Source organism: Carex rostrata, chromosome 26 (assembly GCF_964058835.1).
Source record: "Carex rostrata chromosome 26, lpCarRost1.2, whole genome shotgun sequence".
NCBI lineage: Eukaryota > Viridiplantae > Streptophyta > Magnoliopsida > Poales > Cyperaceae > Carex > Carex rostrata.
The window spans coordinates 2,480,125-2,548,177 of record NC_135943.1 but is presented as its reverse complement, the minus strand read 5'-3'; the positions used below and the strand labels follow the sequence as shown (position 1 = coordinate 2,548,177).

The 68,053-nt window shown below is 34.4% G+C and overlaps 6 protein-coding genes across 15 annotated transcripts in view; 4 read left to right on the top strand and 2 right to left on the bottom strand.

Annotated features, from left to right (window-relative positions):
• Nucleotides 1-12,322: 12,322 nt before the first annotated feature.
• Nucleotides 12,323-14,403, bottom strand: LOC144544356 (cocosin 1-like). The gene is made up of 4 exons (XM_078292850.1): nucleotides 13,951-14,403; nucleotides 13,544-13,833; nucleotides 12,935-13,423; nucleotides 12,323-12,833 (listed from the first exon to the last, which is right to left on the bottom strand). Exons 1-4 carry the CDS (start codon nucleotides 14,270-14,272, stop codon nucleotides 12,444-12,446), a joined length of 1,491 nt encoding a protein of 496 aa, XP_078148976.1. The 5' UTR covers nucleotides 14,273-14,403; the 3' UTR covers nucleotides 12,323-12,443.
• A 380-nt stretch (nucleotides 14,404-14,783) lies between these two features.
• Nucleotides 14,784-16,776, top strand: LOC144544363 (Vacuolar ATPase assembly integral membrane protein VMA21-like domain-containing protein). Its single transcript, XM_078292865.1, has 3 exons — nucleotides 14,784-15,005; nucleotides 15,550-15,673; nucleotides 16,197-16,776. The coding sequence occupies exons 2-3, from the start codon at nucleotides 15,577-15,579 to the stop codon at nucleotides 16,454-16,456; spliced, it is 357 nt and encodes a 118-aa protein (XP_078148991.1). The 5' UTR covers nucleotides 14,784-15,005; nucleotides 15,550-15,576; the 3' UTR covers nucleotides 16,457-16,776.
• A 3,995-nt stretch (nucleotides 16,777-20,771) lies between these two features.
• On the bottom strand, nucleotides 20,772-37,749 carry LOC144544492 (calcineurin-binding protein 1-like). Of its 3 annotated transcripts, none has more exons than XM_078293003.1 (20): nucleotides 37,415-37,749; nucleotides 35,139-35,213; nucleotides 34,516-34,676; nucleotides 33,728-33,939; nucleotides 33,057-33,301; nucleotides 31,171-32,451; nucleotides 29,775-29,984; nucleotides 29,295-29,442; nucleotides 28,957-29,189; nucleotides 28,463-28,698; nucleotides 26,093-26,303; nucleotides 25,705-25,860; nucleotides 25,433-25,590; nucleotides 25,022-25,211; nucleotides 24,339-24,724; nucleotides 23,958-24,138; nucleotides 23,141-23,355; nucleotides 22,120-22,783; nucleotides 21,932-22,025; nucleotides 20,772-21,483 (listed from the first exon to the last, which is right to left on the bottom strand). In XM_078293003.1, exons 4-20 carry the CDS (start codon nucleotides 33,870-33,872, stop codon nucleotides 21,368-21,370), a joined length of 4,869 nt encoding a protein of 1,622 aa, XP_078149129.1. In that variant the 5' UTR covers nucleotides 33,873-33,939; nucleotides 34,516-34,676; nucleotides 35,139-35,213; nucleotides 37,415-37,749; the 3' UTR covers nucleotides 20,772-21,367. The 3 variants fall into 3 exon arrangements, with proteins under 3 accessions (XP_078149129.1, XP_078149128.1, XP_078149127.1); XM_078293002.1 differs by lacking the exon at nucleotides 37,415-37,749 and adding an exon at nucleotides 35,308-36,255 and having other exon boundaries at nucleotides 28,957-29,181; nucleotides 29,290-29,442; XM_078293001.1 differs by lacking the exon at nucleotides 37,415-37,749 and adding an exon at nucleotides 35,308-36,255.
• Nucleotides 37,750-41,628: 3,879 nt separating this feature from the next.
• LOC144544605 (fatty-acid-binding protein 1-like) lies at nucleotides 41,629-44,055 on the top strand. Its single transcript, XM_078293146.1, has 4 exons — nucleotides 41,629-42,071; nucleotides 42,790-43,045; nucleotides 43,143-43,234; nucleotides 43,672-44,055. The coding sequence occupies exons 1-4, from the start codon at nucleotides 41,726-41,728 to the stop codon at nucleotides 43,812-43,814; spliced, it is 837 nt and encodes a 278-aa protein (XP_078149272.1). The 5' UTR covers nucleotides 41,629-41,725; the 3' UTR covers nucleotides 43,815-44,055.
• A 6,079-nt stretch (nucleotides 44,056-50,134) lies between these two features.
• On the top strand, nucleotides 50,135-55,563 carry LOC144544211 (vacuole membrane protein KMS1-like). The gene is made up of 8 exons (XM_078292627.1): nucleotides 50,135-50,536; nucleotides 51,536-51,747; nucleotides 52,065-52,143; nucleotides 52,512-52,817; nucleotides 53,477-53,634; nucleotides 53,723-53,839; nucleotides 53,994-54,179; nucleotides 54,938-55,563. Exons 1-8 carry the CDS (start codon nucleotides 50,461-50,463, stop codon nucleotides 55,148-55,150), a joined length of 1,347 nt encoding a protein of 448 aa, XP_078148753.1. The 5' UTR covers nucleotides 50,135-50,460; the 3' UTR covers nucleotides 55,151-55,563.
• Nucleotides 55,564-67,359: 11,796 nt separating this feature from the next.
• LOC144544497 (protein TIME FOR COFFEE-like) overlaps nucleotides 67,360-68,053 on the top strand; it is a 6,987-nt gene continuing 6,293 nt past the window's right edge. For 2 of the 8 annotated variants that reach the window (XM_078293011.1, XM_078293010.1), the window contains exons 1-2: nucleotides 67,392-67,757; nucleotides 67,887-68,053. The exon at nucleotides 67,887-68,053 is cut by the window's right edge and continues 265 nt beyond it. In XM_078293011.1, coding sequence (XP_078149137.1) covers nucleotides 67,679-67,757; nucleotides 67,887-68,053 — 246 coding nt within the window. In that variant the 5' untranslated portion in view covers nucleotides 67,392-67,678. Of the gene's footprint in view, nucleotides 67,779-67,886 lie in introns of all 8 variants that reach the window. The other 6 variants (XM_078293009.1, XM_078293007.1, XM_078293013.1 and 3 more) reach the window with 6 other exon arrangements.

Sequence of the window (68,053 nt, the reverse complement as noted above, 5' to 3'; positions counted from 1 at the left end):
GATGTGTCATTTACTTCTAATTATCTTCTTTATCCTCCTCCCGTCTATTTCACGCCTAAATATCTTATTTCTCCCTTCCTCTGTTAAGAACCCATCGCTAAAATTGATCTAATCCAGACATTGGAGGCCATAGATTAAAAGAACTATGCAAGCTATAAATTCTTCCTCCCCTTCCCTGTACTTAATCAATTAGGTTTATGTTTTGGTAAGAAATTTGTGAGGCCAATATGCTTCATGAATTTGACTTTTTTTGACTTACTCATCTCAAATCAAATGGTTCCTATTAATTTCGTACTGTTGAAGAAGAGATGCAGAGCACCATCTCCTTAGATCTAAAAATGTCCGAAAAATCTAAACTTCTTTCTTTTTTCTTTTTCTTTTTTCCGAAAGAGCAGAGAATATGCTCTACATAGTGCAAATGCGAGCAAGTTATGTTATATAGAGATAGGGAAAAGATGGTGATAGAAAATGATTTGAACCAATTAGCTCGTCTAGTTCTGATAAGTAACAAGTTTTGATTGAATATGCAATTGACAATTTTTTCCCTGGTCAAAGAGCAAGCAACAATACCAAATGTTAATAGATGCCTTAGAGTAGCCGACGGAGGTCAAGTAGGCGATACTTAAGATGATGAATTATTGGTATTCCATTAGTTGGTGATGGCAAGGCTGATCCATTAAGGCCATGGATTTATCTGAGAGAAGCTGGAGTGAGACCATGTGAGATAAATTTTCACAAGAAGTTGAAACAAATCAGTCGGTGTTAATTCCTTTGATGCCTACTATATGTCTGCCCCACTAGACTAATTTTAGCAGTGGATTCTGTACAGAGAAAGGGAGAAACAAGATAGACGTGAAATAGAGAGGATGAAGAAGACATAAAAATAAAGGACACCTCCACTTAAAATTGAAGGACAAATTAGTCAATTCAAATTTTAATATACTTAAATGTAAGGTTAAATAATTAAATGGGGGTAGAAGGAAGAAAATTGAGTTTTTATGAGGATTTTGAATATTATGGTGTTTTCATGGAGAAATTAGCTATTTCAAAAGCTTGTATGGGCACGTCAGAAATTTTCCCTAGTTTTTATTACGCCTAAATTTTGAAAAGAGAGTATCATCAATGAAATCATTGGAACCCGTGTTATCAAAACTAGACCGGACTGGCGGTCAGACCGAAAAAAACTGGATCTGGCTACCTGTCTAGTTTGGTTTTTTTTAATATCATTTATGTTAATGAATCGGTCAAAACCGGTTTGATCGGCAGATTTTAACTGAGGAATCACTGAAACGTTTAAGGGAAAAAATCCGATTCAAAGCAAATTAATTTAAGTTTTTGATTTAGAGGCTACGAGGAAACAGATTATGAAAGAAAAGTAGAAAGGGAAGGAGCTTCTTACATTGTGGGACCCATTAATATAAGAGATAAAGGTGTTTACCATAGCTTTTTAAAGTTTTTTTAATTGGACTCGGGTCTCGACTCCCAAGAAACTCAAGTGACTCCCTAGGGGCAGAAAATTTCTACCCCCAGAGTCATTGTTAGTGGGCTCAAGTTCAAAAAGTAACAGTGACCGGTCTCCTTTAATAGTGACTGGCCCCAGCTGCAGGAACAGAGGGGCAGGATTTTCCTGCACCCGGGGACAGGTGATCTGCTTTCATTAATTTAAGCCTTTTAAACTATAAGGCAACTTAAATTGCTGTTGTTAAATGTTAAAATATCATTTAGGAACAAGTATTTCATTTGTATGTCACAAAAGAAAACATATTTTTCCATTTTTTTAATTACATAAAGATTTATGTTACGCATGTTCGAAAGTATTTATTATTGTTATGTATGTGACATTTATTATTTATTTTTTTGTAAAAATATGATTTACAATTTAACTTTATCCAAGTTTCTATTTGTTTTTTCTAATTTTTATATACTTGCATTGTATTATTAAATTGAATTATATGGATGTGGTATTGACTTAATATCTTTACAATCAGTAATAAATATTGTATCGGTATTAAATTTAATATTGTGTTGATAAGATCTTATATGTCACAGACATATTGGTGTGCACCAATTTGAAAAAAAAAATATAGATATTATTATTTAAATTACTTATGTAATGAATTTACTCAAATTTAACTCTATGCACAATATAGAGTTTGACAGCTCAATACTAAACTTAATAAACTTAAAAAATCAGTGGTTGAACCGGTGGATTCAGCGGTCCAATCAATAAATCCTTCACCCGAAGATACCGAGTTAATGTCTGGTCCGGTCCAATCAAGAGGAAGAGAGAGAGATCTCGGATCCTCTACACAAGGAGAGGGAAGAAGAGGGGCGGCCGGTGGGTGACCAACCGATGGAGGAGGCGGCAGCCTAGGCGAGGCGAGGCTCAGCCTAGGGATGCAGATCCGATCCGGATCGGGTCTAACCCGATCGAATCAAGGAGGTGCGGCGGCAGCGGATCCGTGAGGGTCGGGTGGTGTGAGACGACGGGGCTCGGCTCCAAGGCCGGGTCGGCGGCGGGTGGAGCGGCAGGCCGGTCAGCGGTCTCGTGGTGGCACACGGCTAGGAGGAGAGGAGGGTGGCGGCTCGGGTAGTAGACGCACCCTTGCTCGCTTGCTCCTTAGCTCAATTGATCAATGGAAGAAGAAGAGAATAAGGGAGAAGTTTCTAGATTGATCTTGCAAAAATGAATTGATTGATTTAGAATGGAGGGATACCTCTTCTTAAATAGAATTTAACAATTACGCAAATGCCCTTCAAAATATCTCATCTCATGATGAATTAATAAGGCTCATTTGGTAATTTTCATATTTAATGGTCCATTCAACCATTGGTCTATTTAAGAATATATCCATCCATTGATTCCTTTGCAAGCAACCTCATCTCTCTCATGTGTTTGACCAGATGACACCTCACCTCTAGTCAAAAAACGTGTTTGACCAAGGTTTGACCTGTCTTTGACTTTGGTCAACTTTCTTACCTCTTCACTTAAATGATCATAACTTTTGAACCGTAAGTCCAAATCGCGCATACCACATATCCACGTGCCCGTATGATTATCCTCTATCTCATGATATCAACACATCAACCAAAATAGTAAGATAACCACCTCATATAATTAAAAGATCATTTGCACAGCTGGTTGCAAACAGCTTTAATTACATCCTCATTTCTCTCATAATGTTGAACTATATAATAGCTTGTATTACTAAATTCGTTGTGGTATGTTATTTCCAACATTCATGCACTAGTGTCATAAACTCGTATGACATCTCGACCAAGTGACCTTATAGGTGTGACCGGCTTGGATCTGTATTATGTTAGCAATCTGGAACATCTGGTTTCCAGTTGATCAAGGTTAGCGTCTAGCAATACGCCTTGACTATCCAATTATACAGGCGATATGTATCCAGACAGTATTGTTGATCCAATATAAACAGCGCATAACACTGCCTGTGTTGTGTCCAATATCTCATGACTATCCCTAATGAACGCAAGACATGATGTTTGTTATTCCCGCTGTATCATCGATAATCTTTCTTGACACGTGAGAATTATATTATAATACTTGATTGCAACTAGTCAATCAAACTATGCACATATAATATAACATCTATCAAGAGGCCCAATGGATATCATAGCTTAGTACATACACCAGGATGCCAATAAGGGATATTTAGTCCTGTTGACATATGCGTCATACCCAACATAAGTATTGTACACAGAGAATATGTCTGAATGGCCCCTTTTTACAGAGAGTGTTGGACATAAACCACTAATGCACATTCCTTAAGTAGGCATACCATATTCTCAGACTTAAGACAACAACACCGTGAACCATCAATGATTACAGAATCCATAGTGATGTTCACGTGTGGTCAAATCCGATGTCATATAAACACTTATATGCATCTGTGACATTGAACCAGCAGCAAGTCCGAGTTGATCCGTAAGCTTAAATCACAACATTCAATCGTCACACTAGCCTTGAGTGTAATTAGTGTTCCTTGCTAATTACTTTAGCTAGGTATCTTTAAAGTTCATTACTTTTATAGTGTGGTTGCCACTCAATCTAAACTCGTAGATAAACCACAAGTAATACAACTTCTAGGCAACAAATTGACTCTCGTCAATCAATCATATAAACAACAAATTGACCTTATAGGTGTGACCGGCTTATGAACGCAAGACAGGATGTTTGTTATTCCCACTGTATCATCGATTATCTTTGTTGACACGTGAGAATTATATTATAATACTTGATTGCAACTAGTCAATCAAACTGTGCACATATAATATAACATCTATCAAGGGGCCCAATGGATATCATAGCTTACTACATACACCAGGATGCCAATAAGGGATATTTAGTCCTGTTGACATATGCATCATACCCAACATAAGTATTGTACACAGAGAATATGTCTGAATGGCCCCTTTTTACAGAGAGTGTTGGACATAAACCACTAATGCACATTCCTTAAGTAGGCATACCATATTCTCAGACTTAAGACAACAACACTGTGAACCATCAATGATTACAGAATCCATAGTGATGTTCACGTGTGGTCAAATCTGATGTCATATAAACATTTATATGCATCTGTGACATTGAACCAGCAGCAAGTCCGAGTTGATCCGTAAGCTTAAATAACAACATTCAATCGTCACACTAGCCTTGAGTGTAATTAGTGTTCCTTGCTAATTACTTTAGCTAGGTATCTTTAAAGTTCATTACTTTTATAGTGTGGTTGACACTCAATCTAAACTCGTAGATAAACCACAAGTAATACAACTTCTAGGCAACAAATTGACTCCCGTCAATCAATCATATAAACAAGAAATACAAACAATAGTTTGTTCTAGGACATCCGACTCTATCATGAACTTCACCACGATAGTAGGTACGGGTTTCCTGGATATTGTCAAATTGTTACTTACCATTTTGTGTGCATTTTATTTATTTGATTTTGGAATTATGCATGATGAATCAAACGATCCCTTTGATTTGTTTAGAGATACAATAAGATTATTCATATCGATCATGAGACTTGTAAGTAGGATGTGTTGAGCATGGCATTGTATAGTGTTAAATGAAATAAACGTGTAATGTAACATATAAGTTAAAGGAAAGGGGCCAACATGTGTTGAACTCATGTTGGAATATATACATTAGGTCTAGGTTCGACTAGACCCCTCATTAACGTGACTATAGGCGAAAGCGATCCTGTCACGGGTCAAGATCTAGCGTAGGGTGGATTCCCCGTCTAGTGTGACAACCAATATCTAGCGTAGGGTGGAGTCCCCGTCTAGTAAGAAAGTCTCCCATTATTGGTTGGATTTCTCAGTGGGTTGGCGGTCTTTCAATGTTAGATGGATTTCTCATTGGATTGGCAAATGAATGGATTAACGAAAAACTTGAAAGTAACTAAAGAAGTGTGTGTGTGTGTGTGTTTTAAATATGCATTAGTCATATTGCATGTGATGATTTATTTTTAAATGTCGTATTTGTGTTAATAAGTCAATTTTACAAAATTCGGGACTCAAACTAAATCCCGTACTGAAAGACTGTTCGATCTCTCACCTGTTTTCACTTTTATGTAAGTTCCAGAAAATGATGAAGTCAGCGGTGAGCACGAATAGAAGGAATGTGGATCAGCAGGACAATGAGCAGACGGCTTAAGTACCTTTTTAATTTTATTTTTAGTTAAGACTTTTAAATATTCTCTTTGAAAGTGGATACATTGACTGACATGGCAATTATCAGTTTGTTGCCATGTTTGTCTTGATCTCATGTTAAATTTATGTTATGTACTTGAACTACTTATGGTGTTAAAAAACTTTGTTTGACTTTTAAATGTTGCATAAGTATTTATTATTGATAATGTATGTGATGTGCACACGCCTTACGTGTCATTACGTGGCAGGTTGTCTCAGGGTGTGATAATTTGTAGAAGTCTGTTACATGTATCTTCTATAGTCCCACCACTTTCTACACAAAAGGTTTCAAACTTTGTTTCTAGGCCGGCTAGTTTGGTTCGTTTGATTTGGTCATTACCCTCATATTTGGTTATAAGATATTCTCACATCTCTTTTGCATTTGAGAATACAATCCATATTGATTCATGTACTGCGCCCATGATGGTATTTATGGCAAGATTATCTACAGTTTTAGCAAGTTTAGATTCGGTTGTGATTGTATTGGTGTCTTTGTTATATACCGGTGTGAAACCATTACAGCTTTCCACACTTCAATCAATTTCATGTAGTTGGTCATAACCATTTTCCAATAACTAAAGTTTTTGGTAGATGGTGTCAACATAGGAGGTTCTCTAATAAATTTTGGTGTACTAAGTGTCATATCTAGGATCTAATACAATAATCAAATTAAGTATATCTTAATTTGATTTTCTCGCTCTGATACCAATTGTTGGTCCCAAAGGCACTTAGAGGGGATGAATAGAGCCTTTTAAAATTTTTAATCTAAGTTATAAAGTTCGTGTGTGTCGTAAAGTTATTCTTGGCGGAAACTTAGAATAACTTTGTCCTAAACTAGAATGTAAATAAATAAAGTAAATAGTAGAGTTTAGAGATATTTGATACAAGAGTTGTTTACGGAGTTCGGCACTAATGCCTACGTCTCCGGGGCCCACGACCTTTGAGATGGCACACCTTTCTTTACCCAATGAGAAAGGGTTACAAAGTGGAACCAGTGAGCCATTACAATCTTCTAGAAAGTAACACGGCCCTAACAAGGAGCACTAAAGGCTCAAAGGAAGACAATCTGATTCGCGAGGATTCAAGGATTGCTAGGTGAGCACAAGGCTCGAAGTAGTAATTCTTTTGATCACGCAGGATCACTTTAGGAGTTGTTGAATTGATTGAATAAGCTTGAGATTGATTGTGAATATTGAAATTTAAGCACACAAGCAACAATGACTTTCTCTAGATCTGGAAATACAAAATATTGAAGTTGGGGGCGGCTAGAGTGTCGATCCAAACCTTGGTATAGCTTCTATTTATAGAGAGCTCATAAAAAAGAAGTAATTAGTGCTGACCGTTGCAATGGTGCATGGACCGTTACAATGGTAGGGTAGTTCTAACTGGTTTGGACTGTAACGGTCGAGGACCGTTATAACGGTCTCCATAACGGAAGTCTCTATCTCAACTTCCAGCTGGAGTCGCTTGATTTTGATTTAATCCGACAGTCATTTCTGCGAATTTATTTATTCTGTTACAACGGTCCCTGGATCGTTGCAACGGTAGGCCTCACTTAGATCAGTCTCAAGCTTATTTTATCAATTTTACATATTAATTATCCTTAATCTTGAGTTATATTTTTTCTATCCAGTATCTTGTGCTTCATGACCATATCCTCGATATTATATTGCAGTTTAGTAATTCATCCTCGATGTGTATTTATTGAATCTTCAGTTGTCATGAACTTGCACATGTCTCAAGAAGGAAAACTGTAAATAGCAATTATGTATGTTTTGCAAATCTAGTCAAACGAGCAAGCCGAGGGCTCCAAAAGCCAACATATAGAACTTGAACACATTGAACACCCTCAAAATCTTATCTAAAAGAGGTATTTATAGTCTTCATATACAATAGTAGTAGTGTCGTAGTGGAGATCATGGGGGACGTGGAGTCCACCCATAATCTATCATGAATTGTCTAAAAATAGTGTGGTCTATCAGCAAAGTAGGCCTTCTAGAAGGCCCAACCTGTCATCTATGCAGCCTCTGGGCTATGTCGCGCACAATATTGAGGATGGCGCACGGTCTTCTGATAGCATTTTTTTTGTTTTCCCCATTTCGCATGTTGTGCACTCTGTGAGAGGTGTTGTATGCTCTATATGATGTCTAATTTCGGTGGCTATTTGATAATCGTCGAAATATGATAGCATTACTATATTTTTGACCTAACTACGCAACTTTCTTCAAAACCTGTTAAAATTACTCAAAAACACATTTGTGGTAAATAAATCAGAAAAATTGCTACATCATATTCGTTTTTCATCATTTTCTGAATAAAAAGATAGTGATTTTTGCTGTATAATTTGGTGTCATCAGTGTCAGGTCATGGTTGATCGTTAGTTAGTACAATAATATACTAATTACCCCACTTTATATTGGATTTGTACTTTGCTGGACTGTTTGACACAAATCAAATTAGTGTAAAGACCTCTTGGTAAAACTTGATGTCAGTCAAAATTGCAGCATTTGAATGGTTTTCCACAAGATACATTTTTTAATTGAATGAATATAATGACTTATTGTAGGGATTTGCTATCAGATGAAGACATAAGAGCTATGCTACATACAGTCGAACCATCTCAACAGGTTGTAGATCTATGCAACAAGCTAGAGCCATTAGAGGATTTATTGATAAAATTGCTTAATGATCCTATAAACAACATCTTTTGTCAAATTGGGACAGAGGCTAAAAATGATCTGGATGCTTTTAGCATTTCCCTACTTCCAAAAGACCTATCAATAAATTCTTCATTGATGTCACAAGCGTCTATGGCATTAGATTCCTCAACCTTGGTGAATGTAAGAGTTTATTTAAGATGGTTTTCTATTTTTAAATAATATGTTGATTTGTCCAGTGCAAGTCACCTAATTATTCTCTAAATTGTCTCCAAGAGGATCTTGTTTCTTTTTTATTTATGAAGCCCAGAGGAAGCATCACAAAGAGCAGCATATTAGTTACTGACATGGAAAAATCAAAGATTTTTGAAGCAACAGCTCTCCGCAAGCTCGAGTCTGTATTATCGAGGGTAAGTTGTATCTTGACCTAGTAAAATCTTTGTTACTTTACCTGTCAGAACTGATCCAAATCTAACCAAACCTGAGTTAATTTTCTAGAAATAACCTGGATTATGAACCATAATATGTTTAATTTATGATATGTTGGTGTCCTAGACCCATATCATATGTATGATATGTTTAATTTATTAGTGAATAATTTTATCATTTTATACCTTAAGTATTCATATTAGTGGATTATTTGAGTTGATGACTTAAATTGTAGAACTTCACAATAAATAAATTTGTTTACTCTTAAATGTCCCTTATCTTGGCAATCAGAAAGGTACACTAGTTGACCATATAAGATTAGTGATTAGATGATGACCATGTTCAACAGGTTATACGATAAGGAGTTATCAATCTAATCACACATGTGCATACATGGAGATGTATGGCACTGGACATACCTAAGAATGAAATATCATATGGATTGTGTTTTATGTCATTGATATTTCATTGTGTCTAGAATTCTTTGGTTGAGATATTTATTTTTCTTACATAAGGGATGTATATTGTTGGTACTGTCCAACGCTCTCTTTAACTAGGAGTTATATAGGCAATTACTACAGTCATATAACTTATGCGGAAGAACGATATGTATCAAGAAACCATTATCCCTTATATGTTAATATAAGCGATGATATCTTTGGGCCTCTTGATTAAATTTATATTATGTGCATGCAATATGATAATATGATAATCATATTATAATTAAACTTCAAGAAATCAAGAAAGAATAATTGGTAAGGATGACACATTCCTACCTTACGATTATTTGGATATCATGTGGCAAGGAATTGACACAACAACATTTTTAATGTTATAGGGATCGTGATTTTGCATTGTGCTTTTTCATCCACATCATTTGGGCAATCAATATACCATAGCTAGTTGTATCATTGATTTATGGAATTAAAATATTTAATTCCATTGCCATAATGATGGGATCCCATAAGGTCACACCATATGAAAGATTAAAAGAAAATATATTAATAAAGCATATGTGATATGTATATAATATGTGCTATGTTAATTATAAGAAATTATAATTAATTTGTACAAATTATATGTTATTAATATATGAACAATTTTATGACACGGAGATGTTATAAAATAATTCTAGTAATATTTAAAGTATGTGTGACATATTTTAAATGACTTTTGACACATGAGAGATGCATATAAATTAACATATAATATTAATTTACATGTTGGCCTTTTAATGTATGGGATTGTGGACTTAATCAAATATTAATATGATTAGTATGTTTAAGCCCAAATATATGCTATTTTAGCTGGGGAGAATTGATTAGTGATAGCATAATTTAAGAAATATTTAAATATGTCATTAAACTTAATCAATTTCATTAAAGATGAGAGAAATTTCTGGACAGTTTTTTAGGTAACTTTGAATTGGAATTTGAAAGGGCAAATATTAACTATTTTGGACATATGACTTATATAATCTGAAGCCCTTTGGTCTAGAATCCAACGGTGAAGGTTTCAAGTCGTTTGGAGTTACCTAGAAGGAGATATAAGAGTTTTAGTACCAAAAGGTCAGAATTTTTCTGTGAATTATCTCTTGGCCGAAATTTGCTCTTTTCTCCTCTTTCCCATTTTCTCTCATGTGTTGAAATCTAGAAATCCTCTAAGAATTCAAAAATTAACAAGAGGGTTAAACTAGGATTAAGGTTCTACTTGTTAATCTCTTACTAGCCTTAGAGATACAAGTATTTCTTTAATCTTTCGGTGGATACCTAAGGAAGCTCGTCATTTGAAGGGCTAAAGCACAACCACCGATGAAAGAGAAAGGGAATAAGAAATTGTTAAGTGAGACAACCCTTCTTGATTTGATTTGGAGATCAAATCTAAGGTATTATGTTATTCTCTTCTTGATTAGGCTAATTAAGATTTGTTTTGAGTCGAATAAAAATTTTGTTTTATTCCTTGCTATCTAAGTATCAAAACTTTCAAGTAAGAGTATTACTGAATTGGTGCTACCGAGACCTGTAGAAGAAATACGGGGTCAGGTCCCGCTTGTAAATCAGGAGCCATTGGACGAACTGGACCTGGAATTCCAACTGCTGCATGACAGATATCTTGTGATACCACTATCTAAAAGAGGAGCCTTCCACCTCTTTATCTGGCCGGGAGCTTTACGGGATGAGAGCTTTCATATAGATCTCCGTGATTTTATGACTTTTAACAACATTGATGTCTCTATTATTTAAGTCTGAACGATGTGAGTATTTATTATTATAAACAAATCTATTATTTTACAATTAACTCCTTTATTTCATTCTGACACTGACTATTTTCAGGTATTGCATGAAACTAATTCTTAAAGGTGTCCAAAATAATGTTGACATTGGTTTCCTGGACACCATTCAGCTTAGCGACACAGCTATTAAATATGCTGGTGAACATTTCCTTTCGCACTTGGCTGATTCCTTGATAAAGTTGCAGGATAAGAATCTTGTATTCTTACCATGCCACAAAGATGGGTAAGCTGCTAATTATACTCATGTTTATTGTCAATTCTTAACAAGATAATAATCTTATTTTATTACTTAAATTGTATGGAACGTTGGAGGTTTATTGTTATTATCCCAAGACAGAATGTTGCCTACTTGCTGGACCCGGTGCCAAATAATAATGACCGGAAGTTTTATACTGTTCATGTGTTACAACAGTAAGCAAAATACATATAATTTAAAATGCAAAGTACTTCCCACTGCCTACCTCTAGGTACATATCGTATACTGACATTTAATAATTCTAGGGCTAGCTTTTAAGTCATAAATCTCCCGGGGAGGTCGGCACATGCCGGGAAGAAGATCATTGGAGATCATAATGTTTCAGGTAAGAAATATTTTAATCGAGTATTTCCTTGCAACTTATTTAAAGTTGCAAGGACAACAACAACAACAATAAGAATAATAATAATAATAATAAGAAGAAGCAAGACCTACAAGATATTGGTCAAATTGAGATTTTTAATATTCTAATTTGAACCCTAATGCTATCTTTTGAATGCCAAATTAGCTGCAAAAACAGATAAGGGAGTTGTATTCTGATTAATCTGCCACAGCATATACTTAATCCGCATAATTGTTAGAGAGTTAAAGTGGAGGAATATAAGATAAGAAGATAACTCTTATCCCATTATCATATATGATATAAAAATAAAATAAAGAATGAGGTTATGTTTGATAGAAAGATAAAATGGAGGAATAAGAAAATATATTGTCCATTTGACAATTACAATAATCATTATCTCTTTATCCGGACGTTGTATTTTTCTACTAAATATGACACAAGTGAATAACTTTTCACACCATTTAGCCTCTCTGATTTTTTTTCTAAACTTGATCCAACATGATTGAATGCCTGTTTCATTTGTACTGAGCCAGACAACTCTTATAAATGACGATCTAGTTACTATTTTTAATAACAGGGCATAAAATCATTGTTTTAATAAAATAAAGGCAAATATAGTAATAAAATTTTATTTTTTATTAAAGGTCTACAACGACGCTCTTACATTTATTCAATTCATAATGCCAGAATCACCACTGAACAAAGCCTATCAGTGGAATTTTTTATTTTGCTAACTCTCCTAATTCATCACTCAACAGATTTCATTTGATACATAGGGGTCAGGATAGTCATCTCATTTCGTCTGTTAAACTTGAGCCTCCTGGCTTGCTCCATGGAGAGACGGTAAGAATTCATCAGGACTTGCAGCGGCATGCCTCGGAATATCGAGTTCTTTCCGACCATTTGACTTATCATAGTATTCTGGTTGGTATTAAAAGATACCCATTGGAACATTTCGTGCTCAGCTTTCTTTAAAACAGCATAGTTCTGAGGAATGAGTAATATCTGGCCCTGTTTAACCAGACCGTCAAATACAGTCTTCCCACGATGGTTAACTACTTGGACCCGTCCTTGTCCACCGGTTACATACATCATGCTGTGGCAATTCATTTGCCAGTATGGTGTAATCATGGTATTCTGCAAAAAAACAATTTTAAATTAGTAACATGAGTAAATGCGATGAATTAGTAATCTTCGTATCCTATTTGAAAATTTAGTTTTTAAAGGTTTGTCATTACCCTTTGGAGCACAACTCTTACGGCACTCATTTGCACAATATTCATAATAGGAAGCTTCTGGCTGTTGAGTATTGCAACCCTACTGCCTCTTTGATTGAAATAGTCAGCACGGGACGGCATATCTATGTTGCTTCTTATCTTCATTGTGCAGAAGGCCTCATCCAAGCCGTTGGTCATGTTGTATTGTCTTTGCATACTCGGTTCTTGCATGCTCTCCTCGAATTTTTGCTGCTGCATCTCTTGAGTTGTTCTTGTGGGCATCAGCATCTTAAGTCCCTCTTTTACAAACACCATCTCACCTCTAGGATCGTTATGGCTTTGGAGTCTCCTTGCTAATTCTGGGTTCACACCAAGAGCCTCAGCTAGCATTGGAGTGTCGAATCCATCAAAAATATTGTTGCCCATGGGCTGCCTCATTCCAATAGGCTGTTGTTCGGATTCGTATATCCCTGTACGAGGGCTCTCATGCCTTCCAGCTAGGAAAAACCTCTGGTTTTTGATGTTAAGACATTAGTAAATTATGGAATATTAATTAGCACTAAATTAATATATATGTTTGAAATTAGTAATAGAGTGTTTCCAGTTTCCTAAAATGAAATTGCGACGTACTCTTTCTCTAGGTTCGAGCTGGTTGGCGGCATTACTTGCGTCATAAACTTGTACCGATACCATCTGCACATCGCCATCGTTGTAGCACCAATAGGTGACACCAGCTGGTAATGCGATGACATCTCCCTCTCTAAACCTGTGCACCTTCTGGTGTTCGTCTCGCATCATTTTTTGCCTTTGAGTTTCACCTTCCATCATGTATTGCTCTGGTTCTGACTGTTGTTGGAAGGATTGGAAAGATTGAAAAGTCTCAGGACAGCCTGGAAATACTGTTCCCATGACACCTCGTCCTATACCCAAAACACCGTTAGAAACTTAGAATATTCTTACAAAAATATTTTCTCTAACAAAAAGATAACAAAGTGAAGTTACAAATGTAATTATCAATAAAATAAGCTAAATATTACCTTGGACTATGTACATAAGGGATGGTGCATTGTTGTAATGAGGCAAAAGTAGGCCCCTCGGCTCGAGAATATGGCGGTTGGCAGCCACACCTGCGCACCGCATCATCTCATTATCCCATTCATAGTATTCAGTAACACCGGCTTCAAACTGCATGCGTCGAGATGGGTTGAGCGCATCGAGCCTGTCAAATCGACACCTTGGTTCTGCAGAACTACGCTGACTAGACCATGCGCTCTGGCCACCAAAGCTGAACTGTGCAAGAGAACCTTGGCACAGAACTAACAGACATAAGGAAAGGCAAATGAAAGAGGGAGCTGCCATATCTGTATTTGATTTCTATGTAAATACTACACTTAATTCTGGGATGGGAGTAGGAAGTGAGGGTTAATAGGGTATTTATAGGAACAAAAAGGCACGTAAAATTGGATGGATATACGATGGTTGGTAAGGATAGAAACAAAAAACCTCAACAGAAGGGTTTTACTACATGAGGCCTAGAACCCTGTTTTGGCAACACAACATTTTTAATTTGTTCATTTCCTACCTAACCGGATTGGAAGTTATCATTCGGGATATAATTTATAAGGAAAATCAAGAATTCAATACGGAATTAACTGTAAACGAGTCCTAATGTGTGAAGTTGTTTTAACGGGCTTTACCAAATCCGAAAGTAAGCAAATTTTGATCTCACTATTTGTTTACAGGCTCTTAGGCCCATTTATTGAACTTGAAGTTTCCAAGGATATTTGGGCCCAGTAATGGCATTCAGATCTAGTAATGCGGGCTGACAACGGTATTGCCGCTTTGATACCTCCTCCTCATCGAACCGAACCCGAGCTGAACCCGAACCACCGACCTTCTTCAAAGTCCAAATCAGAACGCTCTTCCCTCTTCCCCTGGTGGCTCCTCCGGCTCAACTATTTCCGACGAGATCTGACAGCCCACCTGCGTCGTCTCCCTCTATTGCTTTGTTTTGGAACTAATATTGTATTTCCCTTCTGCGGAGAGCTGCTTTGCGCTTCTCTCTGTTCAATTCCACCTGCTTCGCTCCAAGGTCCCCTCTCTCTCTCTCGTTCTCTCTCTAAAAACCCGTAAATTGTAAGAATCAGTAAGCCCTCCGAGACTCAGTGTTTAATTGTTTTTTTAATCAAATTAATCAAATTAAGGACCATGAAGTGCAAAATAAACTAACTTGCTACTCAAACATTTCATTAACTGTTAATTAGCTGTGCAAGTTCGATCAATTTTTCTTTTGCAATAAAAATTGTTTTTCATGAATGAAAGCATACAGTAATTCCATGTAATGGTGCAAGTAAATCTTAACCATACAATCTATATTTCTGTGGCTTCAGCCCCCCACCCTTGTTGATGGAATTTTGGGATGTTCAACAAATTGCTTTTCTTTCACTTTATCTTTCGACCTTCTGATTTCAATATTGTCTGTTAGTAATAAATGTCATCCTATTTTTCTCAATTCATGGGGATTTTTATTTGTTTTAACAGTCAGGTTTAATTAGTTTTGGGGCAAATTAATGTTGTTGTGACCTTTGCTAGATGTAATTTGATTTAATTTCACTCTATTGTTTTTTCTCCTTTAGATCGCAAGTTCTCTACTAGAGGAAGTAATGACAGGTGTGGTAGAGAAGTTTTTCATCACTTCTATGGTTATGTGGATGGCCCCACTTGCCATACTTTATAGTTTCTACTATGGCTATATTCCCGGTATTCTTTTTTATTCTTCTATTACTTTTTTTTTTCTGTTCCTTGATATATTTTCTAATTCATATTTGATGTTGAAATATCTGTCTTGGTTTTGGAATGTTTCCTGTATATCTTTATAACATCAATATGTTTTCTTTTAAAGCAAAATGCACTTTTACTGGGCTCAGAACTGCCTCCTTATCCTGAGATGTACAATAATGGTACCATGCCATGCCAGTACCATTGACAATAAGAACCCAGACCACTGGTTATAGTATGAATATGAAAATGGTATTAGGATTCAGAAGAATATATTAGCTGGTTCAATACTGTTATGTCAGAGCATGGTACCATGAATAGACCTGAATTCAATTTTACAAATTAGTGCAGTTTTCAAGTACTGCAACAACAGGAAAAAAAAGGGAATATAATTCAATTGTATGTGAGAAAGGAGTGTATGAAGGAAAAGATAGAAATCATTGGCCTTTTTGGTTTTGTTTAGCATTTTCTTATACCAATACATTATTTGACAATTTAACAACAGGTGCGAGCCAGCTGTCAGCCGAGAACAAGACTTTAATTAGCGGGTTTATTGCGGTTATATCCGTTAACTTGGTAATTGGGTTTTACATTTGCATGGCAATGAAGGAGTCTCCATCTAGTACTAACCCTCAGCCCGACCCGAAATTCCTAGCAGAAGCCAAAGCCAGCATCAATCAATCAGAAAATGCTGCCTCTTCATCCACTGGCATTGATCAGACCAGTGGAAAAGATAGTGACCAAAACAAAGGAAAGATGGAGTAAGAATCAGGGTCATTATATGCAAATTTTGTTTATTTTTCCTTGTTCTTTCACTTAGTTTGTTTAGGAAAGCATTACTTGTTTCTTATCCGAAAATGATGTGCTAGTGGATTAAAGATTTTGTTTCTTTTAAGAGCGCTGATGTGCATAAAAAATTGTTTTCCTAGCTACATATGTATCAGCAGGTGAAAGACAGTCGCTATCTTTTAAGCTTTATAGGGGATCAGACAGATTTTTAGCAACAGTGTGCATGTTTTTCAGTTGTATTTCCTTCTCTTTTCGTTTCTTTTTTAAAAACAGATGTAAAAGTAATTGAGTTCATCTATTATTTGAATTGGGTCATTGTAATCACATGGACTTATTTTGAAATAAAGCTTTCTAAGTTCTAGCTGAAAAATGTCTCCAAATTCTTACCCTAGTAGATTTCATTCTTTTTTTTAATATTTTCATACTATTTCTTTTTATTAATTTATGTCTGAAACACAAAAATAAAAACTAATCGGAAGGGTAATGAAGGGGAGCGAAGGTGAAGTTGATGTGCAAATTTTAAAATTTTTGGCACCTTAAATCCGATTGTAGAGGAAGTGAAAACATTTTGTTTGCCCTCCTCTCCATCCTTCCCTTTTCTTTGCACACTCGGGTCATGCTCTTGATAACCATTGTATCTAGGGGTGTCAGTAGTTCTATTTTAACTGTTTATCCAACCGTATCACATCTGATAAGGTGGCTTAGGTGGGCATGAATAAAAAAAATAAATCATTACTTTATTGGGTATGAGTATGGTAAGAGAAAAAATTCATTAACTTATTTAGTAGGAGCTATTACATATCCGTTACCTTATGGAATGGAGTAATTAATATATATATAATTATCTAATGATTATTTTTACTTATACACATAATTATATTATTATAGTTAGATTGAAATATGTTACATTTCATATAACTATTTTATTTAATCATTTATGATAAAATTAATCTATCTAACATCTTATATGTAGTTTTTAATTAGTAATTTATGACAAAATTAATTTATAATATTAATAATTTATATTTTTTTAAATAATGAGATCAAATATTATAATTGGGATAAAAAATTTATATTTTTCTATACATGAGGATATACATGATGTATTTAATATATATATATAGAGAGAGAGAGAGATAGGCTAATGTGCTTTCGGTAGCATATGGACCGAAATACACACGGTCAAAATTTGAAATTTCAAAATCTAAAAAGTCGATCTGAACCGTTCATCTTGTTCTCCATATTAATATGTGCTTGGAGACCAAATTTTACATTTTTCTGAATTTTTTTTACTATTTATTAAGCCACTTTGAAAATTGTTATATTTTTTGGATTAAATTATGTATGCTATCAATTTAGTCGTTAATTATTATTATTCGTTTGGTTGATGTATAACAAATATAATAGTTCTCATCAACCAAACAAAACTCTAGATACCACCTCGCCTGGTACAATCATCATCAGGTACTACCTGATGATCTCTTCTTCTCCACATCTTGTCTCTGTTGATGACACGACAAGCGGTACAAACTTGTGTGTTGTCAAAAAGATGGAAGAACTTGTGGAGAGATTTACCATGCCTCAACTTCAACCGTCTTGAATTCAGTTGTATGAAATATTTCTTAAACCTTACACGGTTGAACCTGAGTCAAGTGCTGTTAGACGACGAGTGTATGCAGAAACTTATTGCAAGGTGTCCAAATCTCGAAGAAATGGTCATAGAATGCTGTTATTTTGAAACCTCCATAACTATCACATCTCATACACTTAAGAAATTGAGTATTGAAGATCATTTCTGCAGCACAACAAGTAAAATCCATATCTCAACTCCTAGCCTCCTCTATTTACATGTCAATGCAATACTTGGAAAAGTTGTTCTAAAGAACATGGCATCTTTAGTCACAGCTCGCAATTATTTCTCTATTTCACTCCTGCTGAATACCTGAATAGTGGGTATGAGCTTCTCAAGGGTCTTTATAATGCTACATATATTGAGTTGACGTCTGGAGAATACTTGTATAACGATTGTGGGTTGATTACAAATACTATTGTAAAGGTATGGCACCTGGTTTTATGGAAAAAAATTTCAAACATATAACTAATATAGACAAATGCTTATGGCCAATTTTAAGTGTTTACCTTTATAGTTAATACGCAACTGTACACTTATGGTCTAATCTAAAGCCTATATGGTCTTGGTCCAAAATCCAAACATCCAACTTGCTAACTATTATATTTTTCTTCCCAATAAGGGCATTAATTGCTAATTAATTATTGTTCCCTCTTGTTTATAGGATTTGCTACAAAAAGAATTGCGTTATTGTGAGGCTTTTAAAAACCTTAAGAGCTTGTACCTTGGTGAATGGGATATGAGTGCCTATTTTAGCCCTCTTGTACAGTTTGTTCACCTTTCACCCAATTTGGAGAAACTTGCCCTGTGCCATAATGAGGTACTTTTTGTTTTTATGAAACTAAAAGGGAGTTTCCAAAGTTTCAAATTAATTGCGGATTAGTACCCTGTTTGAGATTTGAGCATGCAAACCCATATTTACATGTATTTGAACCATAATTTCTGGTCTTTGTAAATTGTAAAAGCCCCTTGAACTAACATGGTAAAAGTTGGGTCATAGAGAAGTTAAGTAAAGGCCATTTTGATTTGTTATTAATTTATTAATCTGAATATAGTTAATTTTAAAGACCTCCAAATACTTGCAAAAATTGTAATAACAGTTATTTTTTCTTTTGTTCTGTCATCTTTTCCTAAAACTAAACATGTGTTCAGTTATGTAGTGAAGAAGGAAATTTAAACAAATTTGTTCAAAGATCACTTTCGAGAGATGTAAAATATATGGTTTGATTATTAATTTCCGTGTGAGCAAAACCAAAATGTAATTTTTGGTAGAAGTTTGAATTTGATTTTTTTTTTTTTTTGTGGAAAAGGGTTTTTCCTCTTTACGAGGCTGGTCTATTCTTTTCTTCTAATAATACGGTGTAAATATCATGGCAAATAAAAAGTTTTTCAATCACACTAATTATTTTGTTTTAACTTAACAGGAACTTGAACATATTAGAGGTGGAGAAAATGAATCAACGGAGCCGTGCTTCCGTATTAGGTTTAGCCGCCTCAAGACAGCCAGGATTAAATGCTCAATGCAACATAAGCAATTAGAGGAACTGACAAGTACTTTGAAGGCTACTTTTGAGACCTTAGAGAAAATTGATATTGTTTTTGTAGATCAGTAGTGTTGAAATTAATTTGCAATGATCTTAGTGCGGAATACCAACCAAAAAATAAAAAGAGAGTAGTAATTATGTGTCCCTCTACAGGCTTGGGACTCAGCAAGCATGCAGTTAATACCTATGAAGGAAATATGATGGAGGGCTTACTGATCATGACAAAACTTTTGTGATGTTAAAAATGAACTTCTGATGATAGTTGTTTTGTTATCCTTTGCGTTGCATTAAGACTTGTAATATATTTAGGTTCCATATAATAATAGTGGGTGCTACCTAAACAGTTTAATAAGCTGGGTTTTTTCTTTTTTCTTTTTTTTTTCTTTTTTTTCTTTTTTTTTTCTTTTTTTTTTAATGGGCCAAGGATGCCACTCTCAGACTGAGATTAGGACTTGTAATAGTTTCTTCTGTTTCTAATGAAAAGGACATTACATGCCTTTTTTCCAACAAAAAAATACAAAAAGAGTAATAATGTGTGCATGCCCTAGCCCCCAGAGAGTATGTGAGCTCTTTGCACTTACAAGTGGGCCCTTGTAAGGCCTCCTTCATGTTACCTCAATTTGGCATTATATATTATTGTAGGGCATGTTAGTTTGTCACAGAATTGTACATGATAGAATTTAATAGGAATAAGAATCCAGTTTTAAAAAAATGGAAACCTACGAGTACAGATACGCACGGAGCATTATGTGAGCTCTTTACACTTACAAGTGGGCCCTTGTAAGGCCTCATTAATGTTACCTTAACCTGATATTATATATTATAGTAGGACTCGCTAGTTTGTCACGGAATTGAGTGAGATGAAATTTGACAGGAATGAAAATATACTTTCGAAAAAGTTAAAAGTGAGAACCCAAGAGTATGGATATTCAATTGATTAATTATGAAAATGTGTTAAAATGAATGTTTGATTGTACTATGAGATTAGTTGTGTGAAATCTTATTTTTCTTTCTAAGATGTTTGATATTATACAATTATTTTTATTAATAAAATTATAATAATACAATTACATAAAAAAATAAATAGATGAAACATTTCTCAAAAAAAAAATTACTATAGAATATTATCTTTTATTAATGGACCAAAGATATGTTCTTACATTTCAAATCCTTTCAAGTGATAATTCCCTTCTTTGCCATGCAAAGTTCGATTCAAGGTAAAAGTATCGACAGACAATAAACAGACCGAGCCCTAAAAAGTTCTCACAAAAAAAAAATGCCTCTCATCCAATAAGACCCGTGAATAGGAGCTGGATATCCTCGGATTAATCGGACACACGGATAACCTTACAACAAAAAGCAATACAGTGGCCTTCATTGAGCTGATTTCTTCAAGCTAATAGGTGATTCAAAAAGGTTGCCTTGTAATTGGAGTTGTTCGAAACCTATTAGGAACGCTCATCAAAGAGGTTCATAAACTAATTTCAAGTTTAATTTCACAACTCATACGATATCTTTTTTTCCCTAATTGAACTCCAAACAGGATTTCCTTCAACAAACACAAGAGACAACTGCCACCAACTAATACCATTTAAAGTAGCAACTTTCAAACAGGAAACAGAACAAAACATCACCAGAATAACGATCCTCTAAAATGTCCCTCTGATCCAAGTCACAAAATGTTATATTGCCCTTGCATGACACATCATACCATCAGGACCCTGTCATGTCAGTTTCATTGGCCACAACAGAAGTGGTGGGTCCCTCTAAAGGGTCCATTGGCAACACAGCATCACTTGGATCCACACTTCCTTCTCCCCTGTCTATGCCTGGCAAATAATTGAACAGAACAAGAATTAGGTCTTGTGACTACATTGTTTTCAGATTGCCAAAAGGCAGCCCTTCATAATCCAGCCATTTCTCTATGCCGATTGTTTACCCTTCTAAGCCTAAATATTCCCACATTTCTTACAGAAACAATCCCCACCCCTCACCCCCAAACACACACACGAGAAAAATAAATGTTTATATGTAAATAAACAAAAAGTAAAAGGAAAAAAAGCTGTACACCAGCCCCAATATCTTTTTTTTTCATTTTAATAAGGAAAATAACAAAACGAATGATTCACAGTCTATCTTCCTTGCAAATAAATTAAATTAGTATAAAATTTCCATTCCAGCTCCCTTCTCCGAGAGGCATTTTAGTCTACCTTTTTTCATAAGATCTCTACATAGGCAGTTTGTATATCTAATACGGATGAGATTCTGAAAGCAAACCTGTTGTGTTGGTAACAGTATTTGATGCCGACAGTCGCAAAGCAGGTAAAGGAGATGCCCTGGAAATACCAGGAAGTCCCTTCCTTCTTCTTAGCTGCACTCACCACCATATTTTTCCAGGTCAGTAACCAAAGCTATTCATAAAACCTAGCAAACTTCAACAAGAGTTGAAAAGATTTACTTTTTACCTTCTTTTCTTCACAGTACTTGACCACTGCAGATATGTTACAATACTGGCCCCTAATTAAAGCATATGCCCACAGCAGAAGCTTATCAGGAACACTGAGGTCTATGTTTCCCGCATCTTCAACTGGTTCCTTCACTTGTCCCGTACTCGTTGGAACAGCTGGAGGTGCCAAAACAGTATATAAGTGTATCCCAGAGGGGAGGGTCCCACAAATGCTCTCCCGGTAGAAGTTATAACAAGACCTCATCAACTTAATTGCCTCCTTCATTTTCTCTTCTGCCACCTGCCTGATTTGCAAGTTACTAATTCTGAGTAGATTTTCATACAAGTTCATGTCAATACCTCTTGACATTGCTGGCCCAGTGGGCCTTGACATCAGGAGCTCATCAGGCTGGAGGTTGGCGTAGAGAATGAGGCCATTTTCTGACACAGGGGCCCGGTTATCATTATGGTTGGTCTGAGCTGTCTCAGGAACAGCGCTGATTGATGCAAGTTTCATTAAAAGGCACCAGCACCAGGAGAAAGAAGCAAGCTTGCTGACTTCTATTAAGTTGTTGTTGGAGAATTTGGGGTAATTGATATGCTTTTGGATTTTTTCATTTATCAATTCAAGTTGATCAAGTTGGAGTTTTCTCTCCAACACCTGGATGTACTGGTGGATATATCTGTAACATGACAAGCAATAAGAAATAATATTTATGTGACACAGTGGTATGAACATACATTCATCTGCCTTGGAAAAATCAGAATACCCACATTCTTATTTCAGGAATTCGAACCAAGCAAGAAAAAATTGCTAATACCATTACATATGTTATTATACCTGGTTGTTATGGTATTACAACAGATGGGCTAGTTTCTCTCTTTTGGTACCTTTTGCTTGGAAATTAGTATTCAATGCTGAAATGAGCCTTAATATATTTACCCCTATAACAAAATTAAGCCAATATTAACAGTTACATATTTCTTTTGTTCAACTGTTAATTTTTGTTCCAAAAGAGAACTTGATTTAAGGAGATTACCCAAGGAGATTAATTTCTGACAGATCTGGACAAATCACTTCGGGTAGACTGCCAATGTCACCCCACAATCTCACATTCTCCATAAGAGCAGTGAACATTCTCCCCAATAGCTGCTCGACAGAAGCAGCATCCTGTGCATTTTGCATTGCAGAAGCAAGCACTTGGATATACTTGCCTAGGCCAACTGGAACAAGGTCCCCTATGCACACAGAAAACTGCATAAAATGAAGTCATGCATAAGATCCATTAGGATATTACATTGGCATAAAAACTAAGATGCACACAAACAAAATTCCAACTAAAGCTGTTCTTTCCATAGTTGCTAGAGGTGATGTATCCTATATGAAGATTGGAATGATTTTCAAGTTTATCACCACAAATAGCGATATATCAAATTTAAGTAACAGTGGAGAATGAAAAATATCTTACATACCCTTCTAGAACACAGTAACTACTGCATGTATAATTTCTCTCTGTTTTATGGGAGTATTTTGAAGTGAAGTAGAGTTTTTAAAATAAGAGGACAAAACTTCGAATTTATTTTACTTCCATTTATTTTATTTTTTGCAGGACTCGGTGTGATATCAGATATTTTGTATTGGTTTATGTGATATTTATCAATGCAAGGGCATATATCACGTTCTGATTTTGATGGAGTACACAAGATCTTAGCAATTTACGAATTATCAGACATACAAGAAACAGTGCCCCCAACAAGTCATGGCCCATATGGTCAAAGCAGTAAGGTACGGAACCAACTAGTACTTTAACCAGTGTGTTGTGTTGAGATTTATCTAGTAACGAGTATTACTGATACCTTTTTATCAGTACAAAGATGGGTATAGGCCTGCTCTAGAGTACACACGTCACCAGTTCTCTCCAAGAGGTTAAAGTAAAGCAGCAAGTACTTCCTGATACAAGTGACGAACTTGCGGGAACTTTCTGATAAGCTAGGCCTAAGGTTTATCTTGCCCCCACTAACACTTATATTCTTCCTCCTGTGAATACAAAAACCACAAGAGAAAAAAATGTAGAAGCTATTTTTCCAATAGTACACTAGGTCAAAAATGTACTGCTGCGTTTATACAAATGAAAAAAACTATAAATGAAAAGACTCGCACTCCTAACTTCAATAATATATCAAAAATATTTTATAAACTTTTCCATTTTTGTATTCTTTTACTTTTGAAAATATTACCTTCCTTTTCTGGCCATCGCATCAATTTCCCACATATTTATCGCAAAAGAAGTTCGTGAAGACTTGAAGCAGAATGACAGCTCGTCTCTGGCTCTCTCTAAATCGCCTAGATCTCCCCTCTTATACAGCCCTTGTGCAATCTTATATTTAGCCTTGTGGAAGTGCTTAAGTTCTCCTTGCACACAACTCCCTAAGGCTAACAGGCAATCATTGTAAAGGACACTCCAAGCCTTCTCAATTAATTCTAGACCCAAATCTCCTCCATCTTTGGGCAAATCAATCATTTCGTCGTTGCATTTTGAGGGGTCGAGATTGTCTTTTTCCCATCCAAGCATGGCACAGATGGCTTCCTTCGCAGATTCGTTATAGGCATAAGAAGCGACTGTCTGCAAAAAAAAAAAAAAAAATGATGCAAGAAAATGAAATAATAAAAAGCAAGGATGGTCCAATTTTGGTGGAAGTACTTGGTGCTGGTCAATTTACAGATAACATTCTTCATTAGTTATAATAAAGATATGAAAACAACCATGATTTGAAACTGCCGCCATTATTATTTAACTTCTTATTGGCATGAGCCTTGTTGGTCCACAAGTGGCCCAATTTCTGTTTTTTCCTTTTCTTTTCCATGTCACGTGTCAGTTTCATGCTGGTAATGCAATTCTTAAATATAAAATGAAACAAACCTGTATCACATAAGATTGTTTGCCATGGGTATAAAGCAACTTCAGACGTGACGCATGAAGCCTATAGAAAGGGTCAACTGCAGTTGGTTTTAACTCTCTAGCTTTCGAGTAGTACCAAAATGCTTTGGCAGAAGGGCGCCCCAACTTTTCACAAAGCTTTCCCAGGTAAAGGGCATGGAGCCACTCTGGACTGGAATTTGGTTTATGGAGGGAAATAGAAGAATTGTTAAAACAAACCTTGAATATCCCACTAGCTTTTTGAAGTGCGAAATAACAAAACACGAAGGGGCATTTTAGTCATTCATATACCGAGTTAACGGGGCCAATTGTTTAGGATGAAACATAAAGTGTGGAGGGGACCAATTAGGGGTTATGATCAGAGAAAAAGGAAAACGAGTCGAAAGAATGTACCTGAGAGCAAAAGCCTTCTCAAAATGCTTCATTGAACTCTGACAAAATGCCAACCATTCGGCATCCTTGGTGAGCACCAGAGATCTTTGATCGTAAAATGGCACAGCATTATGCAATACGTCATAATATCCAAGTGCCAATAACTCATTTGTTTGGCTCTGTAAAAAAGCAAAGGTAATAAATGATTATTATTATTATTTAGCTTTCACCTTCAGATCAGGACCATCTGAAACTAAAAACAATTGAAAACTACAAACGATGGATAGAGGTACCTCGTCAGAGGAAGTACTTGCTAGGGTTAAAGTTATAAGCAAGCATCGTCTACTGCGCCTTCTCCCTGCCTGAACCCTTTGATGCAGAGCAGCCTGCTTTCTCCAATCAGAAATGCTCATGCATTTGCTGCCGTCATTCAACAGCAGGTCCACTTCCTGCAAGTCAGGTTACAAGATGGTCATCACATTTCCAAATTCAGATGGCCTGCATCAAAAATTAACACAAGATTTTCCCAGCTCGAAAAAGCATTTAAAAGAATTGGGTAAACAAAGACCTTGTGGCCTGTGGGCATACACTTGAGAGATTCTATATATATAGAAAGCTATCAAATCTGAAACCAAATAGTTTATCTTACCCAAACAGTAAAAGATATTAGCCAAGTAATACCTCATCATAAATATTTGCAAGTTTCTGCCAGCTCTCAAAATGTAAGGGATTGTAGAGCAGGTCATACTTGAAGAAATTTGCATTTTGCTCCACAAAATCTTCCCCTTCCTTTTGCAGCACAAACCCAGCATATTTCTCTGCAGCACTGGCATCTTCAGCTTGTGCAATGAAGTAATAAAGGTTACTGTAGACCTCCGAATAAGGCTCAGAGCTGAAATTAATTTATAAATCCAAAGCTATTGTTAATTTCTTTGGAAACTTAATTTTGGAAAAGCAATAAATGGAATAAATAATTTAACTTACAAAATTTAACAACATGACAAAAGCAAAGATTTTTATAATTGCCATCGTTCACATTCAAGACAACCACCCCCCCCCCCCCCCCCCAATATAACCTAGCTAAAAATTGAGACTGAGAAGTTAGACCCAGGCTTCATGATTGTGGTTAGAACACTTGAGCGCAGGCCAAGCACTCTGTGAATAAATCAAGTTCGATAGTATAATTTATACCGGAGATACTAGGGGTCTGCCACCAAGTTTTGATTGCACCGAATACCGTATATATCCCTCAAAAAATCTGTAAACTATTAACAAATTTTTCCATCGAATATTATTGTTATGATATTCTACCCAATACCGCAAATAAACATTGCGCTATTGGTTTCACTACAAATTAAGGGCCTCGAAATACAATAATGTGGATGAATATTTTTTGCACTCTCAAAACCTACCAAAACAATGTTTGCAACGGGACGTGCTTTTGCAAGAATATAAAATATGATATATATCAGATTCAACAATTCAGTATTATCATGGGAACTCCAGATTGGGTTATTAGTGGGAAAATTTTGATAATATCAACTGCCACCACGATGATGCAGCATTAGATCCTTCCTTTATTAACGGACGCATTCCTCTAATTATACTATTTTGTGATTATTCAAGAAAGGATAAAGAAATCCACCAACCCATTCTCAACTAAACTTCATCTGCATGAATCAAGGTATGTGGTATGCGTTGCTCCCCTCATTTGACTAGAGGTATACACTACATGCCTTTTTGATTGGTTAAAAATTGACTTGTCATGCATTTATTATTGAATATATAATGCATGCATTTGTTAATATGTTTGATACAGAAATATTGAAAAATTTATCTGCATTTGTTTAAACCATACTCAATGCACAGTAGGCCACTAAATATATTCTTATTGCATACATTTACGAGCTTGTTTTCTACTGTTGTCTGCATGAGGAACGGCAAGGTAAGATTGCAGCTGGTGAACTGCTTCATCAATATCAAAATTTGAATAGAGATCAAATTTCCTAATTTAAATGGCATCTTGCCTGGGACGTATCTTAATATAATCTGCCCATTAATTTATGAATGCTGACTGTTTATATCATATCTGCTAAATTTGCATTGTTATCTACTTAAAATTTTATAGCATCAAAATTATTATCCATCCACCATTGTATAAAGTTGAAATAATAATATCTAGCAATGTCACAAGTCAACAATAGAGCTTGAATGGAACTGGACTTAAAACTCCAGATAAAGCGAGGTAATCCAAGGTTTGAGCATGCTTTGACCTTACTAATAAATAGCCTAACGATAGCTGTGCTCGCTCAAGCTCATCTCCATTATAGAATTTTAATCCTAATCGTGTTGTATGAAGATACTTTTGTTGTGTCTGGGGTGTATCACCAAAAGGAGGTATGACAGATACTCAGCTAAATTTATTAGGAGATATGACACTCAATGGGATCTAACAAGACATACACTAACTAATAATATCAGCATGGCACAAACTAAATAAAAACCTCAAATACTTTTAGCCACATTACACTCCCTTAAACACAGAGATCTTTGCATTAGGAAATGGCTACAACAACAACCGTAACCTACATGATGTCACTATATTGGAACTACAGATACAATAAGCAACCTGCTAGTAAATAACAATCAGAATCCAAGAACAAAAGGTATTTTCTCAATATTATCCCTCTTGATAGCCCAAAATATTGATGCCCTTCAGTTTCAAGTTTCTCATGTCATAAAAGAACAACCACTAAGCCTTTTTTTTATCCCCAATTAGTTAAGAAAAAACAGAGAGGAGGAAAGCAAGCTACCCATCCTTAAAAGAATATGTTTGAACTGTGGGGCACTTATTAACTGTATAGAGCATTTCAATGCTGAAAGGTTTGTAAGATTTCTCATTTCTACAGGGAGGATGTTATTTTCAGGTTCTGAAAGGATGATGCCCAATTTTAAAAAAGTAAAAAGTACATGATGGTCTCTTCCATTACTGCAAAGTATTTCTACAACAACACAAAGCAGCCTGATAAGTAAAAGTCTTAAGGATCAAACCTAGAAGAGGATAGCTTTTCTAGTGCCTCAGATCTCTGTCCATCAGGGAAAAGAATATTTATGATGGCCTCCCTGCCACCATTAAATTCATATATTTCCAGGAGCTGCTTTTCACAACAATCCGAACCATCTAAGAACTTGTCGATTGCATTGCTAGACAGCATTTCATTTGGCGGCTGAGGAAAGTGCTTGTGTATGGCCCTCAGTACCCTCCTCAGTTTGATCAAACCTGATTTCTGAAAGGAATAACAACAACAAATGGGTAAACAACAAAACAGGTTAACCTTGATAGGCCAAGGGATGATTGCAACTCCAGTAGCGATGGTTAAGGTTGAGTCATATTCAAATAACTTGGCATTTACCCAAGTCTGAACCAATGGTTCAACCATTTGTTTTGGGTTTCATTTTTGCTTAATTGAGGTTTAGTGCAGTATGAAGTCTAGCCTTAACAGTTAACACCATATCCTGAAGGTTGAGGGCACTCATATACTTACAGGAAATTCCTTGGCATATGGCAGGATATACTGAAAGAGGTCAGCACAATGCTCCTTGGTGCTGTAATCCCCACGACCAGTATTTTTATGCTTGACCAGACCTTCACTCGTTGAATCTGGGTTCATGTTTATCCCGTAAAGGCAGAAGATGCTCTGACTCAAGGCAGTGCCAATGTCCGATTCCTCAAAATCATCTTTGGGTTGCTCATTACTAGAGGCAGCTTCCTCTATCCCTGTAGAAAAATCCAACCATTTAAGATGTTAAAATCTCAGATAACCTACAAGTAACTAAGGTTCTAATCATTCTTATTCCTATATTTATGTCAAAGAAACCATACCATGAAGAACCTTTAATTTGGCATCTAGTGTCAGAAGGTGATGGATTGCAAACTTCAGAAAAGTCCCTTCCTCGCCTTTGTAATCTTTACCAGCACAGCAAAGCCCACAGTCAGCGAGTATATCATGCACCAGGACAATAAGGTCAACCTGTATTCAACATAAGATGAGAACATAAAGTTTGAAACTGTGAATCTAGGACTCCTTGATCCTAGCAAAAATGTCACTGTCACGGATGCTGCCAACTAAAAAAATACATGTCTAAGAAACACTGAAAATAGCACATATAACAATCTCCCCATTAACTTCAAAAGATACTCACCAACATCACAAATTAAACTCTACATAAAAGATAAACAAATTGTATCATCTGCAATAGTATTGTATCACATTTCAGGAATTGTATGATTCAACTACATCTTCAATCACAAAAAAAAAAAAGCATTAAAAAAGCTTTCTCTAGTGGAAAAAAAAGGCATTACCTGTGCTTCGATAGAGGCAGATGGATCGAGGTGTTGAAGCTTACAGAAGGAACAAGCCGCATCTACAATGCATGCGCTCTCAATCTGTTCTGGGTCTACTGACCTATTGTTAAATGCTGACTGGGTCAGGATACTTCGCATCATAATAAGGAGTAAAGTCTGAATCTCCGCTATCGTTCCCACCAAGGAAGTAAGAACATCCAAGCCAGTCTGCAGATATTGAGAAATAATGAGATTATATTAATGTTATCTCCTGTCAGATTCATCACTGAAGTACCCTACAAATTTTGTAGATCAGCAGAAAATAGATAAGGTGGAAACATATCAAGTTATTACTATAAACACTGCGGCTCAAATGGATACACAACACTCTACAACCATATGGCACCCCAGAAGGGTGCACCAGAGCAGACAGACATTTGGTATTAAAGGTATGGACATGGACACCACTGAGTTTATAACCAAAAAAAGGAGAGAGCTAAAAAGTAGAAAAACCTAAAGATGGGGAGCGTTAATTCAAATAGGAAACCCCAGATAAAAGCGAACGTAATCTAAGAAATGAAAAGAGTTAAAGAAATTATCAGGCTTCTAAATAGCTAGCTATAGCGGCGCTATAGCTTTTCCGGACCATAAACGCTAAGCTATGAGATAAAATTGCGCTAACTCAGCTACGACCGCTATAGCTATAATAGCTGACCGCTATTACCGCTATATAAGACCCGCTATAGCTACCGCTATGCTACATGGTTTTTTTTTTTTGCAATTTATATGGACTTCTGTACTTCTATTCTTATTTCTAATGCTACATGGTCTTCTACGATAAGTATACTAAACCAAACTATATGCTTCTATTTTTATTTGTGATTTATTCTATCATTCTATATCGAGAAATATTCAAATACTAATTATTCATTTTGATTACTCTTTTTATAGTATTCGTTTGTAAAATTATTATCGTTCGTTTCAATTGAAAGCTGATTTTGATTATTATTATAATTATAAAATGTTTAAATATGTATATTGACTTCATTTACCTTATAAAATTAATTGCTCTTTGTCTATTATAATATGTAATACCATGAAGTATAAACTATTAAATAATGTTACTTTTTAGATTTTTTTTCATTCTTATTTGCGTAATTGATAAAAAGTATAGACTTAGATTAGTTGTCATTTAGTTGTTACATAAATTCTCTAATATTGATTATGTTGATAATTAGTAGAAATATATAATATAAAGTTTGAAAAGGAAAAATCGCTATGTGTGATAGCTTCCGCTATAGCTACGCTATTCGCAATAGCTTTTTTTTTTGGTCTCCCCGCTATGCCGCTATAATCGCTATTTAGAACCTTGGAAATTATTGAAAATTGCAGATAAGTTATAAGCTTATCTTACAGAGAAATCACTCTTGTCAATGGAGGTTTTAATCAGACCCGTGATTTTTGATATATCCCGGATAACTCCAACAATCCTTTCGACTGGGTTTGACTTCAAAGTTTCCACAATTTCAGAACAAGGACCTCTTTTGTTCATAACAGAAAAGGCTCTGAGCAGTTGTAGCTTTCGCTTGTGAGCCTCCAAATACATCTTCAGATTCAATCTCTCTTCCTTTTCACATGCCGATATTAACAAATCTAGTGCAGAGATCTCCAGTGCAACAGCATCTGGGTCCCATTTGAAATCGTCCTTGATTGAGAGCAGGAGAGGAGAGAGCACATTAATACACTGGGAGTTTGACAGCCTTCTCAATTCTCTATTGTCATTCTTGAGTAGAAAGTCTAGCTGTATGGAGTATACTTCAAGAGTTATCCTCTCCGGAGTAAGCCACTTCTCAATCTTGAAGTTAGGTGAGAAGAATGGTTCCTTTAGGTAAGAGAGGGCGCTATTAAAATGCCCAAGAGCTCTCTCTTTGTCACCCTCAGAGAGAGACAAGCAACCACGTATCCAGCAATAGCGGGCCCAGAAAGATGTGAGATCTTCAGAAGTCCCTCCATTAGAAAGAAAATCTGTCATCACCATACATGTATGGTAATTTGATTGAGACAAGAACTCTTCGCGTCTCATTTTGTTACCAGGATGTGATCCCAGGTCAAAACATACCTCGGCAAGATAAAGATGGCAGCGTGGGGTCTGATCCTGATGCCACTGCCTAGTCATTTGCTCCAATTCGGGTAATTTAATGAAATAATCCCCAAAGTTGAGATGCAGGTCGGCAATCTCCTCTAGCAACAAGCTGCCTAGTTGACTAGCATTGCAGTGTTCGGGAATTGACCCTATGAACTGCTTGATATCACTAGCAACAAGCTCAGGTGTGTACAATGAAAGAGCTGCGAATTGGTTGCTAGAACAGGTAGAGTCAACCTCTTTGTTCAAACTGGTTTCTTTGCTTATAAACTGTTCAAGCTTCCGGAAATTATCATGTCTGTCCATTCCAGGTACCCATAAAACTTTACCTCTTTTTTGGCTCCCACTCCTTGTGTTACACCTCTCATGAGACTGTGGTCCCTTTCCTGGGACACTTGATTCCTCTTTTGCATCACCTGCTTCATTGGATGTGCCTCTGTCTATGCAAATTATTACCCTCTGCAAAGAAGGCACATCGATTGCTTTTAGGACATCAACGGTTTTCTCAACAAGGGCCGACCATGTCAAATCTGTCAATTGCAGATGCATGTCCTGTCAATGCAAAAAAGCAAAAATTAATAAAAACAAGGGTTAGGAATTTAGATAGTACTTCGAACAAAGAAAAATCTTCTGAAAGTTTTGGTCTATATTCATCATTGTGGCTAAAAGCTACAAGGAAATGACAAGAAAAATGCTGTATCGGCAAAATTTAAAAAAACAACAGGAAGCTTCCTAATATTGAAAACAGTAACAAAACAAAAGCAAAATCAAGTTTAACAGGGAAAAGCAATCCTTGGCCAAAATCGAGTTAATTCCCTGCCTAAGTAATTTAACTTGTTGTCGACAACATATATTAATATTCAATTGTGCACTATTTAAGAGACTACTTGAAAAAAGCTTGGGTCAATCCAATGCTTTATTGTTGCTAGATTTTTTTTGACACCTTGCCTATACCAACTTGACTAAAAGAGCATATGATTCTTTCAAACCGAATTGCCCAACTGAACATGTTGTAGAATAGGCATTAGACTAATTTATCAAAAATCATCTATTTGAACTTTATCAGATTATATCTGTTTGGATCTCTATGGGGTAACATCTTTTGCATTATTTTTGTAGTTCCTGGACTAGATTGGTGAGCAGTTTCCATGGATTACCTGTCTAATCCTTTCTGCGGGGATGTTGGGGATATCGGACTTTCTCTTAAAGTTCAGTCTAGGATGTTTTGGCTCAAGTTGGCCAAAACCAGAAAGTCCCAGTTCAGTCCCCTCAATTGTACTCTTCACATGCAAAGCGCGGATATGACCAGGCCACTTATTGAGCAATTGCTTTGCTAGACCAAGGCACTGCGCCTCATCTCCAATGGCAATTAATACTTCCATGAGTTTCTCCATACAAATGCCTGCAGGAAGATTATTATCTACCAACATCAATCACAAGTATGGTACCTTAATTTAATCCTAACATCAATCTTTACACATTCCAGTTTGGAGATTCAGTTAGGGCTCAAGATTTCAACAACAAATATGTCAAATTTATATCTAAAGGCTAGTTTGGGTGCAATTGTGACTACTACACAATGTTGTTTATTTAATTTCAAACTGCCAACATTTATTCAGTGTCAACCGGATGTTTTTCTTCTTCTTTTTTTATACAATGTCTTTGCACACACAAGTTCCAATGGGCCATATGGAAATGACGACACAGAAGCTCGAAATGGTGCCAGAATTAAAAAAAAAAAAAAAAAATAGTACCATGAAAAGATGACAAAAAAAAAAACTTTGCATAATAGGGTGACAAAGAACAGAAGAACATATAAGATGCTCACCATTGGTTGGGCTGACTCTGAGCCCTTGTTCAAAGGCAAAACGTGCCATGCTGAGTGAACCCATGGAGCAAGACAGGGTGCCAAATTGGTTCCACAGAACCACATCGTCCCCATCGAGTTCAGCAGCTTGAAGAAAGCATTTCATAGCACTTTCATTATGCTCCGGTCCTAGCTTAATGTAGACATCAGCTAGGTTCTTGAAACACAGGAACCTAGAAAAGACCCAGCGTTAGCATGGTTTAACAAGAGGGAAATTCCAAGGTCCTTAGCTGTGACTAATTAGTAAAGCTCAATTGTTGCTTTTCCTGGATCTATTTTCTCTTTTGGGGTGTAAAATGCAAACATGCTACGCTGTATTGGCTCTGTTGTAACTTTTGGGTCCATTTAAGCCACAGCTCACCTGTTCCACATTTTTTTTTAAATGAGGAAAGGCGTGATCAATAGGAGATTCTTCCAAATTAACAGCACTTCATTTACGCTTACACAAACAATTAACAATTCCTAGCTATTTTTCGAGCCTACTAGATTGTAATGTGAACAATCTCATCTTAACTAAGGGGAAATCTGTAAATTTTAGACTTGCTTTGTTTCAATAAAATAAAACATACATTTAACAAATCATGCAGATTTCCCAAAAAAATAAAGAGCAAAGGCAAATTCTAATGTATGAAAAAGAAATCCTATGCCCTATTAAAAAAAAAAAATTCTGCATTATAACTATGATTCAGTTAAATTCTAATTATCTGCTCTTTTTATGAGCCAATAAGATCCAACTATTATTGACTAACCTTAATTCTCGTAGACGAGGACCTTCACCATTATCCTCAGCTTGAATATTTGATATCAGTGGGTCACTTAATGCTTCTTCGAGCAGTTCCCGAGCCCTGGTGTATTCTTTATCTATGATCTTTCGGAGAGACTCGTGATACTTCTCAGACAGATGATATTCCTGAAATATGCCAGGCAACTTTTAATTTTGAATTAATGAATCAGAACACTCTATTAACTTGATATTACAGTTTCTCTCATAACAACTCAACAATTCGGTCTGTGTATCTGAACCAATTTAATGCGAGTCATTGATCAACAACATACTGCATACCATTGCAATCGCTGCTTGGGTGATGCAAAAGGGACTGTGTTCTCGTCAATACAAAATTTAAACTATGTGCTTAATCGGCCAGAAGTGAAAAGAAATAATAAAAAGTTTTGGCAAATAATAAGAAATATTAAAAATAAAAAACAAACAGAAACTCAGTTGTAGGGAATTTTAATGTTGTAATTCCATGACAAAACAATCACCACAACAACAAAAGGTTCATTTTAGATCTAGATTTTACGGATTCCAATAGTAAAAGTGGATAAAGAAGGATTTAATTAAAACAAACAACAAGACAAGTAGAATAGTAACCTGGGCTTCCTTGGAAGGCGCAAGGGGCACCGATTCATTGCCAGAGTCTGAGTCGTTGATAGCTGCTATGGTGAACTGCACATAGAAAAAAGATTTCAATTTTGAGCACAGATCAGACTGTATCAGATCGGATTAGATAGAATGACCCAGAGAGAGGTGATAAACCAACCATGGTAAAGGACAAAGGACGTGAGTTATTCTCTTCTCAACTTCTACTTTTCTCTCAATTTTCTCAGGGCACGGCGGAGAGGGAGGAAGGGATGAGAAAGAGAATCAAATCTAGTCGGTTACCAATTTTTATTTCCCAGTGTGGGCCTTATGCAAAGAAGTCCCAGTTTTAAGTTCTTATTATATCCAACCAACATCTATAACATTGCAACCTAATCTACGCGTTCTAATAGATAAAACCAAACCCTAATTGAAAATTTGGGAAAAGTAGATTTCCAATTAATTTTGACAACTTTGCCCCTCAACAACTCCTACTAATATATGTTATTTCAGTTAGCTAATGTAGAAACTAAATTCAAGCACAGCGAAGTATGAGCCAGAGACTAAATAAACTTCGCAGAAAGTTTTGAATAATAAATTCACATTTTGAAGATAAAAAATGACAAAAGTTCTGTCTGATTGATTTCTTTTGAATTGATCTTTTAAATAGCACCGTTATAACCACAGAAATACATACTTGGATGCAAATAACAGAGATCAAGGTGCTTTTTACACAGTTAATAGAAATTGGGTACAAGGTTAATTAGCCAAAAAATATTGTTAAACACGAATATAGTAGAAAGTTGGGTGAAATAGCAAAAGTTCCTAAATTTATTAGATACACTGTATTAGAGCTAATTAAATTTGGTCAATTGTTTCAACTTTTAGCACGGCATTTCTTTCATTGTCATGGATCAAAAACAGAAACAATCTCTAAGTTTTATATTACATACATTGTATCAAACTTTACTGAAATTTGGCTAATTATTCAATTTATTGTTTGCCCTTTCTTTCTCCTTTGGGCCTTGAAACAGAGACCAAATTGCCAGGTGTGTACTTCTTATATTGGCACACTGGTGAACATTTTCTTAAGATCATTTCCTTAAAAGCGCCAAAAGAGTGATGGGTTGGAAAAGCTCAACCCATTTAACTTTCACAACTTTGCCCCCACCTAATAAATATTTGATTTAAAATAGTGAACAATGTTTATGAATATTAGATTAAACTAAATTCCAAAGCAAAATATTTCCGAATAATAATTAGCTGCTTTTAACTAAAACTAAACATTAATTTCAATTCTCTTCCTTGGTCATTTTTATTTCAGCCATTCTTTCTTGCAGTAGAAGATGATATAGATATCTAAAAATTTAGGACTTGTGCAAATTCGATATTGGGTGTGGTTGGCAAGAACCATGACAACTAATTAAACCATCGCATAGGTGTTTGATCATTAATTGCAGTTTACAACTACAATTTGGCCTGTCTTGATAATGTTCACCGCATCCAAGCTTATCCTAAAAACGTCACAGAGATAAGCACCGACCATACAAATATTAGCCATATTCGGTGTTTTTTGCACAAGTGAAAAAAGAATACAGCATATAATTAACCCTATTTGGAATAATTAAATCCATAATAAGAGGATACACAGGCCCAGGCTTCAGCCCTGGCCATGGAATATGGAATATGGAAATTTGTTTAGGTAAAACAAAATATATATAGACGGGATGAAATAATAGCATTAATAAGAAGTAAAAAAAAAATATATATATATATAGATTTGGAGTTAAACTGAGGCAATTTTAAAATCTACTCATATACTCAAAAATATACTAGCTCTCAAGCTAGCCAACTCTGCATAAAACAAGACTTGTTTCCAGACCATTCCCATATCTACAAACTTCTAACTGCCTTCTAGTACCAAAGATACTTTCAGATTTCTATACTCAAAATTAGTAAAACTATACTGGAATTACAAGACATTTACTTTATGCTAGAGGTTCTAGATCTCGATTCCTCTCACTGCCTTTCAATACCAACCAAATCTAATCAAGTCAACATTATTGACAAAAGAACATTGCAGCCAAAGTTCAAAACACGTTCATAATTCATTTAATACGGTAAAACCAAAGCCAAGTAGAACCCTAATTCGAAGTCATTTCCCCCTAATAATTCGAGAGAACTTTCTCTCACAAATTTTAATGGGAATAAATCTACCATCTCTGGCAAATCTTTTGTCGATACCTCTCCATGAAGAAATCTTAGCAAAAGGAAAAAATATCACATACAGAGGCTTACAAGTGTGAGGAACGGTAGGCCGCCGGTTGTTGCGAAGGAGTGAGTCGCAGTGCCTGGGCACCTATCTTACACGCGGATCCCACAAAAGCTTACAGTTGAAGCTGTCGGAGCTCCACGAGACGCAGGTGAGGAGGAAGACGAACCGGAGACTCCAGTTAGTTTTGGCCTTGTGACGACGCATCCTGTAGATACGTCGTCTCTGCGCCACGCCACTGGGCTCCGCCTCCTCCATCGACCTCAGGTTCAGGTTCTCCGCCAACACCATTACCAACTCTAACTCGCTACCGCATTCAGAGTTTGCGAAATGCAGTTTTCGACCTGTACACCGGTTTGGGACGGGAAATTGGGAGAATTGGGAAGGGGGTCCGATTCGAATTCACATCCTCTCCAATACCTGATAAGGGAATCTTTTACAATTACTAGATCTGGACCGTTCTTTTAACTTGACACGAATCTCAAAGCCAAAAATACAGCCCCTTTTATGACCCAAATCCCAAACCGGTTGAGAACTTGAGATTTAATCTCAAACCGTAAATAAGGGTGATCCTCTGCAGTACCGGGGAGGATACGGATTCGTCCGGTTCTCTGATCCAGTGCTGACTAAGTACAATTGGATCTGAATCGTCAGATTTAACTTTGCGCGAATCTCAAAACGAACCCTTATATCTACATAGACACCGAATTTTAATCGCTCGGCTGGAAGCTCATTGTAGTTAGTCAGGTACCCGGGAGCTTCAAAACAAAGTGTAATGGGCCTTTGGGGCCCCCGGAGAATTGTCCTCACTTTTTGCGGGAGAGAACTTTATTCATGAGTTTGATTACTCATTTTAACCTATCTAACACCAACTCTAAAACCTATCAAATTGACTTCGAAAGATTAATCCAAACTGTTCAAACCGATCTACTTCATTAGTTATGCATTTACATGCAAAATTTATCATTTTTCGAATTTATTTAGTATTAAGTCAAGCGGTCAAATATGTGAGTTTTTAAGTTAATTTTAATACATTTATTTTTTCAATATTTTTACCGCTTAATTTGATACTAAAATAACTCGAAAATATAAAAAATTTGTAAGTAAACGCATCACTCATAATGTAAATTGGTTTGAACAGTTTGGATTAATCTTTCGAAGTCGATTTGATAGGTTTTAGAGTTTGTGTTATATAGGCTAAAATAGCACTGATGTTATATTGGCCAAACTCTTTATCATTAGTTAGCTCTATTTGTTAGTCTCTAATCTGAGGGAGGCTGTGGACCTGTGGTAGTATGCACAGTGTAAATTAGTCTTTATTATGAATCAAGAGGAGGGTTCAAATGCCTCCATGTTTTTGTGCCTCCATCATGCCTCCATCTCTCTCCATCATTTTCAAAGTTCAAACAGTCGATCCGAACCGCTCAACCTAACCTCCATACTAAAATATGTTTGGAGACCAAATTTTATATTTTTAGGAATTTTTTTACTATTTTTTTAGATAGGTAAAAAAATATTGTTTTTAGATGGTTCAGATTTACTGATTTTGTACCTATCTAAGAAAATAGTAAAGCAATTCCTAAAAATATAAAATTTGGTCTCCAAACATATTTTAGTATGGAGGTTAGGTTGAGCGGTTCGGATCGACTGTTTGAACTTTTAAAATGATGGAGAGAGATGGAGGCATGATGGAGGCACAAAAACATGGAGTTATTTGAACCCTCCTCATGAATCAATGTCGGCATTTCGAGTTTAAATAGTCGATATAAATTATTTAACATGATTGTCATGTGAAAAATGTACTTATAGATCGAATTCTATATTTTTTACAAAAAATTACTACTTTTAGGTAGAAAATTATAAAAAAATTCTAAATTTTTATTTACATGTATATTTTTATATGGAGATTATGTTATATGGTTCAGATTTAACTGTTATACTTTAAAATGAAAAATTAATTTATAATATAGACGAATAAAACTTAATTTTATGGTGCAATGAAAAACAAAACGAAACTGAAGATCATATTAACAAGTTTAATAAGTAAATTTAAAGCACTTCTACATTTTTTATGCATATGGATATTTATTTGCCGCACAAGAAAAAAAAAATCATATCATCAATATGATTGTACTTCAAATAGCACTCACATTTGCATTTGATTTTTTTTTATAAACTATAATTAGAGAAAAGATTTTTATGGAACCAACATGATTACTTTATTTTTATAAAAATCTTAAGAACTGAAATATCATTTCGATCACCATATTTTTTTTGAGACCGAGTTGCCATTTCAGTCAAAAAATAATAATTTGCATTAAGCATTCCAATTTTAATTCTGATTTGCGGTAGGAGATTAAATGATTAATGTAGGTTAGCATTCAAAACATTTATCATAGCTCTCTTTTGAAATATTGCCACCGTGAATAAATCGTAAATGCATTTTCCAAGAAAAATGAGCATATTTTAATTAAAATTATTTTTATAGCAAAGCTATAATCTATTAGAATAATTTTAAAAATGCACCACTCTCTGCACTCGTGATTTATTTTGCTACGAATGATTTTACAACTCCAGCTTGTTTTTCTTTCATTACATAACTGGAACCTTTTCTTCTAAAAAAAACGTGTAACATATGAGTGATAAAACGTGGTAAATTAAGCTTTTGATCTTGCAAAACATTAAAATATTTTTATGCACGAATTCGAACAATCACAATATGAGGTCAAAACATGATAGGCATTGTAGGCCCTGAAAACATTAACTGAAAATCTTTTTAGCTATCTAATTTGACACATTGTGGGATCCCGGGAAAAATACTTGAAATTTTTTAGCAATATTTTAGCATTGTACATGTCATGTCACCAATTGAATGTGCACTTTGAGGAAACTTATTTTCTTGTTACATAATTTTGTCATAGAAAAATAATTGAATAAATTAACTTCACAAATGATATATTTATTAACTCTTACTAGTTAGATTTAAAGATATATTAAGGTGATGTGCTGGTTGCTCAAACAGATATCTAGCTACCAAAATTCTGATTTAATTATCTGTATATGCATCAAACTCCCAAATTGAAAATCCACATTGGCACATTCATTCATATCTGTTAGAAAATTGTATGTTATCTTACTCATATCAAATGAATTCACATTCTTTTTAACTTTGGCACAAATCTCAAAGTCCAATAATATTGTCCCTGCAGTAGCTCGAATCTCAAACGAACTGAGAGTAAATATTAAACCGTAAAGTGAGAGAAATCTTTTGTAGTACCGGGCATAGTCACAAGATTCGCAAATTAAACCCGAATAATTTGTTTTTTTTGGTGATATCAAACTGAATGCCGAATTATTTGGTTGACTGAATTTTGACCAAAATAAAACTGAAAAATTCGTGAATTTTTCCCAAGACATTTTTTGTTTGGTTTTTTTTTTTGCTCTCTTGTAAGACTGAGATCTCTGATCTAAATAATTCTAAATTATTTTTCAATTATACCCGAATCATTCCCAAATCACGAATTTTTGACCTCGCCGAACCAAACCCGAATAATTCATTTGTCACTATGGTACCGGGAGATATTGATCCATATCAAATACCGGATACAAATTCTATACATACAGATAATATATATTATCTATTTATCTGATTCGTTTACACCTCTAAACACGAGTCATGTTGTGGTGATTTTATTTTGTTCAGGGATCTTATTTTATCAAGTTTGTTACTCATTGTCACCTAACACATGTAATGCCATGTTCTTTTTTCATAATTAACTATTTTAACCGTCGTATATGATTTGTCGCTGACTCATTTATTAATTTCTAACAAATGATAATCATTCCTTCATATTCGTCTTCAAATTTTCAACTAGTTGTGCACTTTTATCAATTAAACTTGTCTTGATTCATGGCGAAGATATTAAAAATTGATTGAACTCTAAACCTTAAAAATTGATCCATCTCTAAACCCATTTTTATGGTCGCTTTTGGTGGTCAATTTAATCGTTAGGTCAAAATACAAATTTTCAAAGCAATTGTATTTGTAAATTACATACAAACATCACTTGAAGTAAATCGGTTTCAACCGTTTAAATTTATTATTTGAAACTAATTTAATAAATTTTGAAGTTAAGCTCATTAAACAACTAAGTGACATTGATGAACTCAAGAACACCCTAATTCTACTCTTAATTGTTTGTCTAATAATTTGATAAATTCGTGTTACTTCATAGATACGGAGTAGGGGATTCGCACAGCTACAGGCTCAGTCAGTCAGTCACTTCCAGAATCCAGTCCAAGTCGAAGAACCGCTAGGTATACCTCCATGGCTTCTTCCCTCGGCCTCGGCTTCCCAGAATTCCCTGGCCTCCCTAATTTCTCTTTTCGGGGCTCCTCCTCTTCTCCACTTCTCGCTACCGCTGCTCTAGCGGCCGCGTCAGCATTGGGCCTCTCCCTGGCCTTCTCCTCCTTCACCCACTTCGTGCATCAAGATAACGTTTCTCACATCGGCTGGGCTTCTCTCTCCCTCGCAAATGCCAGCTGCTCTCCAGTTGAACGGAAGACTGGTGAGGTGTTTCCCGAGGAGGTCGATGGTGGAAGGCGGTTGCTTGGTGTCGGGGTTAGGAGGGCTAATATTCTTGGTCTCAAGTCAATTGATGTCTATGCCTTCGGTAATTGTTCTTTTCTTTTTGTTAAGCACCTTTTTTTTTTTTTACTGCTCATGGGATCAATACAATGTGGTCCTGAATTAAGCAATAGCATGGTTTCATCCAAATCAATCAATTATTATTGTTATGTGATAAATAGATGAAGAAATGGTGTTGATTTTTCTATTAATTGATTCTCATTTCTGCATATCCTTCAATCTTTGCAATGCATGTACATGTGTAGATGTAATTCTTAACTAAACCCTACATTAAACTCTGGTTAATTACATGAGTTGATGGTTGCTAAGTTGGTTTGTAATCTGTGGATAGGAGAGACACCAGCAGAAACTGAATACTGGTAAGAAATGTAATCAATGCCCTCAATTGTTGCCCGAACTGGAGACATCCATTTCCTGGTTAATGCAGAAACTGAGTACTAGTATGTGTTGTCTGATTTGCGTATAACACAAAGTTGTCATCTTCGAGTTTCTGAACAAAATTTGTGAACATGAGGACTAGTGATTAAGCCATCTCAAAGAAATTACAAAAATCATTTAGAAAAAAGGAATCGGTTTCTAATTAGGCCTGGTTCAGCTAGCGTTAGACAAAAAAATGACCCACACAGTTCATACACAATACATTAGACCTTACTGTTTATATTGGTAAACCCCTTAACAAACTTATCTTATGTAACTCTAACGGTGCACAATACGTACTGTATATAACTCTTTTGGATTTGTAGGGGCTTATGCTGACGACTGTGACATAAAGAAGCTTAATGAGAAATACAGTGTTGCCGCCTTGTCAGAGCTTAATGATAACAAGGAATTTACAGCTGATGTCTTAGAGAGCGATATTCCAATGACAGTTCGGCTTCAAATAGTGTATGGAAGACTTGGCATTCGTTCTGTTCGCAATTCTTTTGCGAAAAGTATCAGCACCAGGCTCCAGAAATTCAGTGCATCTGAGCCATCTGACATAGATCAATTGCTTCAGAAGTAAGTGTAAATAATGGTTATTGGAATTCATTGCCTTTAAATTAGGACTCGTTTCTGTCAACTTGGTAATTTGGTATTGAGATTTTTTACTTGACAGGTTTGTCTCCTTCTTTAAAGATGAACAGAAACTACCAAAGGGTTCCGTAATTGAACTTTCAAGGGAAGAAGGATATGTTCTTCGAACAAGAAGTAGGTCCTTTCAGATCATCTTAAGTCAATCTCTTTTTTTCAACTTTATTAATATGAGGAATAAAATATCTCCAGCCCTTATGTACGCCTTTACTTCTAAATGTAAACCAATTGTTTGGCGGTCAATACTGATAGTCCAACTATAGCAATCCATTTATCATTTATGCAATGATTTTATGCTTATCATTTGATAACATGAATCAGTGTGTAAACATAAAAGGTTTTGGAAGAAAAATGAGGAATTGACTTGTACTACCTGGTACAGATGTGTACTGCTCGGTACAAACTGGATGGTGTCACGTCTCACACATTAGATAACAAATGTAGCTCTCATTGACAGCTTAAGTTTATTTTGCCATCCGCAAGCATTGACCATAATTATACTTTGCCGAAAACTTTTGTGTGTGTGTGTGTGTGTGTGTGTCTGTTGTGTGCAGTTGATGGAAATGAGGTGGGACAAATACAAAGCAAGCTCCTGTGCAAGTCGATCTTGGATCTGTACTTTGGCGAAGATCCATTGGATAAGAGTGCAAAAGAAGAGATTCAACTCAACTTGGCAAGCAGACTGAAAACAGCTTGATGGATGTCAAGACAAAGAATTTAGATTTGAGGGAACCAATTTCTTTTCTTTCCATTTCAAGTGCTAAATACCACGGAGGTTGAGGTTTGCAAACGCTTCTTTTTGAGCTTTGGTTGCTTGGCTCATTTTTGTATGATAAGCGAGTATCACTTTATATAATATTGTCTGTTCTTTGAAATTTCTAATTCTGGATTCAGTTTATTATTTTAATTGTTCTCTGGATTCATTTGAACTCTAAAAAGGCCACTATATTTTACTTTATCTTTACCTTCATTCAGATTTTCCTTTTAGTTTTATATTTAGTTTTTTTTTTTTAGTAAAGGTTGGAGATCAAGCCATCTAACTATTTATTATCTATAGATTGCCTGTTTCGAACAAATGGGAGTGTATTACCTTTGGCACATCTTAAATGAGAGCCAGCAAAAATTTCGGAAGAAGTATGGATTTTCAATAAAATAGTTCAGTTCTTGGAATAGCATTGCTATTTTGTCGGAATAGCGAACAGAGTTCCCTTTGAATTAGCATAATTCCAAATGATATGATTCACAAAATTCCGAATACATTATTGACTATCCAAAATGTACCCGTATAATGTGTCAAAGATGAAACATTGGAAAGTACAAAAACTTAAATTTGCTCATACTTTTTATACATCATACCTCATACTTTATATTTTTATTTTCAAAATTTAAATTATCAATCCGAACTGTTCAACACGATATCCAAACTATAATATGGTCGGGGATGAAACTTTATAATTTTGGATTTTTTTACTATTTTTTAAGATGGGTAGAAAATCACTGTTTTTTAACGGTCTCAAAACAATAATTTTGTACTTATCTTAAAATATAGTAAAAAAAATTTAAAGATTCTAAAATTTTATCCCCAAATACATTTTAGTATAAATATCATATTAAGCGGTTCAGATCAACAATTTAGTTTTTAAAAACGAAGATATAAAATATGAGGTATGATGAGATATGAAAAACATGAGCTATTTTGAATCCTCTTATTTATTTGGGCAATTGGAATTTTGGATTCCACGGAGAAGTTTGACTCTAGGCATGTTTTCTCTCTGGTATTCTGAGGGCTCATTTTTGAACATTCAGGGCACAAAATTTTTTTTTTTTATAGTTGTGCCTCTTTTGTCCTGAATTAATACTTTCCAAATTGTTTTGTTCAACTTACTGATTTTTATATGAAGGAATGTATTTAATGATAACAATAAAATAGATGGCAAGCTGCTTAAAAGAGGACCTTCATCTATTTATGGAAATTACTATTGACAAATATAAATATTTTTACAGAGCATTCACTCACATATGTTGAATAAATGTAATATTGAAAAGTAACAAAGTAATATCAAATAATGCACATAAGATAATTGAGTTTTCAAATTATTATTCATGTTATATCTGTTGGTGTTGGGAATTACTTATCCGTTTGACTGGATTTGTAAAACATACATAATTACATTTTACAGTTTTTCTTTTTGAGTATTTGTGCAGGTTCATGACAAGTGAAGGATCAGTAATTATACATCAATGATGAATTAATTAACTGCAATACAACATCAAAGATGTAATCATGAAGCACAAGACACTGGACAACAAAGCATTAACTCAAGATTAAGGATAACGTATATGTAAGATTAGTAAAATAAGCTTGAAATTGACCTAAGTGAGACCTATCGTTGTCACGATTCAGTGACCGTGATAATGGAATAAATAAATCATGTACATCCCGTGACGCATAAAATAGGTTTTAGCGTCACCGAACACTAACCCTTCCAGAGGATTTTCGTGGTGGGTACCGTGGTCACGGTCAATGACCGTTATCAACAGTGACCACCGTTATACTCCAAACCGCTCAAATTAACCTACCGTTCCCCTGTACCGTTGCAACGGTCAGCACCACTTATTTTCTCATTTAAACACATCAAAACATTTTATTTAAATAAGAAGAAGAGCATGTAAAAATATAAGTTATCTGATCAGATAGAATGATGAGATAAACACAATCAGTATATTTTACATGCTTATTTTCTCCTTTAAACACATCAAAACTTTTTATTTAAATAAGCAAATGTGCATGTGAAAATATAAGTTTTTCGATCAGATTGAATAATGAGATAAACATAATCAGACAATTAAGAGTACAGATGATATGACATGAATAATAAATTTGAAAACTCAATTCTCTTATGTACTTTATTACTTTTATTAAATATCACATTTAACATCATGTGAGTGGATGCTCTATAAAAGTATACTAGTATCATACCCGTGCATTGCAACGGGGACATATTATAAGAAACAAATATATCAATGAAAATAATAATTATCTAAAAATTAAGACACATGTTAATAGAAAATTTATATGATTCTGTATTTTTAATTAACTTTAATCGTGATCTCTGATAACAATTTGATGATGTGATGATTCTTTATTTTTAAGTACCAATGATATCAAATAAAAGCTTGATTCGAATCTAATATCAAATATCATACAACAATTCAATATCGACATATAATATGATATCAAAAAACATAAATAAAAAGTGTTATCGTATGTATCTATAGGATATATATATACACACACGTATTATAATAGAAATATATATTCACACACATGTTCCAATTTATATTCTTCTTTGTTTTCAATTTATATTATTCTTCTTCTTTGTTTTCAATTTAGAATATACACGCACACACATTGATATATGAGGAGGGTTCAAATGCCTCCATTTTTTGTGCCTCCATCATGCCTCCATTTTTTTAAACTTTAATAATTCAAAATTTTAAACTTAAAAGTCAAAATAAAACCGTTGGATATGATCTACATCATTTTATCTATGTACATGTAAAAAATCATGGCATTTCAATTTTATTTTGGTTGTCATCAAGAGCTTGTAAAAAACATACTAATGTGGATAATTTTTAGACGTTGAATTTTCAACTTATTGATGCACATAAAAACAAAATAAAAATGTGATAATTTTTTATGAGCACATAGATAAAATAACATAGATCACATCTAACAGTTTTATTTTGACTTTTAAGTTTTAAATTTTGAATTATTAAAGTTTAGAAAAATGGAGCTATGATGGAGGCACAAAAAATGGAGGCATTTGAACCCTCCTCTGTATATATTATATATTAGAAATATATTTCAAATTGTCCACACCAATATGTATAGAAACAAAGAAAGGGAAATAAGGAAATAAAAAAAAATGATTTCCATTGTGATCCGTATAGAAACAAAAAAGAGGTAAGAAAACAAAGAAATAAGAAAGCGGAAGGTGGAGTCTTCTCAATTGAAGAGAAAAAAATATGGAAACAAAGAAATAAGGAAACAGATAAATATATCGCTAAATTTCAGAATTTGTTCAATTTTAATTATAACGTATCGTGTGGCAGCACATGTAGTGAGTATATTTTTAACTAAATTTAGATTTCTATACATAAAACATATGCATTTAATCAAAAGAAGACAAATTATGTAATTGGAGGGCTGAGATCAAATCCGAAGTTTTATCTTTCAATCGTAGCCGTTGGCGGATCGGACACCCAACATGCTTAATAATAGAATGGATAAATGGAGATACATTTGTCAATAGTAATTTCTTTAAAATGACGCAGGTACTCCTTTTAAAACAGCTTGCCATCTATTCTATTGTTCTCATTAAACACTTTTCTTTATACAAATCATTAACTTTAACAAAACAATTGGGAAAGTATTAACTATGGGCAAAAGCGGTATAACTATGAAAAAAAAGTTATGTGCCCTCAATATTCAAAAGTGAGCCCTCAGAATAAATTTAGGCCTACTAAGGCCCATTGGACCGGACCCAAATCTGTCTATTTAAGGTTTAGGTATATCCTTTGTAGAATCTAAAAAATTTAGGTATATCCATTCTAGAATTCCTATCCGGAAAAAAATGCGGGTGAGCCGGTGAGGTGAGGTGGGATGCAACTCAAATCATGCAAGTTGGGTTACAGGAAAAGGGCTAGAATTCCTATCGTCTGCATTAACTTAAAAAAATTGACTCTATTTAAAATAGCTGACATATGTTAACTCAAAAGATAACCTTTGAGTTAATGCAGACGATGGACATGGCGTGACGGTAACACCAACAGCATCATCTTTCTCATCGGAGATATAAAAATTTAAATTGCAAGGACTGGGATGGGAAATAAAAATTTAAAGAGGATGTATGTCTAGTTGTCTACTGCCCGCATTGTACTAAAAAAAAGTTCGTAAAAGGACAAAAGATTTCTCTCAAAGAAAAAAAAGGACAAAAGATGATGAAAAAAGAGAGGAAAGAATAATGTGGCCATGTGGGTTCAACGGTTCCGCCTCTTCAGATCTGATGTGCTAAACAACCTAACGATCAAAGTGTCCTATAAAACTGAATTTGTCGTTACGGGTACCGCACCAAAATCCGTGTAGCAAGTATCTGACAAATGGTGAACGTAACTACAAAATAACTGTGTTGGATCCGTTTTCAATGACTCGGTTTATTTTAATTAATATCTGCTCTGCCACAGTGGATTCGGGTTTGTGTCTGATCCTTCAGCGCTGTCCCGCCTGCCAGATCAGTAATTCAGTATTACAGTATACCTACCTATCCAACTTTCGAGGAAATATTAACTTGGGAAGTTTTATTCTGTATTAATATTTTTAATACTATCGTTTGCACATTCGCGTCGTGCCCCATACTCCCATAGTGTTGTTTTCCTGTACGCATTCGGGACCAAAATTTCAATTTAAAGGTATCCAAAGCAGATCATTAGTAAAAAATAATTTAAAATTAAGCTCGTTATGTGCGTACCGGGAAGTACCTGAACTGTTATTGATGAATTAGGTTTTTCAAAGGTTTAAATAGCGTTTATAGTATCATAGCGAAATGGCTAAAAAAATAGTGCTATATTCAAATAGCGTCGATAGTGTCATAGTTTTTATGGTCCAGAAACGCTATAGCGCGTTATTTAGAACCTTAGATTTTTTTTTAGCTGTTTTTAATTTAGCATGAAAATACGCTGCATAATGTAATGGACCTAATGGTGCATCAAAATATATTATGACATTATATTTTGATTTGATTTGAATGGTGTATATTTTTTATTTTTAAAGTAACTATATTATAATTTTTTAACTACATAGTTGTACATGGTTTTTTTTTTTTTGGAAAAAATAGACTTATTAAATATTAAATAAAGGAGTCATGTATTTTAAAATATACATTCATCGTGATAATGATTACAAGATAATAATACAATAATCTATATAGCTCAATTATTACTATATTTTGGGTCCACTAAAGGGCAAAGAGAATTCTATTTACTACAATGTTAGTATTAAGAACAATAATTTTAAAATTTAACTGAATTGCATGTTGATAATTGTGTTTTTTTTAAGGTGAGGTGGCCGCGTGTTGATAATTGTTATCAAAGTAATCATTGTTTGTCCTCTTATATTAATTTGCATATGACATCTGCTTAACCAATAATATATGTCAACAATAATTATAATATAAATAAAAATATAAGAAGAGTTGATATATTGAATGAAATATCTAATTAAAAATTCACAACAATACAACTTCAACTAAAATTCTTCATAAATAAGTACTTTAAGATGCAATCCCTTACCTCTAACCACTTTTGAGCAGATATTAATAAATGAGGGATCCAATTACATCTTTTTTGGTAACACCGGATTACACTCTATATTTTTAAAGTTCAAATAGTCGATCCAAGCCATTCAACATGATGAATATGTTAAAATGTGCTTGCAGATCAAATTTTATATTTTTTTGAATTTTTTTACTATTTATTAAGATGGGTACAAAAATTCAATGGTCTAAATATAGCGATTTTGTTAAATACTTAATAAATAGTAAAAAAGTTTCAAAAAATGTAAAATTTGATTTGCAAGGGCATTTTAACATATCCATCATGTTGAACGGTTTGGATCGATTATTTGAACTTTAAAAACTTTGAAAATCGAGAGTGTAATTCGGTGTCACCAAAAAAAGTGTAATTGAATCTCTCCTCCTAATAAATATATGAACTTGTAATATTTTTACTCAAAAAATCCATCCATATTCATCAGCACCAGTGCAACACGTAAACAAAATCAGATTTTAGACTTTAATATTGGATACAAGCCAATCCAACAGCTGGACAGCATCTCGTGTACGTTTTCGAGTACCCATAACTCCTAATCAAAGCAACAATTTATTTATTTATTTATCTATTTATATTGATCCTCTCCAAATAGGCAAATAGTATCCTTAATTTATAATTTATTACTAAAAACTCTTCCACAACAAAAGCGCCAAGGAATCCCTTTGTTTTACTCCACCTTTCTTTTCTTTTTCCCTCGTCATCCGAGGCGAACCGATAAAACGGGAAATATAAACGCTGCGCCTCTCTGCGTTGCGACAAGCCTCTCCACTAATCTCGTGAGGCGTTTTGATTCAGTTACGAAACCCTAAAAAGAAAACGCCATTATTCCCTCCTGATTTCTAGTATCAGGCACGAATTTTACCACATCCGTCTTCCTTGTTTTCTAAAAACTTCCTTCTAGTCAGATCTGATCCCTCTTATGCCGTTCCCAGAACGAATCTGAGGTTTCTGCGATGGGGCGAAGGAAATCGAAGCTGTACCGCAAGCCTTCGAGTCGGGATTTGGTGGATGAGGATCCTTCAATCTGGGGTTAGTTCGATTTTTTCTTGTTTTTTCTCTCTTTATTGAATGATTGCCTGATTTAAATCCGAGTTTTTTTGGTCCAATTTTTCTGAATTTTTTTATGAAAAGCGACACAGCGGTAGTTTGAATGTGGATATGGACTTGTCATGGTTTAGGTTTTTCGTTTGACATTTTATGCCTTTTTATGAGGTCAGTTAAATTATTATTTTATTTAAAATATAATGGCAAATTTTGAAAGTCAGTAGAAGAAAAAAATGATCAGAGCTCGAATTTCATTGGATAAGATTATTCATCTTAAACATCTTAATCCCACAAAATAGTGGGCCCCTCAATTATTACCTCCCAGCTCAATCCACTTGCAATTTGGATTCCGATCGTTAGAGAAAATGGCTTATTAAATGCATTTCTAATTGGTTATTGTGTGGTTCTACATATTATGAATTTTTTTAATTATCTGGTTATTTGCTGTTAACATCATGATATTGTTTCTTTAAGAAAAAGGAATGAAAATTAGGGATAAAAAATTGGAAACTGTTAATACACGTTTTATTTTGTTGATCTCGGAGTGGTCTTTGTTGCCTGCTGTCTACTGATTGGAATCTAACTTAATTTTGAATGTTATATGTTAATTAATAAACAATAAAATTAATTGAATTTTGTATTCAGATATAGGGTGTCTTCCTACTTTTGTATTTTCTTCTAAAACTAGTTAATTGCTTATTATTTGTTTATGCTATGTATCCTTAAAACCAGTAGTATGTGAAATGTAATACACATTTATTCTCATCGTGTCTTTGCGGTCATTGTCTTTTTACTACCTTGTCAGCTGTTTTCCTTGTAGAATCGGACCTAGTCAATTATTTCATACAACAAACTAACAATTCTTACTTCTAGAAAAGCATAAAAATATCCAAAATTTTCAGATGATCAATCAAAGGCAGTACTCAACAATATTAATGCTAACATGTGTTTCTTATCCTAAATTATTAAATTTATTCTGTGCAGATCTCCGTACTAAACAGCGCTCTGATCGGGAGAACTTGACACTAGCAACTCATCCCATCAAAACATTCTATTTATTCATACTTGCCACAGCGGAATATTTGAAGGGCTCGTCTCTTTATATCCTTAAGCATCTCGGCTTGTTGGTTTTCTTAACTGTCCTGGTTGTGGCTGGTGGTGCTGCTCTCTTGTTGATTGATGGACCCCATGAAAAGGTAAGCTGTTTTCCTTAGTCCATTTTTTTTTTATTTACTTCATTGCATGGCTTAATTCAAGAAATGTGGTAAGCCAGAATTATTTTCTCATTCCCATCAGTGTGTTATTTTCAATTGTAATTTGCGGTTCTAAATGCCAGAGATCTTCATTAGGTAGTCGCATTTATAGAAGGTTGTGAAATTAATTTATACTACTCAGTTCCTTAACAAACACTGCGGAGGATTGTGAAAGCTTACGTGTATGATTATTTTGGTACATCAGCTCAAATTAAACTTTTTTTAAATTATTGACTACTTGTATTTTCTTCAAATAACAGCTTGTGAAAGAAGTTGTTAGATATGCCAGTTTCTGCTTATGGTGGGTAGCCTTGGGTGTGGCATCATCCATTGGTCTAGGTATGCTTCTTTTTTAGTCTTATAGTTCTATGGTTCCTACTTGTACTACTGTCCTTATGTATGGTGATGTTTAATTTCTTTACTCGCATCTGAAATTCTGAATCCTTGCATTGAAAGGGTATATCTTGAATGCTGATGTTTTACCAAGGTTGGAAAATTCAACTTCCAAAATAATTGGATTAACTCGAAATTTCAAAACTCAAATTTTCAAAATATTATATTAACAATATTACATGTAGCGTGTCATAATCAGGGCTAAACTTCAAAAAGAATGAGCAACAAAATTACTCAAGAATAGCATTCATGGCATTATTTCTGTATGTCACAGTATTAGCATTAATCAGGCTGTATGATTCCTCTCTTCTCAGGATCTGGTTTGCACACATTTGTTCTGTACTTGGGGCCCCACATTGCCTTTTTCACAATCAAAGCTTTGCAATGCGGCCGGGTTGACCTTAAAACCGCCCCATATGACACCATACAGCTTAAATCAGCTCCTTCTTGGCTTGAGAAGGATTGCTCAGATTTTGGGCCTCCAGTGTTTACATTTCTACCTGATTCGTTGGTTAAGATACCGCTTAGCAAAATATTACCTCAGGTTCAACTTGAAGCTGTTCTGTGGGGCCTTGGTACCGCACTCGGTGAACTGCCTCCATATTTTATTTCAAGAGCGGGTATCTTTTTTCACATTCACCAACATGAAAATTCTCAGATATCATGTTTAAGGTTGCAAAGAAACCACACGGGCGGGTGCAGAAATTTTTTAATGGGGGTTTAGTATTTATTAATTGGGGATTGTATGGTATTTAATTTAATTCTACTTGTCATTTTATAAGTATGGGGGGTCAAAATAGAGATCTTATGCATAATATATGGGCCATCTGGGGGTCAGATTTGATATATATTTAGTTCTCAAATTACAATAGAAAATCAATACAAATAACCAAATTTTCAAAAATATGGGGATCAATGTGAATCCACCCCTGTAACCACATGTGTCTGTTATATACTCTTTTTTTGGTCTCTTTTGGTAAACAAACCTGAGCTTCACATAACCTTAAGCCTTGTTGTTTTTCTGTCCACTAATAAGGGAGAATGGAGGGTAGTTTTGGTATTTTCTGAGGGAATTATGAGATGAGGGGCAATGCTGATTTTTCCATGTCTTGTATAAATATCTAGGCGTGTTAGATATTTCTTGTTTTGCATGTGGGGATATAATAGTGTAAGATGTTTTCAAGGTTCTGTCGGGTAGATTTGAATTACCATACAATTTAATGTCATGTGGGACATGAATGGAAGCTGACATCTGTCTTCTTCTTTTCTTAAATTTTAGCAAGTTTGTCGGGAAGTAAAATAGAGGCAATGGAGGAGTTTGACGTGAGTTCTTCTAAAGAGGGATCGGGCCTATCTGCAAAGCTGGATCAAGCCAAACGGTGGCTTTTTTCACACGCTCAACACCTGAACTTCTTCACAATTTTAATACTTGCTTCGGTTAGCACATGCAACATCTTTTTTTTAACAGGATACTTTTTTTGAACGCTTAAGTAGCAATTTAATTGTTTTTATTTTTGGTTCACAGGTGCCGAATCCTCTATTTGACCTTGCGGGAATAATGTGTGGGCAGTTTGGCATCCCCTTTTGGAAGTTTTTTTTCGCTACCATGATTGGAAAGGCTATTATTAAGACCCACATTCAGGTTAGAATCATACAGGGGTGAACTGACCCTAGTTTATGCCCCGAGTTAACCATTATCTTAATGGAGCCTTGGTAAAACATACAAGCAAAGTTATTTAATAACCCAGTGCACAGTGCAATAACTTGTTTCTTTTTTCCTTGGTTTTTTCGTGCAGACTGTATTCATAATAGCCCTAGTAAATAACCAATTGTTGGAGCTAGTGGAGAAGAGGCTTATTTGGGTCCTTGGTCACATCCCTGGTATGGATAATGTGCTTCCTAAAATGATGACTAAGCTTCACTCAGTAAAAGAGAAATATTTGTCAGCTCCAGTTCCTTCTTCAGTTTCACCTACACAAAAGGTAGGTATTACTTGGAATGTATTTCTGAATTCTATGTTGTTCTTTTGACTTGATCCTGTGTTGGTTGTTTGTGCCGTTCTTATAATAAAAAGTGGGGCTTTGAAGCTGATAATATACTAGAGACATGATGCGTTTCACAAACAAAAGAGGGCTAATCTTTTTATGGAAGAATGAGTGAGGCTATGATACTATGCACAGTGCACATTGGTCCGTACTATGGATCACTATCTCTGTTTACAAAGTTTAAATAGTCGATCTGAACCATTCAACATGATCATCATATGAAAATGTACTAGTATATCAAAATTATATTTTTAGGATTTTTTTACTATTTTTTTAAATAGTTAGAAAATCACTTGATTTAAACATTCTAGACCATCCAAAAGTAGTTATTTTCAACCTATCTAAAAAAATAGTAAAAAAAATTCTAAAAATTGTAAAATTTAGTCTACAATTCAATTTTCATACGGAGATCATATAGAATGGTTCAAATAGACTGTTTAAAAGTACTTGGTCCGCTATGCCTGGTATCATAGCCACTCAAGGAAAAATTGTTGAATTGGCACATAAGATGAAGGTAGTATATAGCATCTTTGTGAGATAAACTAGATATTTTCAATCATGGAAAATGGTGTCAAATTGAAAGAGCTCTTGTTAATGTTGTACACCTTTTTTGACTGGTTGTATAATCATCTCTTTTATTATTAGAATTTGAAAACCTGTAAAGCTGAAATAGGATTTGTTTTCTCTTATGGCAGGGAAAGCAGTGGAAATTCTCATTAAGTATGGTATGGAATACGATTGTATGGCTAATGCTCGTCAATTTCTTCGCTAAAATTGTGACATCTACAGCTCAAAATTACCTAAAGAAGCAACAGGAATTGGAACTTAACAAGAAGAAGCTATCCTCTTCTAAAAACAATGCAAGTTTCAAGGCCAACGGTACAGCCAACGGTACAACCTACACATAACAATCTCAGGGTTTGCTCCCAATATAAACAATCTCTGGTCTGCTCTGAGACCCAAAAAAGAACTATCTAACGACTAGGATATTTGAAAACATTTAAAAGAAAGGAAATTGAAAAACGCTAGGGTTTGCTTTTCCATCAATTCTTATGTACAGGGAACTAGTTGGGGTTCGCAGCTGTTTTGGTGCTGCCAGAGCCCTTACCTGTTCCTTTGAAGAACAATAGATTTATCAATATTTTATTATGAACCAAGCTAGTATTAACTTTGACATCCAGGTATATTATTCAGGTGGGTTAAATTAGTGCCATACTTTATTTATATCATGTATTGTCTCAGACCGATGTGCTTTATTGGTATTAAAGGTTATTTTCGGTTGTAAAGATACACGAGTTAAGCATTAACGCTCTGTTTTATCTAGAGATGTTGAATTCCAGTGCTCTTTGATGGTTCACCGAATTCACAACTTTTCATTTTTTTATTGCAAGGCCAGAGCGTAACAAGGTGATAAAATTATAAATATAGTTTTTGCTGCAACTCATATTGAGTCTTTTTAGGCAAATAAAGTGTCTTTCATTGGCGTTAAGTATAATTTTATAAAAAAAAACACACACACACATTGCGAGTCATGAGTGAATAAATGATTCGAGTTTAATTTCATCAGAGAGATTTGTGAGATCTTCAAATCCTGTTGGATTAGTTTTAAAATTTTAATTTGAACTTGAACAGAGCATTTCGTTCCAAGTTTTAATTTATGGAGTTAATATGAGATTGAAATATTAGAAATTATTGAAAATATAAATATACTAAAATAATTTATTTTTCACTCTTTTAATCTTATGAAAACATATTCAAAGATTAAAAAAAATGTGAAATGCGTTCTTTTTGTTCAATTTTTTCAAGTAAATCTAGTTTGAACTCTTACGTTTGAAACCGATTCAATAAATATTAAAGTTAAGCTTAGGATTCTTCATTGAAGTTAAAGCTCATATTAGCTTTGGTCAAATGCTCTTTAATAACATTAGCTTTACTCATAAATCATAGCAACAATTACATCCAGTTTAAAATTTTAAATTAAAGCCATGCGCTGTCGAGATTGCCTATTTGCATTGGGCGGCAATTATTTATGCATCCCTTAATTCTAAATAAAGGAAACAGTGCTTTGGATTAGATATCCTTGTGATATTGTAGTACGATTTCCAATTATGGAACCAATTATATATATCATATTCATTTGCCCCTGTCCCAGTTGCTGTCCAAGGGGTCTAAACTCTAAACCCTAAACTGCACGCAATCCTTCTCTATCTCTCTCTCTCTCTATCTATCTATCTATCTATCTATCTATCTACCTATCTATGACCTATCACACAAACAAGCACATGGTTGTTTATTTCGTTTTGGAAAGAAATTCTTAATTACGACCCCCTGTTGTCTAACTTTTCTGAGAATTACGTTTTTGAACCTTGTTAAATTTGTCTTTACAAAGACACTGTTGTAAAAGTTAGGGTTGTTTACTTAATTTTGTCACGAAATGATAAAATTTATGATTAAAATATTTGAAAAGGCTAATTTCAATTATATTTTATGTGTAAATTTATTTTGGACACAGATAAATATTTTAATGCTAAAATTCTATGTAATTAAAAATAGAATGATAAGTCCTCTAAAATTTTTTACATAAAACAAAATTGCATGAACAACATAAAAAATATTGTATAAATTTATTTTGGACACAAATAAATATTTTTATTGCTAAAATTATATGTAATTAAAAATAGAATGATAAGTCATCTAAAAATTTCTACATAAAAACAAAAATTAATTGCATTAACAACATAGCGCTTTAGCAAAGAGACTTGCTACACCTACACGCTATACTACTAATCCAAACCGAACAATTTAGCATTGTTCTATATAGCGGATACTTTAACAATTATTTATTGCAAAAGGACAAAAAAATCTTTTATTTTTTCTTCTTCTCATTTTATTGCTCAGCAGTTTTCACAATTAGAAAATCGAGTTTATTAGTTAGTAACCGCCGCAGATTAGGTGCTTGTAGTATGCTAATAAGATTTTTTTTTTTTTTAATCTGTCGATTAAATTTCTCATTTTTTTTAAAATGTTATATGAATTCCGTGTCAATTTCTACCAATCTCTAGACGCAAAGAAACAAAAATCAAGGCTGTTAGAACCATTATGATTTTTGGTGTCGGAAAATACCCAATATTGTGTTAACTCGTACAATTCGTATTTTGGTCTATAAAATAGTTATACTTTTTTATTTTGATATAATTTGAATTTAGAGATTATTTTTATTGAAGATTTGTGCCCTACAGAAAAAAATATTATCCACTATGAAATAATAGAACCCGCTAATTGGTTGTTCTCCGCCAATTGTTATAAAACGCTTGTCACCGTGAATATTTAAATTTATTCTATTTAGACACATCAAATGTATCTTTAATAAATTATTAAATAAGAAAAGAGTAATAAAAATTAGAAAATGTCTCTATATTTCCAATTGAAGTAATATCATTCGTAATCAAGAACTTGTGTTAAGCAAAAAATTGGCAGCATGGGCCACACCTTTTTTTTCATTTGACTTTTTTTTTTTTTTCTATGGAGTTTTGTGGGAGTCTAGTAAATATAATTTTAATAAATACTAAAGGAGCTAGGTACTAGAGCGAATATTCCACTGCTAGTATGAGACTGAGACTTTTCGGGGTGGAGGAATTATTTTATTTCATTGATTAGTAAAAGAGAAAAAAATGCTTTTTATTTAATTTTATTTTTATTTTAGGATAGTTCAAGGGGTGTTAACCAAATAACCAATGTTCCCATTTTTTTTTCCTGATTAGGAGTGGGAGGGGGGGGGGGGGGGGGGGGGGGGGTGGGGTCCAGTGAGAGGCTAGTTTTTTTGCTTCTAGAATATTATATATTATAATAAACTGAAGCCTGATAAAATATTACAAACTTAAGATCTATATTTAAGAGGTTTTTAATTATTGTTTGATTGTTAGACCAAATATGATAATCTTTACTGGTCCTGTTGGTGTGATTTAATTATTTTATAATTTCCGGAGACTAATTGTCAGCTCCAATTATGTACACCCGTAAGTATTGAATTTGGATTTCCTAAAGTAACTCAATTTTTTAGTTTGAATTCAGACCGTTTGGTCATAATATGCACGAATGTTTAAGGATCCCGTAAATTTTCAACTTGGATCCGATTAATCCGGACTAAACAAACGGGTTGCATCCAAACTCAAAATTTGAGTTATTTTAGGAGATCCAGACAACGTAAGTAATGCCATGAAGCTTCGTTTTTGTTAGAAAAATATGTACATTTTTTGTAAATTAGTCTGTAAGAACAATAAACCTAAACAGAAAAGATTCTCTATACATAGTTTGTAGTGTTTGATAGAAAAAATATCAGGCATGTTACTACGATAAATAAGAATATAATTATCTAAAATATTAATATTTTTTACCTTAAAAAGCTGTAAATAAAAAACGTCATACTTTGATTTTGGAATGGAAATATCATTTTGTTATGTCATCATTTAAAATATCAATTTTCATATTTATTTAAAGTGCAATGAAACAACTTTCATATTTATTTACCGTCATCGTTTATTGACCACAAAATCTGTTTGTACAAGTCTTTGTTCAACATGAAGAATATTTTATTAATTTTTAAAAACAAGAAGTATAATTGAAAACTCATAACCTCGTGGCATTCCCATAATATAAATATTTTTTTTTTACTTTTATTAAAAGTTGCTATTAGAAAGAACAAAATTGGTGGACCAATTCATAAAATCCCAAGGATACTGTTATTATATTGTTATTATAGGTTGGCAATAGAAGAGTCTCTACTTGAAATTTTCCTATGCGTACCCACTTTACACCCAAAAGTGCAAAACCCCTTTCTGAAGTAATCTTTTAATAAATTATTTCACCAATGGGTCCGGAATTTGGTACAATTTTGTGAATTATTTTATAGAACACCAGATAATAAAATATTAGCAGATGAACGTGACCCCTTTGTTTTGACTAATAGCAGTGTTGTTCAATACTTTTTTTTTTTTTGCTTTCCATGTTGTTCAATACTTGTGTGGTTTGAACACTGATATAATACTCAATTCCCAAAAGAAAAAAAAATAACACATAAAATATATTTGTTCCGGTACCCACTCATAATATTTAATTATAGCATGTAGAGGGCAGATATGCTATTATTCAACAGTCATGCTTTGTTTATGGATCTAATTTATTTTAGTTGATCATGTGACCCCCCCATTGTCGCCATTATCATAGTTCCGTAAGAAAACCATTATCCATATTCTTAATTATATTGTTTATGAGGGATGATTGCGATTGCATTTTCAGATATTTTCTTTTTATTCCTTTCACCTGTAGTGGGTTGCCGGGTGGCAAGCTTTTTTTAATCATGTATATTTAAATATATACATGTATATGTATATGTATAATATGTATACGTATACGTATACATATATGTATATGTATACGTAGGATTTGGCAACGGTGCTATGGATTGCATAGACGGCTACGGTGCTACGGCTCAATATTCGAGTTTTCAAAATCCCAACGGCCGATCCGAACCGTTCATCTTGTTCTCCATATTAATGTGTTTGGAGACCAAATTTTACATTTTTTGGAAAAAATTTACTATTTTTTTAGATTTATTGAAAAATCGTTGTTTTTCAGACAAATCTGGACCATAAAAAACAGCGATATTCAATAAATCTAAAAAAATAGTAAAAATTTCCAAAAAAATGTAAAATTTGGTCTCCAAATACATATTAATATGGAGAACAAGATGAACAGTTCGAATCGACCATTAGGATTTTGAAAACTCGAATATTGAGCCGTAGCACCGTAGTCCTCTATGCAACCCATAGCACCGTAGCCAGATACGTATATGTACAGGTATATGTGGAGTAGAACAAGGGTGTTAATAAATTCAGCAAGCTTCTTTGTGAACTCAACTATAAAATTTATCATATTAGTTTCAAATAGGGGTGTACAAAAATATTGTCGACCCACCCGACTCGTCTGACCCGTCGGATCCGACCCGTACTTTTCCGGGTTGAAATGTTACTGGGTCGGGTATGGGTTGGATTTTGACAAACCCGTTATTCTGGGTCAGGTCATGAGTTTGTTCTTAATAACTCGTTTATATCCAGACCCGACTTCAAATCTACGTTTCTACGTTTTTAATATCATGAGAGTAAACTTGAAAGAGAAGTTATGATAATAATGATATATGCATTATGGATATGTTACAAAATCTAAATTCTTTAAGTTCTCCTTGGTTGGTGTTGTTATGTTGGAATCAACAAAAATCTTTTCATTTCTTTTTTTTTTGAAAAAACTGATAGAAGCTATCAGTGAAAAAATATTTTCATTTCATTGTCAACCAGAACCGGTCTTTTTTTTAGGATGTTACATTCTAGTTATGTTTTTTTTTGTTATGGATGTTATGTGCTAAATTATTTCTATTTTATTTATGTTTGTCACTTTTATTTGTACTTAGTTTTAATAAAAATAGTAAAAAGATATATAATAGATTTTTGATCAAAATTATAACCCGTATAACCCATAATAATCCTTATATAAAAAAATAGATGAGTTGGGTTGTGTTATGGGTGGGTCAAGTAAAAAAAAAATTTAACCCGGTGTAATCGGGTTGGATTCAAATTTTAATAAAATATCATCGACCCGCCCGTTGTACACCCTTGGTTTCAAATGACGAACTAAACCATAAAAACTCATTTATTTTACGAGTAATGTATCTACATGTGACGACAAATTTAAATTTTCAAATTTTTTTTTATAGAGTCAAGTGGTAAAAAAAATGAATGCATTGAAATTAATTTATAAACTTTCTAATTCTGACTGCTTGACTCTGTATAAATTAATTATCACATTAGTTTTAAACTTTTAATTGATTCATTTTTTAACGTTTTTTTTACCACTTGACTTTATATAAAGTTAATTCGAAAATTGAAAATTTTCATATATACACACATCATTCTTAAGTTAGATGGATTTCAACGATTCGGATTCATCGTTTGAAGCCAATCTGCTATATTTTAGAATTAAGTTCACAAAGAGACTTGATGAACTCAAGGACACCATAGTGGTACTCGTAGCCCCTTTGTGAAGAACATACTAGTCCTACTGGTATATGTATATGTATATAGAGTATGATCTGCCTACAGGCTTTTATATAATATATATATATATATATAGAGGTAGGCTAATAAACAATCGATTGTTCCTAGCCTCCCGTGCAACCAAGTCGTTTTCCAATTTTTAAAGTCCAAATGATCGATCCAAACCGTTAGATGTGATCTCCATATTAAAATGTGCTAGGAGACCAAATTTTACATTTTTTGGAAATTTTTTACTATTTATTAAGCCACTTTGAAAATCGCTGATCCAACGGTAGCTTCTGATTTTTACTATTTGGTTAAGCCACCGTTGGATCAGCGATTTTCAAAGTGGCTTAATAAATAGTAAAAAAAAATCCAAAAAATGTAAAATTTGTTCTCGTAACACATTTTAATATGGAGATCACATCTAACGGTTTGGATCGATCATTCAGACTTTAAAAATCAGAAAATGACTTGGTTGCACGGGAGGCTAGGAACAATCGATTGTTTATTAGCCTACCTCTATATATATGTATATATATATAGAGAGAGAGAGAGAGGGGGGGGGGGTTGGCTACTGTACTTACATAACCATATGAGGGTATATGCTTATAAATCATTTTTTCCTTTTTAAAATCTAAAATATCGATTTGAACTGTTAGATGTGATATCTATATTGAAATGTGCTTAGAGACCAAATTTTATATATTTTTAAATTTTTTTTAACTATTTATTAAACCACTTTGAAAATCACTGATCCAATGGTGGCTTCTGATTTTACTATTTTGTTAAGCCATCGTTGGATTAGCGATTTTCAAAGTGGCTTAATAAAATTTGGTCCCCAAGTACATTTCAATATAGAGATTACATCTAACGGTTCAGATCGACGTTTTGAATTTTGAAAAGAAAAAAATGACTTATAAGTGTATACCCTCATATGCTTATGGAAGTAGATTAGCCAACCTCTATATATATATAGTCCGGATATACGCCTTCTACTAACATTTTAGTCTGAATGCCTCTGGCCTTCAAAATTTATTGGATATTTGGATCGACTTCAAACAATGAATTTAAATCATTCAAATTGATATGTTTCACGAGTGTTACGTTCCCATAGACAATTTATGAATTGATTTGGTATTGATGAGCGTCAAAAAATGATAAAAAATGAATGCATTAAAAAAACTTCCATCTTTGAACCGTTTGACTCGGTAATAAATTAAAATTCCATGTATGTATATGTGTGCATATATTTAAAATAAAATCCTTTTAGGCCATTTTGATTCGTCTGATCTCAATTGGACAGTCAAGATAACATTTTCAGAATAATTTATCACGTTCTCATATTTTGAAGCTAATTTTGAGCAATTGATTTCATTGTCCGCAATTAATTGTTGATTTGATTGTACCAAAATGAATTTATATTTTCCGAATTGCTCAATCCAAAATCCTACAAAAGAATTTTTTTTTAAAAATGGTCATGAGATTCTTCCTTAGGATTTGCTAACATGAAAAAAAAAATTTACATACAATATATGTTGTTTGACTTTGGAAAGTAAGGGTCGGCACAACACTGTGTCCATGGAAAAAAAATTTCTCTTGGAGGGCCTGTTCGGCTGACAAATGAGAATGAGCACGGACACGGGAATTGAACTAAAAAACACTGTTTCCGGGGGAAAAAAAAATTCAGTTCAACTGAATTTTTTTTTCCCGCGTGAACAGTGATTCGTCCGAACAGGCCTGGAGTGAATTTTTTTTTCCCCGCGAACACAGTGTTTCGACCATTCGAATTGGACCCGTTTCCGTTCTTGTTCCTGTCTGGTAGCAAAACAGGGTTTTATTGTGCGCGTGGGAAAAATAATTCACTCATACTCTGTGAAAATCAACCCACGCGCACAGTATTTCGACCATTCAAAAATTTCTATTCCCGTTCCCTTTAAACGGTTGAACATACCCTAATTGTATTCGTTGAAAGAAACTGCCCTATTATGTTTCCATTTGGTCGAGTGTCTAAATTATATTTATAAAAAAAAAGTTTGCTTCTTATTTCGCACCGGAGATGTGCTTATTTGGCATGGATTATTAATTTCTGATTTCTAACAAAAAAACCATAATTTATTTTGTGACATTGTTTATTCTCAGAGATATGGTTGTCAATAGAAAACAAAACTTGAGTATGCCTTTTATCAATCCATATCAGTCCATATTTATTTCAGAAACTTTTATAGATGTGGATCCAATTGTATAACGGTTAACTATTTAGCAAGTAATAATGCAATACGGACCTCGGTAAAATTAAGCAAATTCATATTAATAACAAACTTATTTGATCTCCAAGACAATGAAATTAAAAATTAAAAAAATTAAAAAATGTTAATTTACAGTTAAATTGACCAATTTAAAAGATTAATAATTAGTTAACTTTTAAATTATCCCAATTTGATTTATGATGTATTTAAAATGATAAGAAAAACCACATTTGAAATTTTGATTTGATGCATCTTGACATTGATTGTTATAGTTAATATGGTTGCCAAACTAATTAGTTGTCAGTACATTATCTCCTTTAATTGATGAATTGACAAAAAGAGTTGGTATTTAATGCTTATTCTTCCTTCACAAAAATAAATCTCAACCTCTGTTTGTGTCTAAACTACAATGACAATTGTAAAAGTTTTTAAAGTTTAAATTCTTTGAAAATTTAAATATTTTTTCATGCTCAAATGGACCGATCTAAACCGTCCAATTTGCAATTCAGCAATTATAATATTTGTTGAGTCTAGTTAAATTGGCAAGCTCTGATAACTAGAGTTTTTTTTAAAAACTATAAATAAAAAAATAGATTTTACCAAACCAACTTGATTGTTTTATTTTTTACAAAAATCATGAGAACCAAGAGGCCATTTCAATTCCCCTTTTTTTCTTGGAACCGAATTGCTGTTTTCATAGATTTTGAGAAAAAAGTACGTTGAAAAATTATAAAAATACCTCTGACTGAATTGATATTTCGATCCTGAAATTTTTTTTTTTTCAAAGTGCCGTTTCAGTCTTATAAATTTGTAAAAAGAAAAGTATTCATGTTGGTTTCATAAATCTTTTTTAATTATAATTTATAAAAAAAAGTTCACGATAACTGCTCCGACTGAGCAAATGGCCTTAGATGAGATGGATGCATCAACAAAAGCCTACTATTTTTTTTTTAATTTCTTTTAAATTTTATAATGGAGGAATCTATTGTGCTCTGAATCAATCCCAAAGCGCATACACCGATACACCAAAATATAAAAAAGGGTTAAACAGTAGAATGCCATAGTCTTCTGATATCTGTTTATAAAAAATTCAGGCACTATATTTTTATTTATTGTTATCTTGTAATTATTATAATGACAGAGCTCCTTGTAGCTTGCTTTCCTTCTTTACAATTAGTTTATTTATTTAACGAAATTCTAAGGGGGGAAATGAAAATATCACGCACCAATAACAATTACATTGGTTCATCTTTTTTTGCCTCCAATATTTGCTGACTCAGCATATATCTTATTCTCTTATATAATATTTATGTATTTATGTTTGGTAATTAAAGTATCCACTTTCTTGACCTGGTATTGCTTTAATTGGATTTAGCTTTGGAACAGTTGTTCAATTTTTATTAAAAAAAAAAGAGAAGCGGTTAGAGAACCCCCCCCCCCCCCCCCCCCAAAAAAAAAATCCCTTCAAATAAATTTGTGTGTAATCTATTTTTTATAATATGAGTAGAATTAACATTTAATCCATTCATATGGATTATTTAGTATTATTAAAATTATAGCTTAGAACGTTTAATTCATAGAAAATGCACATAAACGGTGGAGAATAATTTTTCAATTGCGGAATCAAGCAATATAAATTCGAGACACTAAATAAATGCTTAATCTTTTTTACTGCACTTAACGAAAATATTATCGGCATTTTTAGAAAGTATTCATAGCGTATAATATATATTGTCATTAATGTTTTTTGAAGTCATGACAATAAAAAATATCCCTCCAAAATTAAATTCAAAATTCAGAGTACATAAGACATATACATGTATTAATTATTGACTATTTTAAAATAATCACAATATACCTATTGTTTTTATGTGTTCTTTAGATACGCTCCATATAAAATAGAACAATGGAAATGATCAATGCGAAGTAGACAACAAAGGCCAGGTCATATATTTGTATAAATTATGTATTTGCAATAATGTAATGTATATAATAACTTAATAGATGTCTACATCCATTGTAAACTGTATACGAGAACGAATATCAAGAGATATCTATCCGTACAATAATTAATTATTATAAAAAATATTAATTAATAATTAATGCACGTCAAACAAGATAATCAAACCACAATTGATTTTATTATTTTTTGTCAAGCATTTACCAAGACCACCAAAATATCAATATTGTATTTGTGAAATCTTTCTAATGAAATGCTCTAGTATTATTTTTAACAACCATACTGTTGGATGCAAACATGGCAAGCATCATTTCATCTTAATTATTTTTTCTTGATTTTTTCATGAAGATTGATTCATCTTATTAAAATTAATTTTATTTTACTATTATTATTTTTTTAATAAAAGGCTTTCATTATGTTGACATTTTTTGTTGTTTGTTAAAATTTGAAGATGCGTATCAAGATCTATTTTCATTGGGTTAGACCTAAAAGATTTTTACTTTACAAATAATTAGTTATATTTTTGACTTTGTACCAATGGATCACATGAGGAGGGACATCAGTTTTTCTATAGGGTAAATCCCATAAGCGCAGAGCTCAGTGCACGAGCGTGGGACCTACCTGCAGAAAAGACTCGCTGAAATTTTACCAGAGAAGATAGCCATAAGAAATAAACACACATTTCATTTTCCACCTTTCACCTGACATCTCAGCAATTCAGAGGCAACTATCTCACCGGATTGTTCGGTAACCAATAATAGAAGTCCACATCACTTTACGTATAAGTAAGTAGACTACAGGAGTGTTTTACCAAATGAAGAAAGTCATAATAAGTAGATGCATACATATTACTTTGCACCTTTCATCTGACACCTCAGCTATTTATGAGAAACTATCTCAGAGGATTGTTTGAAACCAATTATAGAAGACCACGTCATAATACGTACAAGTAAGTAGATTATTGGAATATAATATCTGATATAGGTTATTCGATGTGGGACGGTGGGAAGGAGCAGTGCGGTGAGGTTGGTGGAAACGCGGGGACACAATGACATCATCAAGATGCCACGTCTGTTGCCATGACCGAAAAAGGCCGTTTCTGGTGGGACCCACTCTGGTTCTGTAAGAATCCCCAAACTCCGAACCTTGTTTACCGTACATAGATAAACCCGGTCTTTAGTATTTACGTGAGCCGGTGTATCGAGTCTTGTACTGGATGTAAAGATGCAGCAATTGAAAATGCCCCCTTCCCGAAGCGTCTGATGCTCGCGGATCACGTCAAAAAGTAACTGAGACCTTAGCCAATAAAAGATTTCCATAGCCGGAGAGGTCTTGATTCAGGATAGTGCCACGTAGACAAATACAGCCACTAACATTGAACAAATCACGACCGTCGGATTTACCTATCGTGAGCCCCACAGTCAAGTGGCTGTAATAGAAAAATACTGGCCAGGGATGTGATTGAAAGGTCCGAAAGAGGATAATTAAGAGGTCGACTTGCAGTAGCCGGTTACCGACTAAGAAGATTACCGATCTTCCATTGGAAAACCGACACGTGTACGTAAGAAAAGAAATAAAGGGCCGGCGAGCGGGTAATGTGCGCGATGTTTGTGGCGTAAGTGAGCGAGATTTTTGCGACGCGCGGGGGACCCATATGCTTCTAGGTTCGGTGTCACGAGCCTCGATGTAAATCGAACGGTTCAAATTCCTGCCACGCTGGCACCGCAGAACATAAACCGTTAGATTTGTGGAACAGATCGAACGGCTTGGATTAGGCATCCTAAAAGTGAAAAAAATCTAGTCCGTTCAAGACTGATCAGTGTAGCAACAAAACCGATGGATAGAGGCAGCAGCAGAGAGAAAGATAGTTGGGAAAGCGATTCAGACGGAACAAGGGAGAAGGGAGGAGAGTAGAGGAGAGGAGAAAAGGGAGAAATAAAAACAGAGAGATCTGAGAGAGAGATAAAGTCCCTAAATTCTAGAGATTTAGCGGATTTCATCCAAATCCAGCTGGCCGGATTGATAGGAGTGAGCTGGAATCTGGAGAAATCGTGGGTTTATCACCTGAGATTGAAGAACAAAGACGACTTCTCTGGGTGTAACCGAAGCCTGATCTGATCTGACGAGAGAAATCTGACTGCCATGGAGAGGATCCGTGAGGCGAGAAGAGGCAACGCCATGGCTTTGAACAACGGCATATCGCGCCGGCGGCCAAGGAGTGGTGGGTCAAGAGACTCTCCAGGTCTGGATCCTTCAGATCTGGCTTCAATTTCTCTTTCTTTTGTGTAACTCGATTCAGACTTGTTTGCCTTTTTTTGTTTGGTTTTAACCTTGAGCTTGTTTTGAACAGATGAAGATGGAACTTTAGAGATGCCAGAGTCAACAACCACCCGGCTGAGAGACCGTGCGAGCAAGAGAGACCGGGACAGAGAGAGGGAGAGATTGAGCCGAGGCAAGAGGAGGCGAGACAGCATGGCCCTCCATGGCGGGCGTGATGAAGGAGATGACAGCTCTGAC

Excerpts from the sequence above, each read along its gene's own strand:
- LOC144544605 (XM_078293146.1), top strand. The coding sequence starts at position 41,726 with ATGGCTTCTTCCCTCGGCCTCGGCTTCCCAGAATTCCCTGGCCTCCCT. Across the intron at positions 42,072-42,789 it reads AATTGATGTCTATGCCTTCG|GGGCTTATGCTGACGACTGT; the intron begins GTAATTGTTCTT and ends TTGGATTTGTAG. Across the intron at positions 43,235-43,671 it reads ATATGTTCTTCGAACAAGAA|TTGATGGAAATGAGGTGGGA; the intron begins GTAGGTCCTTTC and ends TGTTGTGTGCAG.
- LOC144544363 (XM_078292865.1), top strand. The coding sequence starts at position 15,577 with ATGACAGGTGTGGTAGAGAAGTTTTTCATCACTTCTATGGTTATGTGG. Across the intron at positions 15,674-16,196 it reads CTACTATGGCTATATTCCCG|GTGCGAGCCAGCTGTCAGCC; the intron begins GTATTCTTTTTT and ends ATTTAACAACAG.
- LOC144544211 (XM_078292627.1), top strand. The coding sequence starts at position 50,461 with ATGGGGCGAAGGAAATCGAAGCTGTACCGCAAGCCTTCGAGTCGGGAT. Across the intron at positions 52,818-53,476 it reads ATATTTTATTTCAAGAGCGG|CAAGTTTGTCGGGAAGTAAA; the intron begins GTATCTTTTTTC and ends CTTAAATTTTAG. Across the intron at positions 53,635-53,722 it reads CAATTTTAATACTTGCTTCG|GTGCCGAATCCTCTATTTGA; the intron begins GTTAGCACATGC and ends TTTGGTTCACAG.
- LOC144544492 (XM_078293001.1), bottom strand. Across the intron at positions 25,861-26,092 it reads TTGCAAATATTTATGATGAG|GAAGTGGACCTGCTGTTGAA; the intron begins GTATTACTTGGC and ends CCTGACTTGCAG. Across the intron at positions 23,356-23,957 it reads ATCTTTGTACTGATAAAAAG|TTTTCTGTGTGCATAGGGGA; the intron begins GTATCAGTAATA and ends CATTTTATGCAG.
- LOC144544356 (XM_078292850.1), bottom strand. The coding sequence starts at position 14,272 with ATGGCAGCTCCCTCTTTCATTTGCCTTTCCTTATGTCTGTTAGTTCTG. Across the intron at positions 13,834-13,950 it reads CCTTATGTACATAGTCCAAG|GACGAGGTGTCATGGGAACA; the intron begins GTAATATTTAGC and ends TTTTGGGTATAG. Across the intron at positions 12,834-12,934 it reads TAAGAGTTGTGCTCCAAAGG|AATACCATGATTACACCATA; the intron begins GTAATGACAAAC and ends GTTTTTTTGCAG.